Genomic DNA, 72,089 nt, shown 5'->3' with positions numbered 1-72,089 from the left:
TATAAAAAATGTACACATATACATACATATAAAAATATATACATATGATTACATATATATATATACATATATATACATATACATATGCATACATATAAACATATAGACATATGCATACATATAAAAATATATACATATGCATACATATAAACATATATACATATGCATACATATATAAAAATATATACATATGCAACCATATAAAAATATATACATATGAATCCATAACAAACAATATATACATATGCATGCATATAAAAGTATATGCATATGCATACATATAAAAAATATATATGTATGCATACATATAAAAATATATATGTATGCATACATAAAAAAAGTATATACGTATGCTTGCATATAAAAAATATATATATGAATACATATAAAAATATATACATATGCATAAGTATAAAAAATATATACATATGCGTACGTATAAAAAATATATACATATGCATACGTATAAAAAATATATACATATGCATACATATAAAAATATATATACATATGCATACATATAAAAAATATATACAGATGCATACATATAAAAATATATATACATATGGATACATATAAAAAATATATACATATGCATGCATATAAAATTATATACAAATGCATACATACAAAAATATATACATATGCATACATATAAAAATATATACATATGCATACATATAAAAACATATACATATGAATACATAAAAAAAAGTATATACATATGCATACACAAAAACATATATACATATGCATACATATAAAAAATATATACATATGCATTCATATAGAAATATATACATTTGCATACATATAAAAATACTTAAATATGTATACATATAAAAAATATACACACATGAAAAATACACATATGCATACATACAAAAAATATACACATATGCATACATACAAAAATATATACAAAGGCATACCTATAAAAATATATACATATGCATGATATAAAAACATATAAAAATATATATATATGCATACATATAAAAAGATTTTCATATGAATTCATATGAAAATATATACAGATGCATACATATAAAAATACATACATATGAATACATATAAAAATACATACATATGCATACGTATAAAAATATATACATATGCATACATATAAAAATATATACATATGCATACATAAATAAATCTATACATATGAATACATATAAAAAATATATAAATAAAACAAACGAATAAATATATATATATGCACATATACATGAATACATATAAAAATATATACATATGAATACATATAAAAAATATATACATATGCATACATATAAAAATATATAAATATGCATAATATAAAAATATATACATATTCATACATATAAAAATATATACATATGCATACATATACAAATATTTCCATATTAATTCATGCTAAAATATATACAGATGCATAAATATAAAAACATATAAATATATGTATACATATAGAAATTATACACATATGCATACATATAACAAATATACACATATGCATACAAATAAAATATATATACATATGAATAGATATAAAAATATATGCATATGCATACATATAAAAATATATACATATAAACAATATATACACATGCGTACATACAAAAATATATAAATGCATACATATAACAAATATATACATATGATTACCTATAAAAATATATACATACGCATAAATTAAAAAATAATTACCTATGAATACATATACAAATATATACATATGAATACATATACAAATATATACATATGAATACATATAATAATATACATATAATAATATACATCTATACATATACAAATATATACATATGAATACATATACCAATATATACATATGTATACATATAAAAAATATATACATATGCATACATATATATAATATATACATATGCGTAAATATAAAATATATATACCTATGCATATATATAAATAAATTTCATATGCATACGTATAAAATATATATACATTTGACTACATAAAAAATATATACATATGCATATATATAAAAATATATACATATCCATACATATAAAAATATATACATATGAATACATATATATAAAAAATATATACATATGCATACATATAAAAAATATATACATATACATATATACAAAAGTATATACATAGGAATACATATATATAAAAAAAATATACATATGTATACATATAAATATATAATACATATGATACATATAAAATATATACATATTCATGCATATACAATGAATACATATAAAAATATATACATATGAATACAAAACAATATGCACATATGAATACATATAAAAATATATATATGCGTACATACAAACATATATACATATGAATACATAAAAAATATATACATATGCATGCATACAAAATTATTTACATATGCATACATATAAACATATATACATATGCATACATACAAAAAATATATACATATTCATACATATAAAAAATAAATACATATGAATACATATATATAAAGATATATATACATATGCATACATATCAAAATATATACATATGTATACATATCAAAATATATACATATGTATACATATAAAAATATATACATATGCATACATATAAAAATATATCCACATAAATATATATAAAAATATATCCGTATGCATCCATATAAAAATATAATCAGATGACTACATATAAAACAATATACATATGCATACATACAAAAAATATATACGTATGCATACATATAAGAACATACATATCATTACATATAAAAAATATATACATATGCATACATATAAAAATATATCCACATGAATACATAAAAAAATATATAAATATGCATACATATAAAACATATGTACATATGTATACATATAAAAATATATATACATATGCATACATACAAAAATATATATATGAAGACATATAAAAATATATACATATGCATACAAACAGCACATATATACATATGCATACATATAAAAATATATACATATGATTACATATATATAAAAAATATATACATATTAATACATATAAAAATATATACAAATGCATACATATAAAAATATATACATATGCATACATATAAAAATATATACATATGCATACATATAAAAATATATATACATATGCCTACATATAAAAATATATACATATGCATACATATAAAAATATATACATATGCATACATATAAATATATATATATATGATTGCAGATAAACATATATACATATGCATACATGTAAAAAATACACACATATATGCATACATATAAAATATATATATATCTGAATACATATATAAAATATATACATATGCATATATATATAAAAATATATACATATGCATACATATCAAAATATATACATATGAATACATATATAGAAAAAATATATACATATGCATACATATAAAAATATATACATATGAATACATATATATAAAAAATATATGCATATGCATACGTATAAAAAATATATACATATGCATACACATAAAAATATATACATATGCATCCATATAAAAATATATACATATGAATACATATAAAACATATATAAATATGCATGCATATATACATATATACATATGCATACATATAAAAATATATACGTATGCGAACATATAAAAAATATATACGTATGCTTACATATAAAAAATATATACATATGCATACGTATAAAAAATATATACATATGCATACGTATAAAAAATATATACATATGCATATATATAAATAATATATACATATGCATATCTATAAAAAATATATACATATGCATACATATAAAAATATATACATATGCATATATACAAAAATATATACATATGCATACATATAAAAATATATACATATGCATACATGTAAAAATATATACATATGCATACATATAAAAAATATATACATATGAATTCATATAGAAATATATACATATGCATAGATATTAAAAATATATACATAGGAATATATATATATAAAATATTTACATATGTATACATATAAAAAATATACACACATGCATACATATAAAAAATATACACACATGCATTCATATAAAAAATATACACATATAAATACATATAAAAAATATACACATATGCATACATATAAAAAATATATACATATGAATATATATATATATATAAAATATTTACATATATATACATAGAAACAATATACACACATGCATACATATAAAAAATATACACATATGCATACTTATAAAAAATATACACATATGCATATATATAAAAAATATACACAAATGCATACATACAAAAATATATACAAATGCATACATATAAAAATATATACATATGCATAATATAAAGATATATACATATCCATACATATAAAAATATATACACATGCATACATATAAAAATATTTTCATATAAATACATACAAAATGTATACAGATGCATACATATAAAAAATATATATAAATGTATACATATCAAAATATATACATATCCATACATATAAAAATATATATATGCATACATACAAAAATATATACACATCTATACATATAAAAATATATCCATATGCATACATATAAACATATATACATATGCATACATATATAAAAATATATACATATGCATCCATAAAAAATTATATACATAGGAATACATATAAAGAATATATACATATGCATGCATATAAAAATATATACATATGCATACATATAAAAATATATACATATGCATACATATAAAAAATATATGCGTATGCTTGCATATAAAAAATTTACATATAGATACATATAAAAATATATACACATGCATCAGTATAAAAATATATACATATGCATACGTATAAAAACTATATACATATGCATACATATAAAAATATATACATATGCATACATATAAAAAATATATACATATGCATCCATATAGAAAATATATACATATGGATACATATAAAAAATATATACATATGAATATATATATATAAAATATTTACATATGTATAAACATAAAAATATACACACATGCATACATATAAAAAATATACACACATGCATACATACAAAACATATACACATATGCATACATATAAAAAATATACACATATGTATACATACACAAATATATACAAAGGTATACATATAAAAATATATACATATGCATAATATAAAAACATATACATATTCATACATATAAAAATATATACATATGCATACATATAAAAATATTTTCATATGAATTCATATGAAAATATATACAGACGCATGCATACATATAAAAACATATATATAAATGTATACATATATAAATTATAAACATATGCATACATAAAAATATATATACATATGAATAGATATAAAAATATATACATATCCATACATATAAAAATATATATATATGCATACATATAAAAATATTTTCATATGAATTCATATGAAAATATATACAGATGCATACATATAAAAAATATATATAAATGTATACATATAGATATTATACACGTATGCATACATATAACAAATATACACATATGCATACATATAAAATATATATACATATGAATAGATATAAAAATATATACATATCCATACATATAAAAATATACATATATGCATACATATAATAATATTTTCATCTGAATTCATATGAAAATATATACAGATGCATACATATAAAAAAACCTACATATGTATACATATAAAAATACGTACATATGCATACATATAAAAATATATACATATGCATACATATGAAAATATATACATATGCATACATAAATAAATATACACATATGAATACATATAAAAAATATATACATAAAACAAACGAATATATATATATATGCACATATATATGTTTACATATAAAAATATATACATATGTATACATACAAAAAATATATACATATGCATACATATAAAAATAGATACATATGATTACATATATATATATATAAATACATATACACATGCATACATATAAGAAGATATACGTATGCATACATATCAAAATATATACATGTGCATACATATAGATATATATACATATGAATACATATAAAAAATATATACATATGCATGCATATAAATATATATACATATGCATACTTATAAAAAATATATAGGTATGCTTGCATATAAACAATATACATATGAATACATATAAAAAATATATACATATGCATAAATATAAAAAATATATACATATGCGTACGTATAAAAAATATATACATATGCATACATATAAAAATATATACATATGCATACATATAAAAAATATATACATATGCATACATATAAAAATATATATACATATGGATACATATTAAAATACATAGACATGCATGCATATAAAAAAATATATACAAATGCATACATACAAACATATATACATATGCATACATATAAAAATATATACATATGCATACATATAAAAATATATACATATGCATACATATAAAAATATATACATATAAAAATATATACATATGCATACATATAAAAAATATATACATATGCATACATATAAAAAATATATACATATGCATACATATAAAAAATATATACATATGAATTCATATAAAAATATATACATTTGCATACATATAAAAATATATACATATGCATACATATGAAAAATATATACATATGAATATATATATAAAATATTTACATATGTATACATATAAAAAATATACACACATGCATACATGTAACAAATATACACATATGCATACATACAAAACTATATACAAATGCATACATATAAAAATATATACATATGCATAATATAAAAACATATACATATTCATACATATAAAAATATATACATATGCATACATATACTAATATTTTCATATGAATTCATATGAAAATATATACAGATGCATACATATAAAAAATATATATAAATGTATACATATCGATATTATACACATATGCATACATATAAAAAATATACACATATGCATAGATATAAAATATATATACATATGAATAGATATAAAAATATATACATATCCATACATATAAAAATATATATATATGCATACATATAATCATATTTTCATCTGAATTCATATGAAAATATATACAGATGCATACATATAAACAAAAGTACATATGCATACATATAAAAATACGTACATATGCATACATATAAAAATATATACATATGCATACATATGAAAATATATACATATGCATACATAAATAAATATACACATATGAATACATATAACAATATATATACATATGCATATATATAAAAATATATACATATGATTACATTAATATATATATAAATATATATACACATGCATATATATAAAAATATATACATATGCATACATATAAAAATATATACATATGCGTACATATAAAAATATATACATATGCATACATATATTAAAATATATACATATGCGTCCATACAAAAAAATATACATGTGAATACATATAAATATATATACATATGCATGCATATAAAAATATATACATATGCATACATATAAAAATATATACGTATGCATACATATAAAAAATATATACGTATGCTTGCATACAAAAAATATACATATGAATACATATGAAAAATATATACATATGCATAAGTATAAAAAATATATACATATGCATACGTATAAAAAATATATACAGATGCATACATATAAAAATATATACATATGCATACGTATAAAAAATATATACATATGCATACATAAAAAAATATATATACATATGGATACATAGAAAAAATATATAGATATGCATGCATATAAAAAATATATACAAATGCATACATATAAAAATATATACATATGCATACATATAAATATATATATATATGCATACATATAAAAATATATACATATGCATACATATAAAAATAAATACCTATGCATACATAAAAAAAATATACATATGAATTCATGTAGAAATATATACATATGCATACATATAAAAAATATATACATATTAATGTATATATATAAAATATTTACATATATATACATATAAAAAATATACACACATGCATACATTTAAAAAATATACACATATGCATACATACAAAAATATATACAAATGCATACATATAAAAATATATACATATGCATAATAGAAAAACATATACATATTCATACATATAAAAATATATACCTATGCATACATATAAAAAAATATATATAAATGTATACATATAGAAATTATACACATATGCATACATATAACAAATATACATATATGCATACATATAAAATATATATAAATATGAATAGATATAAAAAATATATACATATGCATACATATTAAAATATATACATATAAACAATATATACATATGCGTACATATAAAAAATGTATCAATATGCATACATATAAAAACATTTATAAATGCATACATATAAAAATATGTACATATGCATATATACAAAAAATATATGAATGCATACATATAACAAATATATACATATGATTACCAAAACCCTATATACATACGCATATATATAAAAATATATACCTATGAATACATATACAAATATATACATATGTATACATACAAAAAATATATACATATGCATACATATATAAAATATATACATATGCGTACATATAAAAAATATATACATATTTATATACACATAAAAATTTTCATATGCATACATATAATATATATATACATTTGAATACATGTATAACATATATACATATGCATATATATAAAAATATATACATATGCATACATATAAAAATATATACATATGAATACATATATATAAAAAATATATACATATGATTACATATAGAAAATATATACATATACATATATACAAAAATATATTCATAGAAAAAAAATATATACATATGCATACATATAAAAATATATACATATGAATACATACATATAAAAAATATATGCATATACATACATATAAACAATATATACATATGCATACACATAGAAATATATACATATGAATACATATATATTTGAAATATATACATATGCATACATATAAAAATATATACATATGCATACATATACAAAATATATACATATGCATACATATACAAAATATATACATATGCATACATATAAAAATATATAAATATAAATACATATAAGAATATGTACACATGAATACATATAAAAAATATATACACATGCATACATATAAAAATATATACATATGATTACATATATATATATATATATATATAAATACGTATACATATGCATACATATCAAAATATATACATATGCATACATATAAAAATATATACATATGCATACATCTATAAAAAATATATACATATGCATACATATAAAAAATATATACATATACATATATACAAAAATATATACATAGGAATACATATATAAAAAAATATATACATATGCATACATATAAATATATAATACATATGATACATATATATAAAAAATATATACATATGCATACATATAAAAAATATATACATATGCATACATATAAAAATATATACATATGAGTACATATAAAAAATATATACATATGCATACATATAAAAATATGTACATATGCATACATATAAAAATATGTACACATGCATACATATAAAAATATGTACATATGGATATAAATAAAAAATATATACATATGCATGCATATATACTAAAACAGATGTAAATATGCATACATACAAAAATATATACATATGAATACATATAAAAAATATATACATATGAATACATATATAGAAAAAATATATACATATGCATACATATAAAAATATATACATATGAATAAATATATATAAAAAATATATGCATATGCATACATATAAAAAATATATACATATGAATACACATAAAAATATATACATATGAATACATATATATTTGAAATATATACATATGCATACATATAAAAATATATACATATGCATACATATACAAAATATATACATATGCATACATATACAAAATATATACATATTCAGTCATATAAAAATATATAAATACTAATACATATAAAAATATATACATATGAATACATATAAAAAATATATACATATGCATACATATAAAAATATATACATATGATTAGATATATATATATATAAATACATATACATATGCATACATATAAATATATGTACATAGGCATCCATATAAAAATATATACATATGAATACATATAAAAAATATATACATATGCATGCATATAAAAATATATACATATGCATACATATAAAAATATATACGTATGCATACATATAAAAAATATATACGTATGCTTACATATAAAAAATATACATACGAATACATATAAAAAATATATATATATGCATACGCATAAAACATATATACATATGCATACGTATAAAAAATATATACATATGCATACATATAAAAATATATACATATGCATACATATAAAAATATATACATATGCATACATATAAAAAATATATACATATGGATATATATAAAAAATATATACATATGCATGCATATATAAGATATATACAAATGCATACATATAAAAATATATACATATGCATACATATAAAAAATATATGCATTTGCATACATATATATAAAAATATATATACATATGAATACATATAAAAATATATAAATATGCATACATATAAAAAATATATATATATGAATACATATAAAAATATATACATATGCATACATATGAAAGTATATACATATGCATACATATAAAAAATATATACATATTAATACATATAAAAATATATAAATGTGTATACATATGAAAATATATACATATGCATATATATAAAAAATATATACATATGCATACATATAAAAATATATGTACATATTCATACATATAAAAATATATACATATGCATACATATAAAAATATATACATATGCATACATATAACAATATATACATATGCATACATATAAAAATGTATACATATGCATACATGTAAAAATATATACATATGCATACATATAAAAAATATATACATATGAATTCATATAGAAATATATACATTTGCATACATATAAAAATATATACATATGCATACATATGAAAAATATATACATATGAATATATATACATAAAATTTTTACATATGTGTACATATAAAAAATATACACACATGCATACATATAAAAAATATACACATATGCATACATATAAAAATATATACAAATGCATACATATAAAAAATATACACATATGCATACATATAAAAATATATACAAATGCATACATATAAAAATATATACATATCCATACATATAAAAATATATACATATGCATACATATAAAAATATATACAAATGCATAATATAAAAATATATACATATCCATACATATAAAAATATATACATATGCATAGATATAAACATATTTTCATATGAATACATATAAAAATATATACAGATGCATACATATTAAAAAATATATATAAATGTATACATATCAAAATATATACATATCTATACATATAAAAATATATATATGCATACATATAAAAATATATACACATCTATACATATAAAAATATATACATATGCATACATATAAAAATATATACAGATGCATACATATAAAAATATATACATATCCATACGTATAAAAATATATACATATGCATACATATAAAAATATATACATATGCATACATATAAAAATATATATATGCATACATATAAAAATATATACACATTTATACATATAAAAATATATACATATGCATACATATAAAAAGATATACATATCCATACGTATAAAAATATATACATATGCATACATATAAAAATATATACATATGCATACATATAAAAATATATACATATGCATACATATAAAAATATATACATATGCATACATATAAAAATATATACAGATATATACGTATCAAAATATATGCATATGAATACATATAAAAATATATACATATGCATACATATAAAAATATATACATATGCATACATATAAAAATATATACATATGCATACATATAAAAATATATACATATGCATACATATAAAAATATATACATATGCATACATATAAAAATATATACATATGCATACATATAAAAATATATACAGATATATACATATCAAAATATATGCATATGAATACATATATATAAAAAGTATATACATAGGCATACATATAAATATATATACATAAGCATACATATAAATATATATACATAAGCATACATATAAAAACATATGATATGCATACATATAAAAATATATGCATATGCATACATATAAAAAATATATATAAATGCATACACATAAAAATATATACATACGCATACATATAAAAATATATACATTTGCATACATATAAAAATATATACATATGCATATATATAAAACTATATACATATGCATACATATAAAAATATATACATACGCATACATATAAAAATATATACAGATCTATACATATAAATACATATATATATAAATATATATACATGTGCATACATATTAAAATATATACAAATGCATACATATAAAAATAAATACCTATGCATCCATATAAAAATATATACATATGCATACATATAAAAAATATATAAATGCATGTATATAAAATATATATGCATGTATATAAAATATATACATATGAATCCCTATAAAAATATATATGCGTATATATAAAAATATCTACATGTGTATACATAAAAAATACATAAACGTCATAGAATTTTATATAGAAATAAATATTTTACTTTATTCCTATTATTTTAATTTGTGAGAAAAAATACTTTTCAGCTTGACATCTTGAGTTTTAATTGAAAGCAATGCTGGGGATTTTTCAGAATCCATTGTGTTCCTTAGAAATTTTTAATTCTTTTCAAGGTTGAAAAGATTCTTTTTTCATATGAAATTTCAAGAAGATATTAATCAGTTTTGTAATTTCACTCAAGTAGACACGAGGGCGAAAAGAATGGACACATATCCAAATTAAGGGCAAAGACCTATCTTCAGTTTGCAATGGAATGAGACAGTAAATAACAAAAAAAAAAAACATACTACCTGAGTGTCTATCCTTCAAACTTTTCGGCCTAACATTCAAAGGCAATATGAATTGGAACAAATACACTGAGGACATTGCAAAGTCTGCTGCAGTATCGTGTTAGACAGGATCCCTTACCCCCAAGTAGCAATACGCCATGTTTGGTGTTAAACGCTGGAGCAAAGTCAAATGGTAATACACTGCTGATCAAAAATTTAAGGAAAAACTGTAAAATCTTTAAAAAAAACTTTTTTGATAATAGATTTTAAACTCTTCCGACTTAAGGTTACCAATACTACAATCTAAAAGGTTATGGAAACAAAAAGCTACATTCCAAAGATTTATTTTTAAAATTTACTTTTGTTTTTTGAATTAGGCTTTTTACACATGATCAAAATTATAAGACCAGAGACAAAAATTCTATTAAATTGTAAAAACGTGTACGAAAAGTGTACGAAAACATTAAACAATCAAACTTAATAATGAGTTCTACCTCCACTGCTTTTGATGACTTCTTTGGGGCATGCTAGAAATAAGGGTTTCAATTAAGGTGCCAGGGGGGGGGGAGTCTTGCTCCAGTTTCGTAAGATGACTTCACGAAGTTCATTTTTTGTTGAATATTGTTTGCCATTTCGATAAACCTCTCTTGTCGTCCATCCCTAAACATTTTCAATTAGGTTCAAGTCTGGTGAGGATGCAGGATGTCCCAAGAGATGGACTCCATTTTCTTGTAGAAAGCTCAAGGTCCGTCTTGCAGTGTGGATTGCAGCATTATCCTGTTGGAATAACCATCCATCCCCAGACAAACGATGGCCCTCCATCATCAAAGATGTTTTTTGTAACATGCTAACATAACCAGCTGCTGTCTGACCCTGCACTACTTGGAGCTCCATCGTCCCTCTTTAAGAAAATGCACCGAATACCATTACGGACCCTCCACCACTATGACGTGTGGAAAAAATTCAAGCGGCATGTTTTTGTGAGGCCAATATTGCTGGAAGCCATCAGGACAATCTAAATTGAATTTTTTTTTCTCATCAGAAAACAGGACTTTTCCTTCTCAACGTCCAAGGTTTGGTATTGACGACCAAATCTTACACGGTCCACTTTGTGACGTGAAAGCAATAAAGGAATTTGTTTGCGCTTTTTATTTACCATAACTTTTTGTTGTAAGTGTTGTCTGATGGTATGATGCCAATCAGCATCTGCAACCGCCTTAATTTTACTAGAAGAAAGTCCTCTGTCATTCATAAAACCCGTTTGATTCTCCTACTCAATGCAGGAGAAATTGGGGGTGGGGGTGGGAGGCTACCATAGGATTTTGCTTTTTCATGATTCTCAGTATTCTTTAGAAAGTTGCAAATTACAGTTTTACTGCAAATTACCTTAGCTGCTATCGCCCGCTGTTACAAACCTTGCTTATGGAATCCTAGAATTTGAGAACGCTCAACTTCAGTTAGTTTTCTTGCTTTAGGTAAGGTAAGGTAACACCTTTACACAGTGATTTCTAATCTCTAACTGAAAACATTAGAATTGCCATAAATCTAACAATTGGTTCTTATAATTGGTCTTATAATTTTGATCATGTGTAAAAAACCTAATTTAATAAAAATGCAAATTTTTAAATAACATTTTTGGAATTTTGTTTCCATAACCTTTTAGATTGTAGTATTAGTAACTTTAAGTTGCAAGAGTTTAAAATTAGAAAAGGTTTCTTTTTAAAGATTTGTAAGTGGTCTTAAATTTTTGATCAGCAGTGTATGTTCCAACGAAACCAAGTAGAAGATGATGTCAAGCTATTCATGAAGAAAATGATGGTCTTAATTGTCGGCACAGAACTTTTGCTAATATGTGCCGGTGTCTTAGTTAATAATATTTTTTTTAATTATTTGTCAGAAATGTCTACTGTCACAAACTCCATTTACTGACAAATCAAATAAATTTGTCCAATGTAAAGTTTTAAAGTTGATCACTGTAATTTATTTCAGTCTTTCCTTGGTTTACTTTCCTATTCTAAAAGAATATAAAAATAATTTGAGTGTAAGTTTTAAATATAATCAGTACTGCCTCAATAGGGTTCTTTCTAATTCTGTCAATCATTACATAAATATAATTTCGTTGATATCGAAACTTGTTCATTTTTTATGTTAAACACGCAAATGGCACAAACATTAACAATAATGGCCAATGTTAACAATATTGTCTGGTGTAATTGACCAATTTTCTACAGTATAAATCTAGGGTTTACCTTACCTCTAGAAATACCAACTGTATATTCATAGAGAAATCTTTATTCACAACTAAGGCTATCCATATCTTCCATTCCAAAATGAAACTCTAGAGGATTCCCAACAGTTGAAAAAGATATTTGAGGTAAATTATGGCAACCATTTTCACATTATTTACTCAGTGGACCATTGAATGTAGTAGGGCTTTTTGTGATACCATCTACCATTTAAACTGAATGTGGTATGACTTTTTTGTAGTGTCATCTAAATGTTTAAATAGAGTTTTGAATGGAAGTTCATTTTCATGTAAGGAGCAACCAATAGTGTGAAGATTTCTTTCTAATTTTTTTTCTAAAAGTTAAACAAGTCCACCTTCGTAGCAAGTATTTGCATTTCTATTGCCAACAAGGACAGCTTTAATAGTGCTCACACTTTTAAATTTGAGTAAAACATCAGTCACTCCACAGGAGCAGTACAATTTGCATCAATATCAGGAAGACCCCTATGTGTCAAATATTCACTCTCCATTGACGTCTCATTTGTGATTGTAAAGTTAAATTATACAAGGTGCTCTGATCCTTTAGTTTTTTTTTTTTTTCAGAATATTACTTCCATTTTTCTCCACATATCCTTTGTATTGTGTCTTTGTCCTTCCATCTATTCCAATACAAAGAAGATTCTCCACATTTTCATTTTGTTTTTTATAGAATTTCTTTTTATTTTAACTTTTGCTCTATCAATTTTGCATTTATCCATGTAGATATTTTTACATCTATATTAGGTATAAGAAGGCCAATAGCCATCAAATCCAAGATTAGATGATATACTACCCTGACTAATTCAAGAAGAATACATTGGAATTTTTGTTAAATTATAAGGTCATTTTTTAAGACTATTTGACTGTTTATAATCTTGTTCTTCATCAGTTGAAATAGAGGAGTAGGAATGGAAAGAAACATCATCCTGAACATATGATGTTGAAGTTATTGGTGATGATATCTTCATATTCTTTTGTTTGTTTAAACTCTCTCCTTTTTTTTTTTACATTTTTTATGGCAGTTCTATCTGTTGGTCCAAGCGGAAACGTACACTTGACTCCTATTTTACGTTTCTGATCGTTTAAATATTCACGGTCTTCCCAGGAACCTAAAATATCAGATTTTATTAATATTAAAAATACAGTTTTACAGTTTGTTAAGCCAAAATTATTTTACATGTCAAATAAAATGGAAAAATGGCTTAAACAACAAAAAATATCTCTTAATCCGATGATCCAGGATTATTTGTTAAGTTTGTTTGTATATTTTAAGAAAATTCAAAATAAAGTTGTAAATTCATAGAATTTTCACCTTGGTAAGAATACTAATTTCTTTTAACAAAGGCAAATGGGGATTGACAGCCTTCCAAATATGGCATCGTTTGCTATTGATTTTGAAATGTCAAAACAAGAAAGGTGGGAATAAGCGCAAATCAAAAATTAACTGTATTGGATTATTGCTACTCTTGCAGAATTTGATCCGGGTCCTTTATTTTGTTATTGCTACTCTTGCAGAATTTGATCCGGGTCCTTTATTTTGTTATTGCTACTCTTGCAGAATTTGATCCGGGTCCTTTATTTTGTTATTGCTACTCTTGCAGAATTTCATCCGGGTCCTTGGGATTTTCCGTCAATTATTGTTCGAGCTCAACCGGCAGTTACCGGATTAAGCCAACCAAAGTAACAGATGCAGACAAATTTAAATAAATAAATAAATAAATAAACAAACAAAAAAATAACAAAACCATATTGTAAATTTACTGAATATTTTTTTATTTTTCATTAAAAGTTGCAATTTGTATTATTTACTTTTATTATTTTTTTTTGCCATGTTTTTATCAACAAAAGTTGTTTTTGGTTTCAAGGAAAGGTGAAGATTTTTTTACCGTAAATTGTTAGATGAATGTAGAGTTTTTTTCAAGAAAACTTATATGTTTGTTATTTTTTTAAAGAAAATTGCCAGTAAACTTTTTATTTTTTTATTTTGTAAATAGAATTTGTGTTTTTTTTTTATTTAAGAAAAGATGAATGATTTTTATGAAAACCGTGAATTGTTAGGTGAAAGTACAGAAACACTTTTCAAGGAATTTACAAGTTATTTTTGTTAACAAATGTAAAAAATAAAAAAAAACAAAAAAAACAAAACAGGAAAAGTACCCCCTCCCAAATAATTGAAAACTTACATGTTTTCTACAAAAAAAAAAAAAAAAAAAAAAAAGTCTCTTAATCCGAGGATCCGGGATTATTTGTAAAGTTTGTGTGTATTTTTTAAGAAAATTCAAAATAAAGTTGTAAATTCATGAAATTAAATTTACTTAACACTAGGTACGGGCAAAATGAATGCCGATGCTCAAAATATATAAACATTTTGACCCCTCCCTTTACTTAAAAATTCACCAAAAATCAGGAAATTAACCAATTTTAATGAAATTTTCAATATTTATCAAATAATGATCGCGGAATATATTGAACTAATTATTTTTATTTAAATCTCAGTTAACATGTATTATTTTGTTTAAACAAAAAAAGACCTTTACTAAAGTTATGGTTTTCAGTAGCAAATAAAAAATGCAAGAAATTATTTTTGCTTTTTTGATATAAATAAAGCATCGTAATTTGTAACAATAAAATAAAAATAAAATAATTTTCACAGGAACATTACGAAAAAAGCCCCTGAAGTCCGTATTAATAAATGCGATATAACTCGAAGAAAAATTGATTTCTCGAACTACCAATATTATCATTGAATTCAGCATTTTTTATTTAATATTTTCACATAAAAAATTATAATTGCAAAAAATTATTTCTACTTTTTTTATGCTTACATTTTTAACGTAATCTGTACATGTAATATATATTATTATTGACATTGCACGCAAGAACATATAATTATCAACGTAATATATATCTTGGAAAATCAAGTAAAAACAAATTAAATTGAAAAACAAGAACATAGAAAAATAGTTTAATTAAAAAATGGCAAGAATTATACGAACTTTCCATGTCGGTAAGTACGGATGCGCAGAGTTGTAAAGAAAACTAGTCTATTTTGCCCACCCTCCTTCTCTTTTCAACTACCCGTCTGCTGTGTTTATCAACTTTAAATTTCATTATGATAAATATTTTCAATGATTATAAATTGTTTTCTTACCCAATTGTAAATCTGTATTAATATTAATAAATAATGGCGCTAATTTTTTTTTTTCACAGAATAAATTGTCAGTAGTATAATTAATTTATTTAATTAACTTTTATGCATTTTTAAATGAAGAAAGGAGAGTCTTCGACTCAAAAAATCAAAAGGGAAAAAAAGTCGCTCGTTATGCCGGAATAAAGACATACAATTTCCTTCCATACATATTTCAATTTTGCCGCGAGAGTTTATTTTGATGCGAATGGACGAGTCTCGTTGCTACCAGTGATGATACATTTTTGGATAATTATTACTTTTTTTTTTTTTGCAAAAGTTAAGTACATTTATTGCATTCATTCATTATCTTAAGATTTTAACTTAATACTTAACTTGGAAATAATTCCAGAAAATGTACATTTTTCTTGCCAGAAAAATGTAAACGCGATTTTTGTCATAATGAATTTTTACGTGAAATTTAGGGTTTTTCAGATTTGAGACAAAATTATTCCATGTATTTTTTTTTTTATTATTTCACACACATTTTTTCTCTGAGAAATTAAATTTAAACTATAATCTTTTAAATACAATAAAAAAAGTACTCGAAAATTAAAAAAAAATATTATGATTAACCGCCGTTAAAACCCATACCCCCTACCGAAGCAGCCATTAATTGAAAAATGTTATTTAAACCCTAATTTTTATAATTAAAGGGGGGGAAAAAACAAAACAAAAAAAACAGCATTTAAAAAAAATGACAGGTTTAATAGCAAATTATGCAATATTTGTTCTTTTTTTAATCGGTTTTCTTTAAAAAAGATTTAAAGAAAATCAACGAAATTTTACTTCGATTATAAAATATGTATAAATTCCAAAAATTTACTTTCCTATAAAAAATACTATTCAATGAGTAGTTCAATTGTTCATTGTAAAGAATTTATCCATATTTATACTTATATTCCATGTCCTTTTTAAATATAATACTTTTTTAAACAAGGATTAAAAATAAAAACGCGAACTCAGATTTTTTTCACTGTTCAAATAAGGGAGACAAATATCTGATTTTCTTCACGTTTATCTTCCGGTGACTTCTAAGGGACATAATTAATATCTCTTTTATTTGCGTGCTGTAAACCAACATTAATGTAGGTAAAAAAAAATGAACAAATTCATCTATAAGTTTTTGCCGTTAAACAAAAAAAACAGTCGACCGATTTTTTTTTTATTATTATTCTCTTAATGAAAAACATGAGTTTTTGATTGATATATTTTAATACTTCTTTATCGAGTGAATTCTTTTTAATATCTAAAAAAACAAAACATTGAATGAAATAGAAAAAATTGTCGTAAGCGTCCGATATTTACTTGGCATTCTAAGCATAACGTAAGCTTCCACTTAAAAAAAATCAACCTGTAAAAAAAAAAAAGGTTTTACACTTCGGACTTTACAGGTAAATTTCCAAAAAAAACTTTTTTTTTTGTTTTGTTTTAAATTTGAATATTTTATTTATTGATCTTTTATCTTCAATTTTATATATAAAACTTTGGTGCGTTAATTAATTATTACAATTTTAATAGACATTTCAAAATGGGGAGGGGGGATGAATTTAAAAAAAATGCTTGTCTAGAATATTATATTCGGTTTATTGGAAAGTGCATTAAATGCCACATTGACCCTGAAAATATCGTAAAAATTGAACCAATATAAAAAGTTTTCTTCAATTTTTAAACTTTAAAAATTGAAGAAAAATTAACCTGTAAAATTCAATTGATTTCATTACGTAAAAAAAATTTAAAAGAATGGCTGCATGAAGGCGCGTCGGCACTTTGTTTGTTTTTTTAAAATAAAACATAATATTTCTATTTTTTTTTTTTTTTAAACAACTTTATAATTTATTTTGGAAGTATATTCCATAAAGAAAAGAAAAACACTTTAAAAAGAGAAATTACGAGTTTATATATATATATATATATATATATATATATATTATTCGCAGTTTCGTGTTAGGGGTGTGAAAATTTCCCCCCAAATTCTGATCCGCCTACTCTAATACATTTTTAAAATTAGTTCTGACATCACAATTCTATAATATTTATATACGAAACCTGAACAAATTAAAATATTATATTTAAGCGTATTTTACGAATCGACAAAGCCTATCAAGCTCCCACCCCTTCTCCGCTAGTTATAAAATAGAATTAACTTTCTGTCATTTTGGGGCTTCTGTAGAATTTGTTTTTATCTGTTACTCTACTTTATTAATTATCTTTGGAATTTGAGTCCCAGAATTTATTTAACTTCTAAATTTAGTTGAATTTGTCAGTTTCTAACGGATCCGTAAAAACATTTTTCTTTATAACTTTTTTTTCACGTGTAATTTTAAAAATTTTATCTTTAAAACACGATGAAAAACAATAATCGGAAATCTATAAAAAATATGATAAGCCTGCTTTCAAAATTATGTTCACCTATCAGTTTCCGCCATTAAATTGCACGTGCAACGAATTAGAGAATTAATAAAGATGAAACTTGTAATCTGTTCTCTCTCATGTAAATATTAAAATGTTAAATAAAATAATATTAATTTTATCCGTGATATTCACCAAATAGATCGGCTCTATTTCGAAATGATTTCTTTTTTTATTTTTACTCTTCAATTTTGTTTTCTGCGAACTTGCTCTTCCGTTCGTCATCTTGAATGTTAAGTTGAGCTTGTAAAGTCAATCACATTTGAAAAATCGTTTCCTTTATAAAAGCAGATAAAGTTAATCGAAAGCAGATTATAAAACAAAAACGTAAGTATTACTACATGGCGCATTGGCGCACGTATGTGTATTTTTTATTTTCATTTTTTTTCATCGGATTATTATCGAATGGTCACTAATTTATCAGATTTTGTTTTCAATACTGACTTAAACATTAAAAAATGGTCAATACGTTATTCTTTATGTTATCAGTGGTGGCCAATTCACGCTTTTCACGTACAGAATTAATAACATTTTTCAGTAAAATTTTAGAAAAAGCATGAACTCTAACGTAGAAAACAAAAGAATCTGAAAACCGTATCCGTCGCAAATTAATAATTTTGGAAATATTAATATTTTTCCAATGGATTATTTTCTTTGTATAATTAGTTATAATGACGTAAGTCGCCTGATTACGCATGCCACAAGAGAACTCGCGTTTATTTTTAAAAAAGTTATTATTTTATTAGTTTCCGTAAGTAAAAATTAAATATCACAACTCATCATTGTATTTGTGTACGTAATTTCGGTTCTTGCGTTCGCATGAGGTGTGTCAGAAATTTCGTGAAAAATATCGAATAATTCCACCCCGTCTTCCAAGCTTATAACTCCTCGAAAAATGTAATTCAAGCCCTAATTTTTTTTTTTTTTTCAATTAAAGGAGCAAAGACCAAGATTTCATTAAAAAACAAAAAAACAAACAACATGTTTTTTTAAAGTTTTTAAACTTCGGACTTTATAGGCAAATTTCTAAAAAACACTACCTTTTTTGTTTTACATTTGAATATATTATTTATTGATCTTTTATCTTCAATTTGTGATATATAAAACTTTGGTGAGTAAATTATTTTTTTTTTTTTAATAGACACTTGAAAATGGGGGTGGCGTGGATTAAAAAAAAACGTTTGTCTAAAATATTATATTCAGTTTATTGGAAAGAGCATAAAATTTCACATTGACCCTGAAAATATCGTAAAAATTGAATCGATAGAAAAATTTTGATAGATTTTTAAAGTTTAAAAATTTAAAAATACTGAGCTCGTAAAATTTAATTAATTTCATTATTGTTTTTAAAAAAAAGAAAAAATATTTCTATTACTTTTAAAACAACTTTAATAGTTTATTTTGGAAGTATAATCCATAAAGAAAATAAACAACCCACTTTTAAAGGAGAAATTACGAGTTTTTTATATTTGTATATTTTATTCGCAGTTTCGTGTCAAAAATTACTACAAAAATTTCGTTTCGTGTCAAAAATTACTACAAAAATTTTGATACATCTACGCATGCGCACGAGCGTAAAGTGACTTGTCACATTGCGGAGGAATTTTTAGCAGGCTTTTTTAAATAAGAAAGTTTTTAAATGTGGTTCATTTTTTGTGTTACGTAGTTTTTAATGCTTTTTAATTGATAAAAAAAAAAACGTTTTCATGAGCGGTTTATAAAAACATAATAGTTGCTGCTTCATTATAACAATGGCAAATGCTACTGACGAAAGGACAATATGACTGAAAATCAATTTTTTGTAAGAAACAGGAAGATAGAAAAAATGCTAAGCTTAAAAAAATTTCGAGCATATATATCTGTTTTACTTTTTGTCTTATGTGCGTCACATATATATATATATATATATATATATATATATATATATAGACATATATAAGCACTTGTACCTCCTCGATGTGACTACCTCCAACACACCCGACAAGCAACTAAGTCCCACTCCTTTACAGTAGAGATCCCTCGGTGTAAGAAAGCCTTTTACTCCAGTAGTTTCTTCCCGAGAACTGTAAGTCTTTTGAACTCCCTTCTGGGTTCTGCTTTCCCAACTGTACTGATATGCAGAAGTTCAAGTATAATGTGAACAAACATCTTTCTACCCATCTCCCTTCATAATGCCTCAGCAACTTATGTCCTTAATAGTAGTCCCTACTTCAAAGTGACACTGTGCCTTGTTTGGGGCGAAAATTGAATTAAAAAAAAATATTTATATATATATATATTTTTTTTTTTATATGTATATATATATATATATATACATTTTGAGCAGAACACAAGGGTAAAAAAATCAATTGTTACCTATCTTATGTTTTTTTTTCGTTTTCCTAAACTTCACAGGATCCTTCTTTATCGTGTTTACACTTAGTCGAGGCTCCATTATTGTTTGTTAGAATAACTGGTCAAAAAACGGTACCAAACAAAACATATGTTCCGCAGTCAGTTTTTCGTTTCTTTAATGCATCATATTTGCGCACCCAGCTGGAGCTGAAGAGGGTTGTGCAGAAAGTGGGTAGATGGAGCCCTTGCAACGTTGATTGCCGACTGACTGTAGGCCTCTTTCATCTTTTGCCTTTTTTGCAGTTGCATTCACCTTTGACAGCTGCGTGTGTTAAATAGTTGGCCTTTCGTCTCTGATGATGCCAATTCTGACAAACTGACCCCATCATTTAGTGGGTTTGCTACCAGCTGCCATGTGTGAGTTTGCATATGTGCACCTTAAATATGCGACACACAGGAAATAAACTCTTGTCTCTTTTACTTTTCAAGGTACGTGGGGTTAATACCTCTAAAAACTCTCATAATACTACAATAATCATATATAATATCTTTTAATATGCAACCAGTAATCCTAAATATAAATTATACAATTAATCACCCCAATCTGCGATGCTAAGCATACGTAGGAAAGTATTTGTGTATATACATCCATATATACAGTGGCGCCAAAAAGAAAGTCCACACTCTGCATTTTTTCAAAAACTGCAAATTTAAGCTAAATTGAATGTAATAGTTTAAACAACCTTATACATCATTTGATTCGTCGTTTATTTCTCTATAATTTTACCTGTTTTTCATATTTGACTTTTAATGGAGGTGTTGTAGTGTTCACATCAATTTAAAAAATAACGTAAAATCAAGGAGGCAAAAACTCTGCCGCAAAAAATGAGCTTAAAATCACTTTAAAATATTTACAAAGCATCTCTAATTGTTATAAAACGTAACATTTACAACACATGCATCGACGTGTGATTAGAAAATGGTATGAGTGACTGTACAAAAGCACTAAAAAACTGGCGGTGTTCGTGATGCCACTGAATCTGGTTGTCCTAGAGTTACTTATAGGGAAAGCAATGCTATCAAGATTCACAGTTTCAGAAACAGATTTGAAACGGCTCCCCAAATCCACTAAGAGTGTAATCGTGTTAAAAAGTGTTCATTTTCTATAGTTAAGAACAGATTAAAGAAATTTTATTTGCGAGGCTGTTGCAAAACACAAGTCAATGATTTCTGAAAGAACAGAAAGCGCCCTCTCGACTTCATCAGATGCAATGAAGAATATGACTTCATATTAGTCGAAAGTGATTTTTAGTAATGAAAGCAAGTTCAATAGGCTAGACAGAGATGGCAAACTGTATGCCCATTAAAGAAAGGATGAGAAATTTAATCCTAGGTGCACAGTTTCAACACTACAAAGTGGTAGACATTCAGTTTTGTTGAGGGGCGTTAATCAATTTGCCTTAATTTGACTGAACATTTTCTAAAAATACTTTAATTTGATTAAGCATTTTCTAAAAATACTTTAATTAATTTGATTGAACATTTTCTAAAAATACTTTAATTTGATTGACCATTTTCTAAAAATACTTCCATTTAATTTAGTATTTTTGAAAAATACTTAAATTAATTTGATTGAATATTTTCTAAAAATACTTCAATTAATTTGATTGACCATTTTCTAAAAGGACTTTTATTAATTTGATTGAACATTTTCTAAAAATACTTTAATAAATTGGATTGAGATTTTCTAAAAATAATTTAATTCAGGTTACATTTTCTAAAAATACTTTAATTTGATTGATCATTTTCTAAACATACTTTCATTAATTTGATTGAACATTTTCTTAAATACTTAAATTAATTTGATTGATCATTTTCTAAAAGGACTTTTATTAATTTGATTGAACATTTTCTAAAAATACTTTAATAAATTGGATTGAGATTTTCTAAAAATAATTTAATTCAGGGAACATTTTCTAAAAATACTTTAATTTGATTGATTATTTTCTAAACATACTTCCATTAATTTGATTGAACATTTTCTTAAATACTTAAATTAATTTGATTGATCATTTTCTAAAACTACTGTGATTAATTTGATTGCGCATTTTCTAAAAACACTTAAATTTGATTGAGCATTTAATAAAACAACTAATTTTATTAAGCATTTTCTAAGAATACTTTATTTGATTGAACATTTTCTACAAATAATTTAATAAATTTGATTGAGCATTCACTAAAAATGCTTTAATTAATTTCATTGATTATTTTCTAAAAATACTTTAATTTGATTAAGCATTTTCTAAAAGTACTTCATTTGATTGAACATTTTTTAAAAATACTATAAGAAATTTGATTGAGAATTTTCTAAAAATACTTTAATTCGATTGAGCCTTTTCGAAAAATACTTGAATTAATTTTATCGAACATTTTCTAAAAACACTTTAATTAATTTGATTGAACATTTTCTAAAAATACTTTAATTTATTTGATTTAACATTTTCTAAAAATACTTTAATTAATTTGATTGAGCATTTTATAAAAATACTTTAATTTATTTGATTTAACATTTTCTAAAAATACTTTAATTTATTTGATTGAACATTTTATAAAAATACTTTAATTTATTTGATTTAACATTTTCTAAAAATACTTTAATTAATTTGATTGAACATTTTATAAAAATACTTTATTTGATTGAACATTTTATAAAAATACTATAATAATTTTGATTGAGAATTTTCTAAAAATACTTTAATTCGATTGAGCCTTTTCGAAAAATACTTGAATTAATTTTATCGAACATTTTCTAAAAACACTTTAATTAATTTGATTGAACATTTTCTAAAAATACTTTAATTAATTTGATTGAACATTTTCTAAAAATACTTTAATTTATTTGATTTAACATTTTCTAAAAATACTTTAATTAATTTGATTGAACATTTTCTAAAAATACTTTATTTGATTGAACATTTTATAAAAATACTTTATTTGATTGAACATTTTATAAAAATACTTTAATTAATTTGATTGAGCATTTTATAAAAATACTTTAATTAATTTGATTGAACATTTTCTAAAAATACTTTAATTTATTTGATTTAACATTTTCTAAAAATACTTTAATTAATTTGATTGAGCATTTTATAAAAATACTTTAATTTATTTGATTTAACATTTTCTAAAAATACTTTAATTAATTTGATTTAACATTTTCTAAAAATACTTTAATTTATTTGATTGAACATTTTATAAAAATACTTTAATTAATTTGATTGAGCATTTTCTAAAAATACTTTAATTAATTTGATTTAACATTTTATAAAAATACTTTAATTAATTTGATTGAACATTTTATAAAAATACTTTATTTGATTGAACATTTTATAAAAATACTATAATAATTTTGATTGACTATTTTCTAAAAATACTTTAATTTAATTTAGCCTTTTTGAAAAATACTTTAATTAATTTGATTGAACATTTTCAAAAAATACTTTAATTTATTTTATTGAGCATTTTCTAAAAATACTTTAATCAATTTGATTGACCATTTTCTAAAAGGACTTTTATAAATTTCATTAAACATTTTCTAAAAATACTTTAATTAATTTGATTGAGCCTTGTCTGTTTCCAAGGTCGCTGGAAAAATGGTTGGATACTTCTACCGCTTCAGAAGATATCTCACTACAGATACAATTCTCTGTCTGTATAAAAGACAAGTACGTCCTAGGATTGAGTACTGCTGCCACATCTGGGCAGGAGCTGCTTAAAACAGCCTATCCTGCCTTGATAGACTTCGTGGCTTAGTGGGGGATGCTTCTTTATCTTCACTGCAACCTCTCCCGCAGAAGAGACGTTGCGAGCCTGTCATTGTTTTATCGTTATTTCCATGGACAGTGCTTCTCTGAGCTCCAATCTCTGCCCCCACGCTAGTCTTTTACGGTAAACACCAATCTAGCTAAAACCACTCTCATTAATTTTCCCAACACTATTTGTGCCTAAATCAAAATGTCGATTCCATGAACAAAGCTTCTTTCTTAGGAGTGCACACCTGTGGAACTCTCTTCCATTTGCCTGTTTACCACCTGCCTACAACTTTGATTTCATCAAGTCCAACATAAATAGATTCCTGATAACCCGCTCTCTTAAGAAAGACACTTTATCAAATCTCCAATACGAACGATTACTAGGATACTATCTCATTGATTACTGTACAAGCAATAACCATTACTCCAAGTGGCTTCCGGGCCTTGATACAGAGGGGATCTCCATGTAAAAAACATATGAATACATATAAAAAATATATACATATGCACACATATAGAAATAAATGCATAAATATCCAAAATATATACATATACATAAATATCCAAAATATATACATATGCATAAATATCCAAAATATATACATATGCATCAATATAAAAATATATACATATGCATACATATATAAATATATACAAATGAATACAGAACAAATATATACATATACATACATATAAAAATATATACATATGCATACATATAAAAATATATATATATATACATACATATACAAATATATACATATACATACATATACAAATATATACATATACATACATATAAAAATATATACATATACATACATATAAAAATATATACATATACATACATATAAAACATATACATATACATACATATAAAAATATATGCATATGCATACCTATAAAAGTATATACATATTTATACATATAAAAATATATACATATGAATACATATAAAATATACATATGCATACATATAAAAATATATGCATACATATTAAAATATATATGCATACATACAAAAGTATGTACATATGCATACATATAAAAACATATACATATGAATACATAAAAAAATATATACATATGAATACATAAAAAAATATATACATATGAATACATAAAAAAATATATACATATGCATACATATAAACAATATATACATATGCATACATATAAACAATATATACATATGCATACATATAAACAATATATACAGATGCATACATATAAACAATATATACAGATGCATACATATAAAAATATATACATATGCATACATATAAAAAATATATATGTATGCATACATATAAAAAATATATACGTATGCATACATATAAAAAATATATACGTATGCATACATATAAAAAAGTATATACGTATGCATACATATACAAACATATACATATGAATACATAAAAAAATATATACATATGAATACATTAAAAAATATATACATATGCATACATATAAACAATATATACATATGCATACATATAAACAATATATACATATGCATACATATAAACAATATATACAGATGCATACATATAAAAATATATACATATGCATACATATTAAAATATATACATATGCATACATATAAAAATATATACATATGCATACATATAAAAATATATACATATGCATACATATAAAAAATATATATGTATGCATACATATAAAAAATATATACGTATGCATACATATAAAAAATATATACATATGCATACATATAAAAAAGTATATACGTATGCATACATATACAAAATATATACATATGCATACATATAAAGAAAATATACATATGAATACATATAAAAAATATATACATATGCATACATATAAACAATATATACATATGCATACATATAAAAATATATACATATGCATACATATCAAAATATATACATATGAATAAATATAAAAATATATGCATACATATAAAAATATATACATATGAATACATATAAAAATGTCCATATGCATACATATAAAAATATATACAGATGCATACATATATAAAATACGTACATATGCATACATACAAAAATATATGCATACATATACAAATATATACATAGGAATACATATTAAAAGATATACATATGCATACATATTAGAATATATACATATGCATACATATAAAAATAAATACATACGCATACATATATAAAATATATACATATGAATACATATAAAAATATATACATATGCATACATATAAAAAATATATACATATGCATACATATAAAAATATATACATATGAATACATATAAAAATAAATACATACGCATACATATATAAAATATATACATATGAATACATATAAAAATATATACATATGCATACATATAAAAATATATACATATGCATACATATAAAAATATATACATATGAATACATATAAAAATAAATACATACGCATACATATATAAAATATATACATATGCATACATAAAAAATATATACATATGCATACACATAAAAATATATACATATGAATACATATAAAAATATATACACATGCTTACATATAAAAATATATACACATGCTGACATATAAAAATATATACATACGCATATATGTAAAAATATATACATATGAATACATATAAAAACAATGTATACATATACATATATATAAAAAAAATACATAAACTTCATAGAATCTTATATAGAACTAAATATTTTGTTTTACTTACGCCATTGGTTTTATTTACGAGAAAAAATTCGTAATTTTCTGATTGCCCCCTGACGAATTCTCTCGAGAATGAAACGAAGAACATTCTGTGTAGCTTAAATTGGCATATCTATTTTATATAACATAGAGAGAGAGGAGAGGAAATTTGAAAATTTTGAAACTTTAGGTGTCAGGAAAATGATAAACTTATTTTTATGTCCTTTTGTTGGTGTTGTAAGTCCAATATTTCGCTAAAAGTAGCTTCGTCGGGGTAGTTAGTCAGTTCGTAGTTTTTTTCTTCATTTTGTTGTTATAGAGGAAGAAAGTCCTGGAGAAGAAACTTAAAATTACGAGCTGTACATTTTTGATGTGTGTGTTCGCTCAAGTTTCTAGCAGGAATATTAAATAAGAAAATAGTTGCACACTATTTGAAGACACTTGTTTTGAATAGAAATTTGAATATTTTGAAAACTTTAGGTGTCAGGAAAATGATAAACTCATTTTTATGTCTTTTTGTTGGTGTTGTAAGTCCAATATTTCGCTAAAAGTAGCTTCATCAGGGTAGTTAGTCAGTTTCTTCTGCAGGACTTTCTTCCTTTATAAAGAAAACAACACTACAGATTTAGTTTAAAACTTTTATCTAAAAAAAAATCAATTCAGGTAACTTAATTATGTAATAGAGCTGAAATATGTGCAATGTAGCAGCCTTCAGCCTCAATCATCACTTCAACACGGGTTAGGAACTAGAAGCATGCTGTTCCAAAAGCGCCGGCAGGAGCTCAGCAAATACTCAGTGGATGGCAGCGATTAGGTTGGCCTTGGTGTTGTGGGATGTCATGTTGGTGATGTTCTTGACATATGACCAAATAAGTAGCCTAGCACATTTCGATCAAGGTGGGAGGGAGTAGTGAGAGAGGGGTGCAAAGTCATAGCACTCCTTCCAAAACCAAGACGATTGGGTCTCTTTGGACTTGGATTATTATTAGATTATTGGTTGATAAGTTGGGGATCAGTTTATTCAACGGTGATGGCAAACCTGCAAATTTAGTTGCACCTTTACAATAATTATAAAAGTTTTTTTAATAGATGTCTATTTTGATGAATATCTATCTTTATACAGACACTCTTGCAGTTTAGCGAAACAAAAATATGAAGAAGGAAATAGGACATAAGTCGTGTTACACCGGTAGTGAAATTGACGTCATTTTATAAATAAAATGAAATATTGAAATTGACAATATTAGAAAACAGAATATTTTTTTATTAAATAATGTTTTTATTGAGTACAGCAATTCAAAATGGTGTTAGAAGTAAGCGTTTCGTCAGAGGAGAGTCATGTAGTTACCGTTGCATTCGGCCGGAAAAAATCTTCAACAGCAACATTTTCAGACCAATCACTGTTTTACTGGCCATGTGTATCAGAATGCATAATCACACAACATTGTGATTTGACGACCCGCATACATGGACCAAAGTAACTATATTACGTCTCTGCGTGTATTGATATAGAAAACAGGCTGGAAAGTTTGAGAACATCGTTATGTAAGGATTTGCAGCAAAGATCAAATCAGTTTCTATTGCAATTTCTTTCTTGTCTTCCCCAAGACTGGACTTCAATGAAACTTCACCATTGTTAGACGTTAAAATTGAATTTGTACGCCATGCATATGTACCTTAATTCTCATCATGGAAAATTACCACATTGAACGAGAATTAATTCTTCTTTTAATAATGTTCTCTTCTGTGATGAACACACATGCATTTCGCTTACATGGTTTCATGACTGTTTCTGTCTCAGAAAATATTCACATTCATTTAAAAAAATTAATGAGGTAATAATTCTAAAAAAAAAATGTCACTTACATGTTTTGAGAAAATATTCACATTCATTTCAAACCATGTGTGACACTCTGTTCATAAAAATCAGTAATCTTAAACTTCATGTTATTCTCACGAGATCCTAATTTAGCTAAGTCTGCATAATGAACACTCATTACAAGAAAATATTTACGTTGGAACCATTTTAATTAATATTCCTAACACGTAAATAAATGTTATTTCATCATAATACAGAGTTCTTTGTCAAGTGTCGTTATTTTCCGGAGTTATTTCTATATGTCTATTTTATGTATGTGAGGATGTGCCTTGGTGGAAACCTATTAATTGCTGATCTTGTTAAATTTACTTTTAACGGTCCTGCAGATACTCTACTACTTTTGACTTTAAGAGATTCCTGCACCTGCAATCTCGCTCCTGAAAATTGATAGATCCTGATTATGAATGGGTGAACAACCCTGGAGTCACACTCTCAGTCAGTTTCTACGTTTTGTACGTTCACCTTAGTTTATTTTTAATCAGTTCATATGCATTTCACGTTGTAACGTCACCAGTTTTGATTCTAGCTGATGACACCTAAATACTTTTTTTTTCTTTTAACATCACGACCGTATAATGATATATACGAAATCTTGACAAATTAAAATATCATATTAAAGCGTATTTAACGACTGGATTGTTCTTATCGTCACCATTGTTGTTGCCGTCGCAGCTGTTGCTGCTTTTCTGGTTTATTCATGTGAATATTGAGGGATATGCAAATATAACAATTATAAAACAAAAACGTAAGTATTACTACATGAGTTTATTATCGATTTTTGCGCATTTGCAGAATATATTAAAAATGTAAGGGAGATAACTATATTTACTAAGCAAATAATCTTAATGAAAATGTTGATTTATTCTTGCAAATTTTTTTATGTCGATTGTTTTTGTTTTCAATACTGACTTAAACATTAAAATCACAAATCAACTCCTTTACTGTTCATCAAAGAAAAAAATAATAATTTTATAAATTTTGAATGTTTTTTACTGTTTCACAAGTTTTAAGTAAAAAAACAAATGCTCGGGTACCACCGAGCCCCCTGTGTTTTTTTAGAAAAAGTTTAACATTTTTTTTTCATCGAATTATTATTTAATGGTCACTAAATGATCAGACTTTGTTTTCAATACGGACTTAAACATTGGGAAAAAAATGCTCGGCTCACATATGGAAGCAGTACACTCCCTCTATTTTATTTTTTTAATTTCAACTTTTTTCAACATTTGGATTATTATCGACTGATCATTAATCTATTAGATTTTGTTTTCAAGGTACTTGTGCACCTTTTTCCACCGTGCTGAAATAATAACGTTATTGTTGCAGGAGCTAAGGTTCAGACATAACTACCTACCAGCATAAATAAACACTAACTATGACACAAGTACAATAGAACAAATATTTATTGACAAACATGAAAACAGGGCAATATCAAACAACACAATAAAAACATTACTCACTTCAATAGTGGGTTTACCAGCTGAGTGGCGGGGGGGGGTCTAGAGTACTACTCTGTTTTGTCCGACATAGTTTCACCCGGGGAGAATTTTCGTGCCACCTCTACACATGTCCAAACTCTGTCTTCTCAAGGGACAAAATTCCTTACCCCGCACCGTAACCCGGTGTTGTTCCTTTTATTCCCCTACCGTACTGACCCCCCCCCAAAAAAAATACAGAGTACCTGAAAAATGAAGCTTACATAAACACAAATTTTTTAAAATGTGCCGGCCATCTGACCTGTCTACCTGACTGTTTTTTTTGTTTTTTTTTTTTCCCGGCACCTTCTGAAGTGTCATATCTGCCGGCATGGCATTTTTGGGTGATATTTCCAGATATGTCTCTTCCAGCACTGAAATGTCTACTGAAATGTTCTGCTCCTCATTCTTGATAAGAACCTTGAAAAACTTATTTCGTTTCTCCACAACCTTAAAGGGACCCCAATAAGGTGGTTGCAGCAAATGCGTCCTTGCTGTATCATGAATAAAGATGTGCGTGCAAGTCTATAAATCCTTAGGTACATATGAGACCATATTCTTATTCAAGCCTGAGGGAGAATATGCTATCTTGGCCATTTTCGTTGTTAGTTGGTCGACAAATGCTGTCATGACCAAACGTTTTTCGGTGCTTTGAAAAAATATTGTGCTGGCAACAGCAATGTGGTCCCATATAGAGCCTCCACTGCTTAGTACGCATATCTCTTTTCACTGTGGTGCACAGCCCCAACAATATTAGTGGAAGGTGTTCTAACCACCTTGCATTGTTCATAAGTTGGGCCCATAAGGAAGCTTTCAAACTGTGATGTAGTCGCTCGACCATGCCGTTTGCTTGGGGGTGATAAGCCATAGTGTGTATATTCTTGGTGCCCAAAAGTTTTGCTAGTTTATTAAAGAAGTCTGACTCAAACTGTCGACCTCTGTCCGATGTAACATTTTGTGGTACACCTAGCCACCCAACCAGCAAGGAATGTCCTGGCTGTTGTGTATGCAGTCATGTCTGGCATAGGTAGAGCTTCAAACCATCACGAGAATCTGTCAATATATGTCAGCAGATAGCACTGACCTTTACATGTTGGAAATGGTCCGGTGATATCGATATGAATGTGCTGGAATCTCTCATCTGGAACTGGGAATGTGCCTAGAGGAGCCCGAGTGTGATGACCGACCTTGGCTTTTTGACACTTCACACAGGTTTTTTCCCACGCTCTATCAATTGCCATTTCCAACAGGAAGGAATTAATTCCCGTGATAAAGTGTCTGCTGAGATGTTGTCTGCTCCCTTGACGTGTCGTATATCTGATGCAAATTGGAGGATATAATCCATCTGGCGAATCTCTCTGAGAGAATATTTGTCTGACAAAGACTGCAAAGCGCCTAACAGAGGTTTGTGGTCCGTGAGGATATGGAACTGCTGATATCTGATGTAAATCTGGCGAATCTCTCTGGGAGAATATTTGTCTGAGGAAGATTTGTGGTCTGTAAGGATATGGAACTGCTGACCTTCCAAATTGTTATGTTCCCAAGACTTTTGAAACACCCTGTATTTTGAGAAAAAGGAAATGGGTTTCCAGTCTGCATCACACTTTTGTTGTAAGACCGCTCCAATACCAATTGTAGTTGGTTGGGTTTGATGTGAGACAATTTTACAGTCTCCTTCAACATAGCCTTAACCTTGCTGAATGCTTCTACCGCATGCTCTGAAAGTGCAATGTCACAGTTCCTTACATTTGTCAACAAACTTGTCAATGGTAAAAATACAGTGAGGTAAGAATCTACGATAAAAATTTATTAATACTAAGAATTGACGCAGCTGCCTCATGGTAGCAGGGATAGGAAAATCCTGAATGGACTTGACCGTCTCTGGTGATGGTGATATTCCCTCCTCTGAGATATGGTGTCCTAAAAATGTGACTTCCGATTGACTAAAAACACATTTTAATGGGTTTAGGACTATCCCATATTGCTTCAGGCGTTCAAAGACTTGTCGCACATGATCGATGTGTTCCTGCCTACTTTGACTAGCAATAAGTACATCATCAATATATGCACAGATGAATGGCAGATCTGACAACACCTGGTCTATGAACTGTTGGAATGTTTGTGCTGCATTCCACAGCCCAAAAGGAACTCGCACAAACTCAAACATCCCAAATGGGGTGATGATAGCCGTTTTAGGAATGTGTTCAGGCTCCACCTGTATTTGGTGATATACTCGAATTAAATCTAATTTTGAAAAAAAAAAAAAACGGTTATTTTGAGCCACTGCTGTGACGTCCTGGATATGTGGTACTGGGTACCTCTCCGATTTAGTGACTGCATTCAGTGCTCTGTAGTCCCCACATGCACGTCATGTGTTAGAGTCTTTGTTTACAAGATGAAGAGGTGAAGCCTAATCGCTCTTTGAAGGGCAAACTACGCCTAACTTCGTCATTTGCTGAAATTCAGCCTTGGCAGCTGTTACCTTTTCTGGTGCTAAGTGCCTGGCTTTGCTATGAATCGGCAGACCATTTGTTTCAATGTAGTGTGTAGTGGAGTGTGGCAAAACGTCTCTATGGAAAAGGGGCACAGAAATTGAAGTGTATTCCTTCAAGAGACTCAGAAAATCATTGTCCTGGTTTGCATGTGCCACTGCCGGACACACTGGAGTACCAGCCCTAACTACCCCACCCACTGTGAGATGCGTTTCTGGGTGTTTCAAACACTGGCCTGTAATATCCACGACCAAATGTCTGCAAAAACATCGGTACCTAAAATAGCATTGTCTACATCCGCCACTATAAAGATGTAGGTAAATGCTCTGTGCAGGCCTAAATTAAGGTCCATACACCTCTGCCCATATGTGCGTATTAACGAGCCATTTACAGCTTGTAGTGTGAATTTACAGGGAGGAGATTTCTTGTCTGCTGCAGTCACAGGAATGGGAGACACCTGTGCCCTGCTGTCCACGAAAAAGGACATTCCCAATAGACGGCCAGAGCACAGTCTTTTGTCAGTTTAGGCTTTTCCCGGACTCTTATAGCTACAGGGTGGGATACAGGAATTTTCCTTCTCCAGAAACCTCTTCTGCTTCCAGCAAATAATCCTATGTTGCCCCTGTTCTCTAGAGTGGCTGCAGGCACCCCCATGTATTTGCTTATGCTCTAGGGTAAGTCTCGTGATGTCCTCCACCATTTTGTTCATGCGATCTACCAATCTGGTCTACCCCTCCATTAGTTTGGACAATAGCTCGTCTTTCTCAGATGCCTGAATGCCAGCCACCATTGACGATCATGTCAGCTATATGGTCGGCTATCGCAACCAACCGTTCAACTGGCGTAGACTCATCTTGTGCAGCTATGACCACCTTATATTCGGTTGGTATGCACTGCAGGAAGATGTGTTCGACAATGTTTTTGTCCATCGCCCCTTCAGCCAGTTTCTGCAGGCGTTTTAGAAACTGTGACAGCGGGCTATTCCCCAGAGTTTTCTGTTCTAATAATTGTGAGAAACTGACACAGCCTTTGTCAGTTTTTCATGTCATATGGTTTCTCCGTGGGGGGGAGATATAATTAGCTCTCTCACCTCGGTGATAACATCCTGAGGTAAAATAGTCACCACATGGCAAAACTTATCAGTCTGCCTGGATATCGCCCTCTGCCTAAAATATAAATCCAGCTGTGCAAAAAACAAAGCTGGGTCGTTCCGTAGATCCATTGGGTTTAAACTGAATGTTGGCGACGCCATTTCCAATCAGCTTATGATTATTCTTATACGTGTTATTTTTTTGTTTTTTTGTTTGATTTTTTTACAGCGACTATTAACTGGGCGACACCGTACACTATATATTAGTAATAGTAATAGCAAAAAAAGAGGAAGGCAGAGTGTGACCTTGTGTATACATCAGCCTCCAAGTGCGAGTTGATGAAGAAATCGGTGTGTCATATTTATATGTATTAACAAAGAAAATGTATAAAATAAATGTCGGCACAAAACGCAACAAGTCTTCATTTTTCTAATTAACTTAAATGATTTTTTGTTGTTGTTTTTTTAAACTACTTTGACGCCGGGATTCATGTAGGGATTATTCATTTATTTATTATTATTTAAAAAAAAAAGAAATAAACTTTAGATTTACGCGTTTTCCCTTCTTATTAAAATAATAAAAAAGAGGGAGAATTTTTGTGTTCGTTCTACACGTGTCCAAACTCTGCCTACCCTTAACAAGGGACATCACTCCCTACCTTACAACCTTATAACCCGGCGTTGTTCCTTTTATTCCCCTGCATTATTATTTTGAAAGCTTTTCTTAACATGAGTAGAAGAGAGTGTTTTGTATTCTAAAAAAAGAATTTCTATTGGTTCAATTTTTACGATATTTTCAGGGTCAATGTGAAATTTTATGCTCTTTCCAATAAACCAAATATAATATTTTGGACAAACGTTCTTTTTTAAATTTACCCCCCCTTTTTGAAATGTCTATTAAAATTTTAATAATTTATGTATCAAAGTTTTATATATCACAAATTGAAGATAAAAGATCAATAAATAATGTATTGTAATTTAAAACAAAAAAAAGAATAGTTTTTGGAAATTTACCCGTAATGCCCAAAGTGTAAAACCATTTAAAAAAAAAAACACGTTAATTTTTTTTTAAGTGGAAGCTTATGTTATGTTTAGAATGTCAAGTAAATATGGGATGCTTACAACAATTTTTTCTATTTCATAAAATGTTTTCTTTTTTAGATATAAGAAAAACAACAAATTCAGTCGATAAAGAAGTATAAAAATATATCAATCAAAAACTCATGTATTTCATTAAGAGAATAAAAAAATTTAAAATATCGGTCAACTGTTTTTTTGTTTAACAATAAAAACTTATAAGTGAATAATTTCCGTTTTTTTAAGTACGGAGGACCGAAATACTAAATTTGGTTTACAGCACGCATTAAAAAGACATATAATTTATGTCCTTTCTATGCACTGCATTTATAAAGGCGAATAAAATCGGACTTATCTCCATTTATTTGAGCAGTTTTGAAAAAATGAGTTCGCACTTAATCCTTGTTTGAAAATATATTTAAAAACGGCATGGAATATAAATATGGATAAATTCTTAACAATGCACGATTGAACTCCTCATCGAACACTAGTTTTTATAGGTAAGTATTTTTTGGAACGTTTTTATAATTGAAGGAAGTAAAATTTCGTTGTTTTTAAGGAAAACCGATTAAAAAAAACATATTGCATAATCTGCTATTAAACCTGTTATTTTTTTTAAATTTTGGTGTTTGCTCTTATAATTAAAAAAAATTAGGGTTTGAATTAAATTTTTCAAGAATTTATAAGACAATTAGACTTACTGTCTGTAAGTCTAAATATCCCATCGTTTATTGACGATTTCTGACACTGCTAGCGGTACACACCCACCCCTGTGTATTATTTTATTTTAAAAAACTTTTTTATTATCGAATGGTCACTAATTTACCAGATTATCAAAATAAAATCTTTGCACTATGCAAATAGTGATTCAACTTATTAAGGGTGTGTTGTGTATTGTGTGTATGCTTCTTTTTCTATTGTTGACTATCTTGGCTCTGTATCACTAAGTTTATGGGAGAAGAAATGAATTGTTTTTTCAATACCTTTATCCTCCTTTGGATTATGAACCATTTATGACAGAATTGCATGATTGGAGACATCCGTGTACAGGTGGTAGCCTTTCTCAGGATCTGAATAAGTCAGTATAATCATATCTGCAAACTTTGACAGAATGGCATGTCTAGTCGCATTGAAACCTCACATATTTCCTCGCCAGGAGTGATCTTGGAATTTTTTTTATAAATCGATGATAATATAATATATTAATTAAAGCTCTGACTTGTCTCATAGTAGTTGGAGTGGAAATCTATTTTATTGATTTGACTTTGACCAGGTCTGACTTATTTGAACCCCAGATACTGTACTTCTCTCCTAAAAAAACTCACACTTCATAACGTGCAACATGAGATTGAGCTTACGTACCCTACCTATGTGGTCTAAATGATTTCTGAGAATATCAAAATACCATCTAAATAATAATAATTCCTGAACAATCCTGGGGGCATTTGTTAGCCCGAAAGCGATGACTGGTAAATCTCAGGCACACTTCTTCATCTTTACATCTTTACTTCTTCATCTTTACATCTTTACAATCTTAAAAATCTACACATAATCTTTTATTACTACTGCCCTTCTTTTCCACTAACAAAATATCAAAAACTCTCAATTACACCTGACCAGATTATTTCCTCTATTGCTGAGTCTAGCAATTCTTTTGCTTTAAGGCGTTTGATACAGGCATCTTTGTATGGGCTCATGTGTTCCAGTATCGGTACACATCTCCACCATATTGGTTCTGCCCAAGTTCTTATCCTCCATAACAAACAAATTTTTATTCTGCTTCAGCAACATATGAACTTCCAATGTGAATTCTTCAGGTACTTTTATTCCTTTCAAATTATTTCTGGATCTCATTCTTTTGTTCATCGGGTATGGTAATCTCGGTAATGTTACAAGTCACATTACACTTGGTTAGTTGGCAGGCCCTTTTCAAGGTGACCATTTGGTTGGTGTCGTTCATTGTAAGCAAAGGAAACTTATGAGAAGCTTCACCCTTTAACACTGCATTAGGTAACGATACTCTGCTAAGAATTTACTACTTTTTGCTTTATTTCATACTCTAATCTTTGACCAGTTAAAAACCCACACAAGCCCTGCAGATGCTAGTGTTTTAACATGATTTTTGTGCTAACCGAACTATTGACAACATATGGGCATCATCTTCCAGAGCTATATACTCATCAAATATTCTTATCACTCCTAAATTGAAGTACATTCTAACCCCTTTTTCTTAAGCTAGTCACGGGTTAGTGTCACACTTGTGTTGAGATTCTCTGCAACAATGAAGTCATGGTTAGTAGACTGACTTCATATCTCTACCCTTAATAGAGAAAATCTTTCTACAATAAATATGGGACCCGTTAGCTGTTCTTATACAAATTTTTTTATCACAGATTTCAGGTCTAAGTGCATTAAAACAATATTTATTAGTAACAGCTCTGCTCTCATATCAACCAGAGTTTTTCTCTAATCGAATAGGAATTTCATGTTGCTGACTATGTACATCAGTTTACCCTTGTTTCATTCGTCAGGGATTGCACAAATAAAGTGCCCCTGTTTCGCTGGATACGCTTCGTGCAGAATCTCTTTGGCCGATCATGCCAAAACAGTTACACCTAATTATCTTTTTCCTTCTCTCTAGCTTTAAATACCTGCTCTCTACTTTGTTTCCTCATTCACGTCTATTTCCATATTTTTGAGGACTGGCTGAACCCATAGCCTCAACCAGAATTTACCGTCTCATGTAACAAACCTCCATGAACTCATCTTGATTCTCCTGGCTTGCGTCAAGCCAGATCTTCCATTTAATTTCTGCTAAGGCTTTCTGATAATCCGCTTGAAGATCCTGTGACTTGTGTTTCATCACAACCATCTTCACCTCCCTATCCCCTAGACACTCTATACAGAATCCCAGTTCCTGTTTTCTGACCATTCTCCTTCTCTGCTCTATCCTACTATAATCGCCTTATTCTAATCGTATGCATATATTTTAACCTACTTGTTCTCACGTTTGCTAATTCGACTGTTTGTTAGGGTTTGCAACAATTCCATAATAGTTTTCTAGAGACCTGTTGAGTTCTACTCATGTTAAACTTTCATTGTTTAATATGAGTTTGTTCATGAATTGTCTGACGGATCCCAGATAGAGAGCTATCAGACATTTTTCCTCATCTTCTGCTTTGGTCACCCTTAAATACTGGTTTATGTCATCCACCCACTTCCTGTAACCACCGTCTTTTCCATTTTCCCACAGCATTTTTTGCTTAGAAGAGATTCCCCTTTTATCAATCTTGTTACTGACTGCACTACCTGTGCAAAATCAATATCTGCTCATAATAGTACATGTAAAAATGATGTCGAAAGTTTAAGAGAAACTGCCACCAAAGAGATAGACACAGGATAGTATTCAAGAGTGATTCATTGTTTAACATTCATTGTTTAACAGGAGTCTGTTTGTGAATTCTCTGACCAGAAGAGATATCTGACATTTTCTTTCATCCACTGTTCAGGTCACCCTGAAATACCACTTTACATTATCCTCTCACCTCCGGTAGCTACATCCCTTCTATTCCCCAACGCCACTATTGACATTAGAAGACATCCCCCTCTTATCGGTCTTGTTACTGAGCAAACTGTCTTTTTCAATTCTGAAGTGAATTCTGCACAACATTTGAAAAATTTGATGTTCCATTATAACAATAGCATGAAATACTAATGAAAGAACAAGATAATGATATGATTCAAAATCAATTTTTTTACATGTTTTTTTATTCACTTATGCACTATATCAGTGTCAAGTGAATGTATGTATGACTGGAAAGAAATGCTGAGATAAGCATACATATATATATATAAACATCTGTATATGTACATACATACATATATATGCATATATATAAATATCTGTATATGTACATATATATATATATATACATATATATAGAAACATCTGTACACATACATGCATACATATATATATATATATATATATATATATATATATACTAGCAAAAGTGCCCGTCATTGACTGGGTTCAAAAACAGCCTACAGAAAATGGACTCTGATTTATGAAAGTATGATAGGTTATGAAAAGGAAGGGTTGTAAAGAGATAGCTTCGAATTTGGGGGTATCAAAACCAAAGCAAAATATGATGAAAGTAAAAATAAAATAGATAAACCCCATAATTTATGATACCATACCTGTTCACACTGAAACACTTATAACAATCTTATGCGGATCTATATTAAAAAACCTTGTTAAACTTTGTGACATATTTCCATTCTATGGAGGTCAGGCGCAAACGAACACTCCATAATTTTATTATACCATATTTCTTCAAACTGAAACATAATTACCAAAGTATACCTATGCAGATAGATATGAAAAGTATTTATTAAAGTTCGTTGCTATTTCCATTCTATGGAGGCCATGCGCGAACGCAGATCTCACAATTTTATTATACCATCCCTTTTTAAGTTAACACATACTTATAGATGTACATAATAATACTTTGATATCAAAAACACTTGTAAACGTTTTTTTATTTTTAAATTTTTTATTTCCATACTTTGTGGACCAGGCGCATATGCAGACCCCACAATTTTAATGAACCATCATTGTGCCTGATCAAAAAATACCCATTCCTGTGTCTCGATACATCTATCATTATATGTGATCAGTTTTGTATAATAGTCAACCTTATAGGAGCCTATTCGTGACCAGACACGCACACAGACGTTCAGCTTTATATTATATATATATATATATATATATATATATATATATATATATATATTGTGTTGACACAGGTTATATATGTACATATATACATGTATGTATGTATATATATATATGTGTCAGGTCATGTCATATGCTACTGGTACCATGTAACCCAGTACTATCTGCTTCATGGTCCCTGAAGAATTAAAAACAAGACCTTCCTAAGGGCGAACGAACCCTTTTTCAGGGTCAATGACCAGCTAGCACCATGTGTGTTTGTGTGTATGTATGTGTGTGTTGGGTGGAGAGGGCTCCCATAAGCCGTGGTGAAGGCAACCTTTCTAGGAGAAGCAAATCTGTGATTTAAAAAACCATAAAGCGGGAGACCAGTACCTGCATTAAACTGGTCTGCAGTTTACCTTGTTGCTGGCTATCTTGCTCTTGCTTGTTGCTGGATCTCAACTTTTTGAACCAATAGAGAGACTTAGCTGTCGTACAAAGCTAAGACTCTGTAACATCATCTGTGTATAGATACTCCCTCAGGCATTTTTCTATAAAAATGGTCCTGTGGCAATGAAAAAGTTGTGACATGTGGAGGCTTGAAATGCTGGAAGCATGTAATAATTGATTTCAATGACCGTCTTCAGTGTCATGCCCGCTTGATTGTGTGAATTCACCGGTAGCAGTAAAAAAAGTCATTTTTTGACTCATGGACTTTAAGCATCTGAGGGAGTGGCACTCGTCCGACAAGACGTTGCAATCATCATATATAGAGATGCTTCTGTGTGTGTATATATATATATAATTTTTCGATCAGAAATACTCGAGTAAAAAATCAAATGAATGTTTAGTTTTTTCCTAAACTTCACAGAATCCTTATCATTATCTTTATCATTTCATCCCTTAATTCTTTGTTTGATTAATTGGTCAAAAACGGCAAGTGAAATGTATGTTGCGCTTTTATTTTATATAAAAATATAAAAACTTTGATTTTCTGTTTCTTTACTGTCTCATATGTGTGCGCCCAACTAGAGATGGAGAGTTTTGACCTGTAGGTGGGTATAAGAAGCCTCGCTTGTTGATGTTGATTAGTGGCTGTATCTGAACTTCAATTCTCAAAATTTATATAATTTTAACAAAGTAACAGTCTGTTTCCTGCAACACTATGTAATAATAAGAATACTTGTCAAAATGAGATGGAAAATGTATTTTCGAATTACTCCTGAATACTGCCGTTGTGTGGATAACATTTTGTATAGCATAGATGAATACTTGCAATAAAAAAAATTAGAAGAATCTACAGTCTATGTAACGTTAGGATAGTATTCAAGTGTGATTCGATTCTTCAGCATCATGTGCATGTCAAACCCCTTGTGAAAAAATCATGACTAAGAGATTTTATGTAGAAAATTATACAAATGTGAGCCATATCATTTATTTTCGAACATTGAAAAGCTGTAATATGTGGAATGATTAAACAAATCAGTTATGGTCGATTATATATGGATGGAACACAGAAACACACTACCCTTATGGGATGAAATAAAAATTATAGAAGAGGAACTGAAAAGTAAACTGGCTTAAGGAAACAGCACATATTCTTGGTGATGATCAACCACTAAGCATACCTAGTCTATTATTTTACACGATATCGGAACCATTAATTTTAAATAATAATATATGAAGATATAAGTAGTAAAAAGTGTCTATACATCTATCTCATATCTCATATCTCTCTCTCTCTATATATATATATATATATATATACATATATATATATATATATATATATGTTATCATAAATAGTGATAATGCTACACTCATGTAATAAATAAAAGGTTCCATTCAGAATTCTGTAGAGTTCAAGAGAAAGGTTTATGTTTGACAAAATACACTTGAATCGGAGATAACATAGAAAGGTGAGAAGAATCGAAATAATATGATCGATTCTAATCTCTAACATGAAGAAATGTAAAGATTTTTAGTTGAATTTTTTAAATTAGACACAGATTAATTTCGTGCATGAAACCATACTCATTTTATTTTGAATTCCATTAATAATAAAGGTGTTGGACATATTTAATAAAAATCAACATATTAAATCCAATTTTACGACATGAATTTAATGTTTTCAAATTTATTTTATATTTCCAGAATTGCAACAATGAAAAGAAATTAATGTATAAAAAGGCCATTTCTTCATTGGTAAAAAAATATGTAAAAAGGTTTAGAACTATTAAGAATTTCTTCATTTTGGAATTTTCTACGATTTAAATTTGTAAACGTGCCTATCATCGTACTCTCCATTGCATATAATTTTGTGGAATCAGATGCAAGCAAACATGGCAGGCAAACCACATTCTTGTGAAGTATGTGGTTTTTCTTTTGCATGGAAGTCACATTTGTTGAGTCATATGAAAACACATACAGGGGAGAAGCCACATTCTTGTGAAGTATGTGGTTCTTCTTTTGCATGGAAGTCAAAATTGTTGCGTCATATAAAAACACATACAGGAGAGAAACCATATTCATGTGAAGTATGTGGTTCTTCTTTTTCACAGAAATCAACTTTGTTGCGCCATGTGAGAATACATACTGGAGAGAAACCACATTGTTGTGAAGTATGTGGTTCTGCTTTTGCACAGACGTCCACTTTGTTGAGTCATATAAAAACCCATACAGGAGAGAAACCACATTCTTGTGAAGTATGTGGTTCTTCATTTGCACAGAAGTCAACATTGTTGAGTCATATGAAAACACATATGGGAGACAATCCATATATCAAACTGGTGTACCATCACCATGAAACACGAGCCAGGATAACAACCTCTAACACGAAACCGACCAACCATTTTGCACAAGACTGTCTTGCAAATATGACTGAATCCATAAACAAGTCTACTACGGAAATCACCCAAAAGATGTGCTAAAAATAATCCAGAACTTCCATTATAGAAAATTGGAAAAAAATAAGGACAAACAGAATTCGAGTGAACCATTTGACACTGGTTCTGCTAGAGGATTTTTATATCAGGCTGTCAGAGGATGGCTACTATACAACGAAATGTGTAAATATATCCACATGATGATCTGTAAAATGTTGAATATTGAGGTCCATGGAATAACAGTTATACATGTCATACACCATCCACAATGACTCTACAAGCCTAGAAAATGGAGCTATTTAACCTGATAATGATATAGGACAAGAAGCAGAAGGAAACAGCCTTAAAAGGTAATGTCTTCAATAATAATACTTAGGTGTTATAATAATAACGTTAATAATACTGGGTTAAACAGAGTGAGAGAAAATAATAACGAAATAGCAATGTCCTATGTTCGACATAGAAACTGGAATTCCAGTAATAGAGATGGTTCGAATCTTAAAATGATTGCTCGGTTGAAATGCATCTGATATAGCCTGAATACCTGGCATTTAGTAGGATGCGCCATCATCAGCTTAAACAAAATAGATTAAAAAGGAGACAGATTCATGTGAACATCCCCACTTCCAAACTCTGAACGAGCTAAGCCTTTTCAAATCGATCCTATTATCGTCTTTGACATCCAAGTGATGAAAATAAAGGATAAGTCGATGTCATGCTATGTGTTCGTATTCTCATTTACATCAATAGTATGTCAGACGCTTCATTCAGCTTTTCCTATTGATGTTGACTCCTTCGTATTGTAATATCAGTTTGCTCCATGGCTGAATTGCTATCAAACTGTTCCATTCCTTGATCGGCATTATCAGCAGATGTTTTGCATCTGGTCTTTTATCCTATATGAGACGGGGACTGTTTTATAATAATATGGTTTCCAACATACATCTAGCTTTTCCCGCCTCTTGTGGTTCTCATAATAAACCAGATCTCCAATCTTAAAATCTATGGATTTTGTTTTCTTATTCGAACTCTGTATCAGTTTTTTCCCTTGCTTTTCGAATGTTATCAATGTAAAAGATCGATGCATCACTGACATTTTTTATTCTTCCACTTGTATTATCACCCTAACCCATACTGCTCTACATTATCCACCCACCTCCTGTAGCTACCATCCCTTCCACATTCCAACAACACTATTTTCTTTAGAAGAAATTCCCAAGTTATTGATCTTATTACTGATCCCACTGCCTTTTCAATACTGAAGTCACTTTCTGCACAAAATGTGAAAATAGCTGCTCCATTATATGAATAGCTACTGATAAAAGAACATGATAAAATATAACTCAACATCAATATTTGTTAAGAAACACGAAAGAGAGAAAAATAATAAGCTTAAAAAAGTTTTAGTGTATATATCTTTTTTTATATTTTATGCACGTCACACACACACACATATATATATATATAGTGAATAAATGACAAGTCTATATTCCAAAATTCATGATGTTGACCATCTTGTAACTTATTCCTTTAATTCAGTTGATATTTACAATTCTTGACAATATCTGTTTCGCAACGCAAAATCAATCACTTAATTATATTAACCAGTGAATATATTTTGCCCTAAACCCATCAGAAGAAATAGTACCAATCAACCTGTCAAAAGGAAATAAAGTGCTTTTTGACATGATTAAAATCTGGAAATTGGAAGATATATATCAGGTAAAGAAAGAAAGGGGAACAGAAACAGGATGATGGGAAAAGGAGATAGAGAAGAAGGAAAGAAGAAAAAGGAAGAAGAGGAGGATAAAAAAAAAGAGAGAAGGGGGAGAGGGGGCCCATAATTTAATATTGGTAGTTCGTTTTTTCTTGCTTTACCAAAACCTGTTATTTGAGCCCTTTAATATTGTTCACCATTACATTTGTTAGTTTCATGTTTATTAGCATATTTGTAAGTTTGCTATATATGGTTTTAAAACGTTTTATGTTTATTAGCATATTTGTAAGTTTGCCATATATGGTCTTAAAACGTTTTATGTTTATTAGCATATTTGTAAGTTTGCTATATATGGTCTTAAAACGTTTTATGTTTATTAGCATATTTGTAAGTTTGCTATATATGGTCTTAAAACGTTTCATGTTTATTAGCATATTTGTAAGTTTGCCATATATGGTCTTAAAACGTTTCATGTTTATTAGCATATTTGTAAGTTTGCTATATATGGTCTTAAAACGTTTTATGTTTATTAGCATATTTGTAAGTTTGCTATATATGGTCTTAAAACGTTTCATGTTTATTAGCATATTTGTAAGTTTGCCATATATGGTCTTAAAACGTTTCATGTTTATTAGCATATTTGTAAGTTTGCTATACATGATCTTAAAACGTTTTATGTTTATTAGCATATTTGTAATTTTGTTATATATGGTCTTAAAACGTTTTATGTTTATTAGCATATTTGTAAGTTTGCCATATATGGTCTTAAAACGTTTCATGTTTATTAGCATATTTGTAAGTTTGCTATACATGATCTTAAAACGTTTTATGTTTATTAGCATATTTGTAAGTTTGCTATAGATGATCTTAAAATGTTTCATGTTTATTAGCATATTTGTAAGTTTGCTATACATGATCTTAAAATGTTTCATATTTATTAGCATATTTGTAAGTTTGCTATACATGATCTTAAAACGTTTTATGTTTATTAGCATATTTGTAAGTTTGCTATACATGATCTTAAAACGTTTTATGTTTATTAGCATATTTGTAAGTTTGCTATATATGGTCTTAAAACGTTTCATGTTTATTAGCATATTTGTAAGTTTGCCATATATGGTCTTAAAACGTTTTATGTTTATTAGCATATTTGTAAGTTTGTTATATATGGTCTTAAAACGTTTTATGTTTATTAGCATATTTGTAAGTTTGCCATATATGGTCTTAAAACGTTTTATGTTTATTAGCATATTTGTAAGTTTGTTATATATGGTCTTAAAACGTTTCATGTTTATTAGCATATTTGTAAGTTTGCCATATATGGTCTTAAAACGTTTTATGTTTATTAGCATATTTGTAAGTTTGCCATATATGGTCTTAAAACGTTTCATGTTTATTAGCATATTTGTAAGTTTGCTATATATGGTCTTAAAACGTTTTATGTTTATTAGCATATTTGTAAGTTTGCCATATATGGTCTTAAAACGTTTCATGTTTATTAGCATATTTGTAAGTTTGCAATATATGGTCTTAAAACGTTTTATGTTTATTAGCATATTTGTAAGTTTGCCATATATGGTCTTAAAACGTTTCATGTTTATTAGCATATTTGTAAGTTTGCCATATAGGGTCTTAAAACGTTTTATGTTTATTAGCATATTTGTAAGTTTGCCATATAGGGTCTTAAAACGTTTCTTTCTTACATCTCCTATTTACCTTTCCTTTCTCTCTCTCTTAACTGATCCTTAAGAGTTCACGAAATGGTCAATAGATTCGGGTGAATCTTAATCTTTTCGCAAAAGACATCATAATACTAAACAAAAAAAAATAATAATAAAAGAATTAACATATTCTAGCTCATAGGCAGTGGGCAAAGCAAACATTTATATCTGCTTTGGCCCAAAACTTAACTTCTAAACCCCCAACCCTACCTACTGCATTCCCTAACCCCAACATAAAATAAATAAATGAATCAACACCTAATCCCTTTATGACCCTTTTTTTACTAAAAACCTTATTTAGCTGGAAGTTGATTTTCGTTTTTCATTAAGAATTCCGCTTTTTTTTAAATATAAGCGGTGTTGTCTGAAGAGATCTCTAGTTACTAAATACTAGAAGACCAAAACGTGCTCATGACTGTGTAGCAACACATTACTGCTTATGTAAAGAAATGGAAAGTATATATATATATATATATATATATATATATATATATATATATATATATATACTTTCCATTTCCCCATACAGTATTGTGCTCAATCTAAGACAGGGAGCATTATAGTCATCCAGATACAGTACTGTTTCGCTGCTTCTCAGCTCATCAGTGCGGCCAAACAAGATACTACCCCAAGCCAAGATCAAAACCCGACTGCCCAATCGAAAGTTGGAGCTTCTAACCATTGCACTATATGGCTGCTGTAGTGAATTAACAATGGTTTGACATTGTCTAAAGTACCTAAGCTTAACTTGTTTACACAAAGAGCATCACTTCATGCGCTAATGATAATTTGTATATCACTTCCCAAATGCTCAACCTAACATAGGGATGATCATAGTTACCCCGCCCATACATACACACACACACGTGTGTGTGTGTGTGTGTGTGTGTGTGTGTGTGTGTGTGTGTGTGTGTGTGTGTGTGAAGTATATATTTTGCCTCATGAATAGACATTATCACAGATATTGTCTACTTATTTCGGATCACAAATTGTATATTATTTCTTGAATTAAGTATAGCAAGGGTGCTTAGAAGGCTTTGATTAATTTGACATTTTGAGAGCTTAATTCTGAATATGAATTGACCTTGTGTCTTACTTATTCCGTAAAAAGCATATAAAAAAATCAGACTTTTGTGGTAGTATTTCAGCGTAGTGTGTGTTCTGTCCTAGAATCATCTGCTCGCAGACTTTCTGCCGTTAGAAGGCGAATGTGTTTCTTTTATATTACAGCATTTGTTTCATTTTTCAAAACGAGATTCCGATTATAAAATGAATTTGCCACTCTGTGAGGCATATGAACAAATGCAGATTTTGAAATGAAATTCAATTGTTTTATGTTGTTGTGCAGAAGTTTTGAACAATATATTAACTACATACGATGAATTGTAATGTTATAGAAGACGTTCTCATTTCGTTCTTCCTCTCGTCTGTCGACCCCATCGAAGTGCAAAACAAATAAAATAGATAATTTAAACTTTTTTTGACATTTTTTTTCCTGTGTTTTCCATTATACATGACACATATTGACAGAACTGTCACCGGCTAGCGGGAATTCATTGTCGTCTGCTCTCTTTCTCCTGCTGTTCATGCTGTCATGTCTCACCCACTCCACTCTCCGTCTTACTGCCCCTGCTTCTATCCTTGTGTAACATCACTAGTTCTGCTACCTGCTACTGCTCCTTTCTATTTCACGGCAGCAACTGCTGTCTACGCTACATTGCAGCATACTATAGTAGAGAATCACATTCCATCACTAAATTAGGATTTTCTTAAAGTAATTAAATTTCATTTTGTGTGTCTGGATGGATATTTGAGTATTGCAGAATAAACAACTTAGCATAGTACCTACGTATATTTTGTAGTGGTGATTAATTCTTAGAGTCATTTCCAAAAGCAAGTTAGTTCTCACAAGAACGTGGTAACTCAAAATATTCCTAACCTTCAACAATTGTTATAAACTGGGAAATAAACATATATATTGCGACTGTATGACTGTAACAATTTTGTTAATTTGTATAAATTTTAATGAGGGTTAGAATCATACATCTCAGTATAACCTGTTAGCAAATGGGAATACGCTATGCAGCAGGTGGCATAATTGAAAGTTTTGTTCTCTACAGAAACGCATAAGAAATGCAAGTGTCACATAATATGACAAAAAGTCTCTCACGTGTTTGAGGATAAAAGAGGGTTTCCATAAAGTCTGAATCAAGAAGGGAGACAGATAAGATGTCTGGCCGGTTGTGTCTCTCAATTCCTATCCTTAAGACTATCTACGAAAATCTATTAATTAGTAAATTTGATACTGGTCTTTACTCCCATGAACAATTTCTCTTTAAATAAAACTTTTGAAAACCAGCAAATTTTCATTGTGTTTCACTGTGCAATTTTTGTTTGTTTAGTTTAGTTAACGTGAGGGTCAGGGGTCAACAACCACAAGGATATCACGGAAAGGCAGGAACAATAATTAAATCGACTATAAAACAAAGAAATTGATTGCTTTAAGGCGAAAACGAAAGTGAGAAAGAACTATGCATTTATGAAAATTACTTACATATGCATATTCACAACTTTTAATAAACAACCCTTACTGATTGAAAATAACTATTTGATATAAACATGTTTTGTTATGAAATTTCGTTTTCTTCAATTCTTCATCATAAAAATTTTGTTTGTTTTTAATAAGCACTTACAAATTGGTGACCGTAATATGTATTAATGTTTAATTTATTGCCTTTATTATAAATATGCACGTCACAATGTATTCTTCTCCAACTAATCTAGCAATGGTTATTGTAAGAATATTCATTGGAAAAAAGAAACAATTTTTTAAACCTAAATTATGTATGTACGTGATAAAAATAAACAATGATAAAAGTATTTCATCCAAAACGAAATTAATAAAAATATCTATTCTAACATTTTGTTAACTTTATTTCAAGTTTTCGCTCCTCGAACAAAAGAAAAATTATAATTATAATTGTTGAATAGCTAGGTGTGTCAGAAATTTTGTGAAAAATATTGAATAATTCCACCTCTCTGTCTTTCCAAGCTTATAACTACTCGAAAAATGTAATTTAAACCCTAACTTTTTTTCAATTAAAGGAGCAAGGACCAAAGTTTCATAAAAAAAATAACAAAAAACAACGTGGTTTAAAAAAAAAAAGGTTTAAACTTCGGACTTTACAGGTAAATTTCTAAAAAACACTACCTTTTTTTGTTTTAAATTTGAATATATTATTTATTGATCTTTTATCTCACATTTGTGATATATAACACTTTGTTGAGTAAATTAATTATTTACTTTTTAATAGACACTTGAAAATGGGGGGCGTGAATTAAAAAAAACGTTTGTCTAAAATGTTATATTCAGTTCATTGGAAAGAGCATAAAATTTCACATTGACCCTGAAAATATCGTAAAAATAGAATCAATAGAAAAATGTTGATAGATTTTTAAAGTTTAAAAATTGCAAAATACTGAGCTCGTTAAATTCAATTAATTTCATTACTGTTTTTAAAAAAATAATATTTCTATTAAACAACCCACTTTTAAAAGAGAAATTACGAGTTTTTTAATATTTTATTCGCAGTTTCTGTGTTAGGGGTGTCAAAAATTCTGTCGCTTTTTGTGGAATTGTTTGAATCTTTCTTTCACTTGGTTCATCACGTATATTTGCGAGGTAGTTTTTGTCTAATTTCAGTTGCTCCTATAATTACTGGAATAAAGATTTTTCAAAGATTACAGTTTCTTTTCTATGTTGAACATAAGATTTTGGTATTTCATTATTTTTTCCTATTGCTTTGTTTAACACAGTATTATTGGGTGAATTCGTTTCGCAACTATGGCAGTCGATTAACACACACGTCAAACTTCTAAAGCTTGAATTCGTTTCACAACTACGGCAGTTGATTAACACACACATTGAACTTCTAATCACACTGATGCAGTTGATACACACTGTCCTCGATCTTCTGAACATACTCCTTTTATTGTCCAAGCGTTCGTCATCAGGCAATCGGCGGCCAGAAAAACAGTCACGTGAGGGGTGACGTCATCGCTCAATAATCTTACAAAAACCACAGCCGCCATTTTTAATTTCTGCCCTCCCTGTGATCCTCCCAGCAGGTAAGACAACACGTGCAGACACGTGGTGGCTTTCTTCCTTCATTCTGTTCGACTTTACATTGGCTAAATAAACTTTTAAGTTTGCTTCTTTCTCTTTTCGCTTATCATTATGTCAAGTTTAATAGCTCTGTTTATTAGACACGTAGCTGTATGAATTGTAGAATCATAGTCAGTGGTGCACATGTCTAACTGCTGTTCAAAGGATTTGCTATAGCATTCAATATCTAACATTTTATAGTATTATTGAAGACATTAACTTCTAAGGTTACTTCTTTCTACTTATTGTCTCATATAATTACGTCAGGTTTAACAGCTCTGTATGGCAGAACCTGCATTTATTGTCATTACTGATCCCTCCTGATGTCTCTCTTTGTTTTATTTTACTTCAGTCGAAGTTCTCAGAAATCAAGGGGCCCCACAACCAGGGGCTAACACTTGAACTCTATATGAGATACATAGATATTCGAATGTTCCATTAAAGTTCTTTATCTCTCAAGCACTGAGTTAGTAAAGAATTGAGAACATAATTTTCCTCTCCCCAATTAACCATTTTTATACGTTGTAGTATATCTTTCATGTTGGTCTCTTGGTCTTACTGGATTCCAGGACAAGAATTTATCTAGTCTGGTGGAGTATCCAGCTTTGTGCTATTACTTGAGGTAATATCACTTGGAGAAGGTGCACCATTCCTCAGAAAAGCTGTTGGGTAGCCGTAGTGAGGAGATCTTATTTGGGCTGTAAATAATATGTGATTTTGAATATTTGGTCAGGGTTTACTTCTATGGAAAAAGTATCCTCATGCCAGATTGTTCTGACAAACCCCTGTACAGAGAGACCTTAGACACTCGAGGACAGTGTCTAGTAGGCATTCAAGTTCTCCCCAGTAGGCATTATGTCTCCTGTATGGGTTTTCATATGACGCAACAAATCAACCACTGATAATGTCAAGGTCGAAGAACCGGTGTCACTTGAAATGTTCGATAATCTTTATCTTCTTCTACAGAGTATCTAATCTTTACTTGGTCCATATTATCTAATGGCAGAATCACTGACATTTTTCTTCCTCGACTGGTATGATCACCCTACAGTACTGCTCTACATCATCCACCCACCTCCTATAACCACCTTTCCTTCTACTTTGCAACGACACTATTTTCCTTTTATCTATCTTATTACTGACCCAATTCTGATTTCAGTCCCTGCACAAAATGTGAAAATAGCTGCTCCATTATAACAATACCATGCTACTGACGAAAGAACAAGATAACAATTCAACTGTTTATAAACAGGAAAGAGAAAGAAAAATAATAAGCTTAAAAATGTTTTTTTATCTTATGCACGTAACATATGTATTTGACAAAACTAATTCTGACAACCTGACCCCATCGTTCAGTGCATTTGCTTTAAATATGTAACCAGTATCAAAACTTCAATTCTCACAATGTATATTATGCAAAGAAAGTAACCATCTGTTTCCTACAACACTGAACAAAAGCAATATGTACTAATAACAATACATATCAAAAATCGCTGCTGAATGTTGTTGTCATGTTATGTGGATAACAGTTTTTACACCATACATGAACAAAAATTGAAAGTATCTGTAATCTATAAAACGTCAGGATAGTAATCAAGAGTGGTTCAGCTCTCCAGAACATGTTGTGCATGTAAAGCTGCTTATGGGAAAAATAAAAAAATCATGACTAAGAGATTCCATGTAAATGTGGAAAATTATACAAATGTGAGCCATGTCATTCACTAACAGTAAAATTAGAAAAAACATTGAACAGCTGTAATATGTTGAAAGATTTAAATATCAGTTATGGTGGAATATATATGGATGGATAAGGGAAAACATCTCCCCTTTTATAGGGCAAAGTAAAAATTATAGATGGAGAAGAACAGTGAAGACCAAGCTGGCTTTCGAAAAACAGGACATGCATATGATATGGAATAATAAATAGTGATAAATAGTAAAATTCAGTTGTAAGTTATTCCTGAACGTTGAAGTTTCAATCCTCAGTGATATTGAAAATATAGTTTCAAATTATGTACAACTTTTAATCAGTCATTGCTAACAACACACAGCATGATACTCTCATATACTAAATAAATTCAATTGTAAGTTACATACTCCTGAACGTTAAAGTTTCAATCCTCAGTAATATTAGAAATATAATTTCAAATTATGTACAACTTTTAATCAGTCATTGCTAACAACACACAGCATGATACTCTCATATACTAAATAAATTCAATTGTAAGTTACATACTCCTGAACGTTGAAGTTTCAATCCTCAGTAATATTGGAAATAGAATTTCAAATTATGTACAACTTTTAATCAGTCATCGCTAACAACACACAGCATGATACTCTCATGTACTAAATAAATTCAACTGTAAGTTACATACTCCTGAACGTTGAAGTTTCATTCCTCAGTAATATTGGAAATAGAATTTCAAATTATGTACAACTTTTAATCAGTCATCGCTAACAACACACAGCATGATACTCTCATGTACTAAATAAATTCAATTGTAAGTTACGCCTGAATGCTAAAGTTTCAATCCTCTGTGAGATTGAAAATAGAATTTCAAATTATGTAGGATTTTGAATGGTACCTTTGTTTAGTACATGATCGTATCATGCTCAGGTGTTTTACGCGATGACTGGAACAATTGCCAAAACTCTTCCAAATTATACTTAAAAAACTACTAAATCCCAGAAAATCATGCTCAGTATACCATGCCACAAACCTTATACAGTGAAACACCTTTGACTGCTATAATCTAAGATAAATCTATCAACACTGCTACAAGGCCACAAACTTATGAGAACTATTTGAAAAAGAAAACCCTGAAACTATTCTAAATTTCGTAAAAATAGCAAAGCTTTCCCATAAAATATAAAAGCCATCAAATAAACTATTCCAAAACATTACCCGAATATATCCAGGGAAAATCGACTCAGAAAGTATAAAAAAAATTAAACCTTATAAATAGCATTAAATGCCTCAAAGAAGGTCCATATGTTGGTTAAATAAACATCAGAATTTTATATAGATTTCTGCGTTTAAGAGAAAGATGCCCAAGTTCGAAAAATACACCTCCATACGATTGGAGGTAACATAGGAACGTTGTGAAAATAACACCGAAGATGAGAACAGTATTTTGAAGAATCCAAATAATATAAATAATCAATCCTCATCAATGAATGAATGTAAAAGTTTTTAGTTAAATATTTGAAAATAGAAACAAATTAATTTAAAATATGAAAAAAAATAATTTTGTAAACAAACCAGTATTGATAAAACAATATACTAATTTATTATGAATTTAATAATAAATTTATATTTATAAAAATAAACATAATAAATTCAATTTAACTAAACGCTATTTCTTCCAAATTTATTATTTATTTTCAGAATTTGCAACACTGAAAAGAAATATATTAATGAAAATGAAGGATCTTACATCATTGGTGACGTAAATAAGTTTATAATAATATAATTTATTCATATAAATTTTCTAAAGTCGAAATTTATTAGCATATCTTATCATACGTTCCATTGCATATAATTTTTCTGGAATTTGGTTCGAGCAAACATGGGAGACAAACCTCATTCTTGTGAAAGATGTGATTATTCATTTGCCCGTAAGTCACATTTGTTGAGTCATATGAAAATACATACGGGAGAAAAACCACATTCTTGTGAAGTATGTGGTTCTTCTTTAAATTCCGCATATGAAAAACCATACAGGCCTGGAAGACCAAGCTGTAATGAAATACAAATAGCAGTCATAAAGGGAACAGTATCTATTCTTAAAAGAGCCCTCGGATATAAATTTAAATCATAACGGAATCAAGTGTTAGCTCCAGGAAGGAGCTCCTGGATCTCTTAAAACTTACTGAAGTAAAATACAAAAAAAAAAGAGAGAGAAACCTCATTCTTGTGAAGTATGTGGTTCTTTTGATTGGAAGTCAACTTTATTGCGTCATATGAAAACACATACAGAATCAACTTTGATGAGTCATGTAAAACAACATACGGGGGAGAAACCACATTTTTGTGACGTATGTCGTTCTTCTTTTGCAGAGAAGTCAAATTTATCGACTCATATGAGAACACATACGGGAGACAAACCACATTCTTGTGAAATATGTAGCTCCTCTTTTGCACGGAAGTCAAATTTATCAACTCATATGAGAAAACATGCAGGAGAGAAACCATATTTTTGTGAAGTATGTGGCTCCTCTTTTGCACATAACTCTACTTTGTTACGTCATATGACAACACATACGAGAGAGAAACCACATTTTTGTGAAGTATGTTGTTCTTTTGCACATAAGTCAAGTTTGTTACGTCGGGTTAGGTTACGAAAACACATATGGAAGACTGACATAGTGATATGGGACAAGAGAGAGAAAGTTGGAACCCTAATGCAAGTAAGCGTCCCTAATTATGCTGGCCTTAACTGAGCATACAGGGAAAAATAACAAAATACCAAGGACTTATGTACGACATGAAAAGAAACTGGAATCTTATGTACGACATGAAAAGAAACTGGAATCTTCATACCAGTCATCACAGAAGCAACCAGGTTAATGAAAAAGCATTTCAAAAACTATCTGGCGAATATACCCGGTGAACCCAGTGCAAAAGAAATACAAATAATAGCATTAAAGGGGCGGGTAAAATCTTAAAACGATCTCTCGGTATTAAACTAATAGGAGAATGTTTGGCATCCCAAAGAATGCTCCATCCCCAGGAAAAACAAAGTGATAAGAAAATCAAAACAAAAGAGACAAACCACATTCTTGTGAAGTACGTGGTTCCTTTGGACAGAATTCAGATTTATTGCATCATATGCTAACACATTATGGAAACAATATGTCATGATCTTCCTAAATCCATACCTCAAAATTGTATACCAGCATCACGAAGCAAGAGTCAGTAGGACAACCTCTATCACATAGTCAGCTAATTATTTTGTACAAGACTGTCTTACAAATATGACAGAATCAGAAAATAATTCTGCTACGGAAATCAGCAAAACGAGTCCTTAAAAATACTCCAGAAGTTTCATTACAGAAAATTGAACAAATGAGCCAAACAATAGCATGACAAATATTTTCTGGACTTATTCACCAAGGACTTTATAAATAAGGAAGGCTTTATAGACTGGCTTAAAAAGAGGATGGTGCCATTATTATCAAGAAAGAATTATAATGACTGCTCACAATCAAAGTTTTATGCCCAATGCTTCTAATAAGATGAAGGATCTCAGCATGACAAGTGTAGTTTGTGCAACAGAGAAGTTAGTTTGAGCCATTTGACATTTGCTAAAGGATGGCTACAATACAATGAAATACAATGGATTGTGTAAATATATCCACATCATCTGTAAAATGTTGAATATTGAATGCTGTAGCAAGTACTGGGAACAACAGTTGGACATATCGCACACCATCGACTATGACTCTACGATTCCTACAGCTACATGTGCAGAAAAACGGACTATTAAAGGTGACAGAATAAAACTAGACAAGAAGGAGGAAGAAACTGTAATGTTAAGAAAATCTGTATTCTCGTAATTATAGGAGGAACTTAAATTAGACAAAAGAACTTAAAAACCTACCTGGAAAATATACCTTTTGAACCAAGTGCAAGAGAGATTCAAACAATTCCAGAAAAAGAGACAGAAATTTTAAATTATTGTTTGGTTAAAATGTATGAGATGAAGCATGAATACATGAGATCCGGTAGGATGCGCCATCACTCTTTAAAAAATAATTGAATAAAAGAGTAAACCTCATTCCTGTGAATGTGATTCTTTGCATAGAAGGAACTTTTGTTGTGTCATATGCACTCTGTTGCCAAACTGACAAATCCAAAACTTTACATTCTGTTTTCAAAATGTCCAAATCCCAAACATGACACCCTGTTGTCAAAACTTCTAACTCTAAAACTTAACTTGAGCAACTTAAATCAGACAAAAGAATTTTTATAAAAATACTTGGCAAATATACCTGGTGACCCAAGTGCAAGAGAGATTTGTATAAAAGGAACATTTGTTGTGTCATATGCAAAAATATACTGAATACAAAAGAACTTAAATAGAAAATACAAATATCTATGCATCTCTTATAGAGTTCAATTATGAGCCCCAAGTAAGCAGCCCTTTGATTTCTGAGTACTTCGAGTTATCAGGTTAATTCGACACTCCGTTTTTAAAAACAAAACATTCTGTTATCAAAACTTGCAACTCCAAAAGTTTATGCTTTGTTTTCAAAACGTCCAAATCCACAAGACACCCTGTTCTCAAACCTATTACCTTTACAATTCGACATTCTGTTGTCAAAACTATTAACTCCCAAACTTTACATTCTGTGTTGAAATTTTTAATAGAGAAATAATTTTTATTTGTTTTTTCATTTATACCCATTCAAAATCTCCGCATTTGGGTCAAGGAACACATTCCTTGATCGGTAGGTCACTTCTATTATCATCATCAGCAGCATAGGTATAGTCCACTTTCTAGCAGTCGGCTCCACTCCTACCCTCTGGAGGGAGGAGGAGGAGGAGGAGGAGGAGGACGATGAGCGCTTTGCCGTTTTCGTCAGTTTGAATCTAGCCGGCCAAGAAGAAGGATGCTATTCGGCTCCGCCAAAAAGGATTCTTGACGTTAAATTCTACTTTTTTTTTTCTTTCCTCCTTTGGAGAAAGACGTTTGTTTAGAACTTCATTGGTTGGTACTAAACTATTAACGTTATTTTATTCTCAGTCATTATAAGACAACAAGGTCTTACGACGGGAAGATTAATACCAGTTATTAAAAGACAAACGAGTCTTACAACTGGTAAATTATTATTCTCAAAGGATTAACGAAGGAAACTACCGTGTGTTGAGGAGTTCTTTTCTAAGAAGAACAAAATTTAATTTCGCCGACGAGACGAGCAGAATATCGCCCCTAGAAAGGAAATCCCCTCTTTGAAAGATTTTTCAACCGAAGTTTCCTTCAGAAAGGAAATCTTCCATAATTCAAGAATTTACCCCGTATTTGTACACATAAAGCCTACCAAAGCGGCTTTATGGTCTTCTCTCTCCTTTGAATTAAAAGGCACATGGGCCTTCACAAAGGAAATTAGTTCTTTCTCCCATTTTAGGTCAAAGAAACTTTTTGTTTGTCTTTTCGGAAAAGAAAAAAAAGAACATTTTGTCAAAGAAAGACTGAACATTTTGTTAAAAAGACTGAATTCTAAACAAGGACTGTTTTCCGTTTTTTATATGTTCTTTCTTTCAGCCTTTCTTGCAAGTAAGAATTGACGTCTTTTTTTGTATTTTTTTATATGTATTTTTAAATGTTTCCTTAAGGGTTTTTTTAACCCCAGCCTTGGGAAATAAAGGCAATCGATAACTTTTTGTTTTAATAAACTTGGATCATTTTAGACTTATTCGGGTCTGTATTTTTTTTTTTTTTGCTCATTTCAACCGAGAAATTTGCCATAAATGCTTTTTTTCCCTTTTTTCTTTCCTTTTTGTTACCATAAAAAAACGGATTTTGATGACGAACCCAAAATTCCGTTATCTATTAAATCCACATCTCGACATTCTATTGTCAAAACGTCCAACTCCAAAATTCCAGTTTACTTACACATGCCTACATACGTAGCACATTTTCTTTTAATTCGTCCTCTATTCTGTACACGTCTTTTTTTTTAATTCACCTTTCTTTTACATAGAAATGGCGACATTCTACATCGCTGTCATGATCGTTACCCTTAAAACCAATTGAATGTAACCATTTAAGGCTTTCTTTCTATTTTTTATTACACAACCGACCATTTGAAGCACATATGCTAGCTGAGTAAGTTTCGATTTTCCCTACAAAGTAAAATAAGAAAAACTAAAAAGCCACATTTTTGTAATGTTTGTGGCTGTTCTCTGACAAAAGAAAATAATATGATCCTTTGATTTAGTTAATAATTTTCTTTAAATAAACAAATGTTTTTCTCATGTAAATCTTTAAAATAAAAGAACATACAACATTTACGCTGAGATCACATCAGTTTTTATGAAATCAGCTGTAGATAAACATGTGAACAACCATTTTAGTCCTTCTTTCTATTTTTTGTTACACAACTGACCCTTTGAAGCACGCACACATGCTAGCCAAGTAAGTTTTGATTTTCCCTACAAAGTAAAATAAGAAAAACTGAAAATATTTTTTGTAATTTAGCTCTTCTGTTTATATGAAATCAGCTTTAGACAAACATGCGAACACGCAATTGTACTGCTTTGAGATTTTGTAAATGTCTGGCATCTGGTAACATGTTCCATTCAATAATGATAAAATTTTGAAAAAGTTAAAAACAATAGTTTGGTATTCTTGTCATATGTGTTGGTATTGTTATATATGTGTGTTTGTGTTGGTATTCTTGTTATATGTGTGTGTTGGTATTCTTGTTATATGTGTGTGTTTTGGTATTCTTGTTATATGTGTGTGTGTTGGTATTCTTGTTATTTGTATGTGATGGTATTCTTGTTATATGTGTGTGTTTGTATTCTTGTTATATGCTTGTGTTGGTATTATTGTTTTAAAAATTTGTGTTACTATCTCACGCAAAAACGATAGAAGAGAATGTGATACTTTGATTATCATAATAATTTACTTTTAAAAACAAAGTTTTACCCAAAGGAACATACATGCCAGGTTCACATTTTAATCTCCACTGATCACCAAAATCAGAAATGACAACCATGATCAGGATCAGATATACAGCGCATTCCAACAACGCCATCAGAACCAAAAGAGGTATTTTGCACTTAAGGAAGATCTACCACTCCTATATCGTGGTCAACGGGTAAGGATACAGAATCCTGTGTCTGGAAGCTGGGACCCAGCGACTGTAGTATCCCAGGTAGATGGTCACCGCTCCTATCTCCTGAAGAATGTCAATGGGCATGTGCTGCGAAGAAACCGACAACACATAAGAAGTATTCCAGAGACGCCTACCCCACAAATGTCGCAAGACCTCCCTAACACAGCTCCACAAATATGTGCGACGTCTGTGGATCCACTTGTGTGTGCATCCCCAAACATACCAAATGACACTCAAAAACGTACCCTTAGTGGTAGGGTGGTACGACCACCATCAAAAATGAGCTTATGGTGAGCAAACACTCATAACCTCCCAGCAAACATCTCATGGGGCAGAATAATCCCCTGCTTTGCTGTAGCTGTTCAAAACAACTCTACAATGAGTCTTTGGAACAAATGGTCGAGGTGAATTCATTGAGGTGTCACAGATGATCTGCGTGTCCACGGTAGGTACGGACAAGTATGCGAATTGGTCTAAGGCCATCTGCTGTAAATCGATATCCGATGGTGAGGAGAGAGAATTAATGGGAAGACGAGACAAGGTGTTTGCCGCTGCGTTCTGCTCACCCAAGATATGTCGGATATCGCTGGTAAATTGCAAAACAAAATCCAAGTGGCATGTTTCGTAGGGAGAATATTTGTCCGGCTTAGAACGAAGTGCGTATGTAAGTGGACGGTGATCAATGTAGATCACAAATTGACGGCCCTCAAGTGAATGTTGGAAGTGTTTCACTCTGAGGTACATTGCTAGCAGTTCACGGCCAAACGTGCTGTAATGCTGTTCTGTCGGTTTCAGCTGTCTCGAAAAGTATGCGAGAGGTTGTAACTGTTGTTGGTGCTGCTGTTGCAACACTGCACCTACAGCTGTGCCTGATGCGTCAACGACCAGTGAAAACTGGGCATCGGGTACAGGATGTGCAAGTAGAGATTTTGTCGCCAGTTTTGTTTTCACTTTATTGAAAGCTTTGAGCTGGACCTCATTAAGTGAAATTTGCTCATTTTTCTTCTTCCTGTTATGTAACAGGTTGGAAAGAGGGGCTAGAAGATCTGCACAGTGTGGGAGAAAGCATCTGTAGTAGTTCAACAGACCGAGGAAGTGCCTTAGTTGGCGAAGTGAAGTAGGTGATTGAAGGTCTTGCAGAGCCTTCACCTTTTCCGGTAACGGAGATATACCATCTGGGCTGATAATGTGGCCCAGGAAAACTAGTGACGAAGCACCAAAAGCGCATTTACCAGGGTATTGCTGAAACCGTTCGAACAGTAGGCAGAGGTGAGTGACATGTTCCTCAGGTGAGGCACTTGCCACAAGAATGTCATCTATATAGTTATAGATAAAGTCCAAATAACGCAACTACTTTGTCCATGAAGCGCTGAAAATTACTAGTGGCATTACGTAAACCAAAAGGCAGTTAAAAATTCAAATGCTCCGAATGGAGTTGTTACTGCCGTCTTTGTTATGTCGGCCGGATTTACTGGGATTTGATGGTAAGCTTTGACCAAATCTTGTTTGGAAAAGGTCTTAAAACCATGCAACGAGGAAGCAAAATCCTGTATATGTGGGATTGGGTAACGATCAGGTAGCGTCATGGCATTGAGTACTCGGTAGTCCCCAGTCGGATGCCAATCTTCGTCACGTTTTGGGACCATATGCAAAGGGGAAGCCCATGGACTAGACGAGGGGCATATTTATTCCCAACTGTAGCATATGATTGAATTCAGCCTTCGCTGCTTTAAGTTTATCAGCAGGGAGGCGACGATAGCGGGAGAGCACAGGAGCACCTGTGGTCTCGATGTGGTGTTTTATGGTGTTTGTGAGTTTGCTCACCACAAAATTTAAGTTTGTTAATTCCGGGTAGGATTGTAGCAACTCGTGCTAAGGATCATTTGAAGCGGCAATGAAAAATACCGGGCTGATAGATGGGACATTTCGCATTATGCCAGGGATGGAAAGTTCCGTACTAGCGTCTATCAGCCGGCGTGTGCGCATGTCTACCATTAAATTAAAATGATGCAGGAAGTGCGCGCCTAGGATGGGGTAAGGTAAATCCGCTACGGTAAAAACCCATGTAAAGTCTCTCCGTAATTCCAAGTTCAGAGAACGTGAAATTTGACCATATGTGGGGACGGGGGAGTGATTTACCGCCTGCAGTGTGAAGGACGACACTGGAGGCTTCTCTGTGAAAAGTTTCAGTGGCTAAATTCTGCAGGCTGCTTCAGTATCAACCAAGCAACGTGCTTGGGATAGGGCGTCTGTGATAAAATAAGCACGGTTGTTGAAAATATCCCATGGAGAGCCTAATGTGTTCAGCTCCCCAGACCTTAGTTTCCCTGGTTCATGTATGAACAGGGGTTTTTGCATTTCCGCGCCGCCATACATAAACGACTGTGGTAAAAGCACAGTTTCGGCTTGTTTGAGTGGCGGCAGTGCCGATGGTAGTCGCATCTATGTAAGGAGTTAGTCTGGAGTTGGTGCATGACTGCGGCTCCAGCTTGCCAAGTTTTTTTACCTCGTGAGTGAGTCTCTCAATGGCTTTTAAAATAGTCATATCCATGATGTCGTTAGGTTGTGACATCATTGCGAAGGCTCACGGCAACTATTTTATATATATAAAGAAAGCAACAACAGACCAAAAACAAATTTTAACTATCCAAAATATAGATAAGACATTGTCGAAGGACCATATGAGGAAAAAAAGGGGAAGTATTTAACACTAAACAAAAAATACGAGAGAAAATACTTAAGACGAAAAAAAGATTCCACGAAAAAAATAAAATAGAAAAATATACTCTTGAAAGTAAAAGGCAGTGGTAAAAGAGTTAATATATGTGTGTGTGTGTTTTCTTTCTTTTTGTGTGTGTGCCTGTGTGTGTAGCCCATAACCTGGAGGTAAATGAATTCTTTAAACGGGTACTTACGTTTTGGCCGATACGTGAAAGCAAGTTCTTCTTGTTTGTTTTTTTCGTAAAAGTTTTCTCTTTTGTTTCACGGAATTAACTGTCCCTTGAATTACTTGTCTTCTGTTCGCATGTGTGTGCGTTCTGGCATCGTTTTCCCCAAGAAGAGAGGAAAAAAAACTTGAAGTCACTTTTTTTTTTTTTTTTTGGTTTTCAAGTCATTTATGAGGAACTGTTATCCATGTCTCTCGCGTTCTTTTTCCTAGGATATCCACCATGCGGGTCAAAAGAGTCTGGTGCAGGAAATAATGTTTTCTTTTTTCGTTTTTTTTTCTATTTTATACGGTGATGAAAAAAAATGTTTCCGTGACGATTTTTTTTTTATATATATATCCTTCTCAGAGTTTGTCGGTATAATATTACTTTTCTTAAGAAAGGTATTTCACAGGAATTTCTGTTCGCCACCTTTTCCTTGCTTAAACGGGGAAGAATTCAGGCTCACCATTCAGTAAACTTGTGTACACGTCATGTCACCATTTTAGGGAGTTGAGTTAGTGCTTTTCAGGCACTTCCTAATAAAATAAATAATTCAACACAAGCTACTGAATAAACGAACAAAACAACTTCATAAAACTTAACAAGGAAAAGGTTTATTGAAGTGAGTCAGGGTAAGATGCCAAAAGATATAAAAAGATATAAAACTTGTCTGCTTTTGCCCGGTAGTTATTCCCAAGTGGGAATCGTCGATACCAGTGTAGGAAGAGAGGGAGAGTGAGGAAACAGGTCCGTTCTCTTTGGCATCTGGTTGGAAAAGGAAGGAGTTGTTCTCATCCGGAACGGAAGCAGTTAGAGTTCCTTAGGGGATAAGTAAGGTCCCTGCTCTATGCCTCAGATTGGTCAGTATGTGCAACATTGCACAGTCAGGGGAGGCACTGACGCACAAGAAAAAGAGTTCTATTTGTTTCTGCTACAGAAGATACAGAAGAAAATAATTAAAACTAATTATTGCAGTCATTAATTTAACTTCTTTATTTTAATGAAAAAGAAGAAAAAAAAAAACGAAGTTTCGTTTCGTTTCCGTAGGATTTCATGTTTTCGTTGTTGCATCAAGTTCCGCTTCTTGATACAACTTTAGGACGAACTATTTTTCGTTGCGGAAGCCGGTAAGAAACCTATCAATGTTAACCATTATTTTACTAATTATCTTTGAAATGGTCCCAGAAAATTAGTTTTTATTTTTCAAGGGATTTTTGGGTTTGCAAGGAATTTATTTAACTTTTAAATTTAGATGCAAACATTTTTCATTTAAAATTTTTCTTCGCGTGTAATTTGTTGTCCGTATAGAGATTAACTTTGGGTTTTAATCTTTCAAACACAAAGAAACAAAAATAAAAAAAAACAAATACAATAAGGCGGCTTTCAAAATTATGTTCACTGGGTACCTCCACGGCGATGTGTAAAGCGTCAGCATTTTACACAATAATAGTGACGTCATCATTTCGTGTGTTCCTGTCAATTTTTATGGATGTGCATACGCGTTAAATGGAAAAACACTTTTTTTTGTATGAATAACCTATCAATATTATTTCGTCATTAAATTATACATACTCCGCAACGAATTATAGAATTAATAAAAATGAAACTTGTAATCTGTTCTCTCTCATGTAAATGTTAAATAAAATAATATTAATTTTATCCGTGATATTCACCAAATAGATCGGCTCTATTTCGAAATGATTTATTTTTTTTTTTTTCTCTTCAATTTTGATTTCCTGCGAACTTGCTCTTCCGTTCGTCATCTTGAATGTTAAGTTGAACTTGTAAAGTCAATTACATTTGAAAAATCGTTTCCTTTATAAAAGCAGATAAACTTAATCGAAAGCAGATTATAAAACAAAAACGTAAGTATTACTACATGAAATTAGTATCGATTTTTGCGCATTTGCAGAATACGTTAAAAATGTAAGGGAGATAACTACATTTACTAAACGAATAATCCTAATGAAAATGTTGATTTATCGTTGAAATATTTTTCGCTGTCGATTGTTTTTTGTTTTCAATATTGACTTAGATGTAAAAAAAACGGTAAATGTTTCGTTTAGGTCCACCTCCACAATTTTCTTAAAAATGACGACATTTAATGGTTTTCGACTATGCTGAATACGAAAATCGCATTGAAATGTTGCAGAGATAAGTAGTTATCAAGATAGAAAAAAATGCATTATGCACGGTAATTTTGGCGGCCATTTTTTTACGCGCATGCGCGCGCGCCCTAAGCAATCAGAATTTTACACGAAGGAAAAAAACCAAGATGGCCGCCAAAATTACCGTGCATAATGCATTTTTATCTATCTTGATAACTACTTATCTCTGCAATATTTCAATGCGATTTTCGTATTCAGCATAGTCGAAAACCTCTAAATGTCGTCATTTTAAAGAAAATTGTGGAGGTGGACCTAAACGAAACATTTACCAAAAAAACTTCTTTATCGTTTACAAAAAAATAGTAATTTTATTAATTTTAAATATTTTTAACTAATGTTGTTTTTTGTTTACTAAAGAAAAAAACTATAAATCTTAAATGTTTTTCATTGTTTAATGGTTTTTGTTTTCATCTTTTTTTCAATTTTCTCAGTGGATTATCTATATATCAATATGCTTGTCCGTACGATGTCACGTCATCATCATCGCAAACATTAATTAATGAAACGCGTCATCATCATCGCAAACATTGATTAATGTGAATTATCTCCCTTTATTGTTCAATCTTTATTAATTAAAAATCATTAAACACTTTTACTTCCTAAAACTTCCCGAACAAATATATATATATATATATATATATATATATATATATATATATATATATATATATATATATATATATATATATATATATATATATAACTGTCTATTTATGGTTCTGGATTATTTTAAAGACAATTATGCATAGAAGGTATCGTTCCACAGTTTGAATAGTATAGTATTTTACTTACATTTTTAACGATGTCTTCTGTAGTACGGAACGCTTATTCTACTTTATTCAGTAATAAATATATTTTTTTACATTTAACGTTACGAGTTCGTTTTTTTGTTTATTTTTATTTTTGTTTTTTTTTTACTGTGCCACTTTATCTTTTTTTTATTTACTTTTGAGTGAGCCTTACATAACAAAAAATATGTTTAGAAATAAATGTTACAAAAGTCAAGAATGACTTTATTAAATAAATCACCAAAGTCACCATTCGTAAATACACTGAGTAACACAAAGTCAACACATATTTTACGTCTTGTTCTGTTTTGTTTTGCTTTTGTTTTACGGCATATCAATCCTTTTTCGTGTTATTTAATGCCGAATCGAGTAATTCTGTAACATTTATACAACTTCACGTTGTTTACATATGGTTTGTTCGTTTTATTTTGCTTCTTTTACAAGCAGTCATCATCTTCTAATGCCCACCGACATAATACTATAAAAAATGGACAACAATTTTTTTTTAATATGAAATAAAACACTTTGTTTCATTACTTACGATTTAATTTATTTAAAGAAATATTTATTTCCTATTTAAAGATTTTCAGTATATTTTATTTAACTAAAGAATTTTTCCATTATTTTTATTATATTGTTAGGTGAAGTTTCAGAATAGTCAACCTCCCCATATTAAGAATGGCTTTCAGCATGATTCTTACAATAGCGGTATCAAAGATTTTTTTTCCTTATTTTAAAACAAATTATTAAAAAAAAGATACAAGACCATTAAATTTTTTTTCATTAAATCGCTATTTAGGTGAAGGTTCAAAATAGTTAACCCTTCTCTCCATAACCGTTTTTTTATGCAGTAAAATACTTTGTTTCTATAATTATGGTTTAAATAAATATTTATTCCTTATTAAAAGATTTACAGTATATTTTATTTAACTGAAGAAATATTTATTGTTCATACATATATTTTCCCTTATTTTTTTACATTGTTAAGTGTAGTTTCAGAATAGTTAACCCCTCCCCATATTAAGAATGGCTTTCAGCATGATTCTTACAATAGTCCTATCAAAGTTTATTGATTTTTCTTATTTAACAAAAATTATAAAACAGATACAAGAACATTTTAAACATTTTTTTCATTAAATCGTTATTTAGGTCAAGGTTCAAAATAGTTAACCCTTCTCCCCATAACCGTTTTTTTTATGCAGTAAAATACTTTGTTTCTATAATTATGGTTTAAATAAATATTTATTCCTTATGAAAAGATTTACAGTATATTTTATTTAATTGAAATCTATATCAATAATTCGACTTAAAAAATATTTGTGAATTTCCAAATCTTCATTGAATAAAATTCAAAATAAATAGAAAAGTCTATTGCATATGTAAAAGTTGACGGTTGCTTATTTAACTTCATTAAAAGTCAACCAAAAACTGCTCAATATTCTGGCTTAATGGATCATTTAGCAAGGAATGAAGATGGTTATTCTGGTGTACCAGTTATTCTACCATCTACATTTACAGGAAGTCCTAGGAATCTACAACAACTTTATCAAGATGCGATGGCAGTTTTCTGTGACCTATTCATTACTTACACGTGTAATCCAATATGTCCTGAAATATTAAACAACTTGGGGTCATCAGAACTTTCACAAAATCAATGTCACACAGTGTTTTTTAAATTCACAGTTTGACTCCCAAGAACCTGCTGACTGACCACTATTCTCACTCCAAGCAGCTGAAACTAAACTAGCAGTTTAAACTAAAGTTCTTTGTTTGTTCTACTTGCTTCCATACATTCATTTTTGTAATATAACAATAAGGAATTTCTTACTGATGTGTTTTAAAAGATTTTAACTACCGTGGAATTTCCACGGGTCCTGCTAGTTATCATTAATCTATTATTTTATTTTCAATACTTAAACATAAAAAAACCAACGATCAATGTCTAGAATCTGACGTAAAGTAAAAAAAAAAATCTTTACAATAAAACCTTTTTATAGTTTTTTTCGGGTGTGCTGGAAACGAATATATACTTTAACAGTAGCGCAGAGAATTAGATTTCATGATATGAAAAAATTACTTTTTCAAAAAGTGGGAATCAGTTTTTTATATAAATTTAATGTAAAATGAGAGGTACTAGTGCACTTATTGATCCATGCTGAAATAATAATGTTATTTTTAGAAAGCCATTCTTAACATGTGGACAGGAGGGTGTTTTGTACCTATTCTGTACTTTAACCTTACAATTTAATAAAACAAGATATAATAAAACTTTAATTAAACTTGAAAATACTATTTAAAATAGCGCATATCAATAAGTGTACCAGCACCAAATGAGCACCTATTTTCAGGCCACACGGTGATAATTGGGGGGGGGGGGCTGCCTGAAAGCCGTTTTGGTTAATTGTTACTTACTTTTGACCTTAACAATCATCTTTAACATTACGATTTCTATAGGTTTTTTGTATGCTGAAAACGAATATCCCATTAAACTTTGTCACAAACAAGTCGTTTTCCGAATATTACACAATGTAAACAATTGGCCACCACTGATAACATAAGGAATTATACTGCTTAATAATTAAAAACTACTTTGTGGCAAAAATATGCATACATTTACACATACAGAAATGGTCACGACTGATAACATAAGGAATGACACATATCTGTATACAGATTTTTCTCTTTTTTTCTGTTCTTTAATGTCCTCGGGCTTTATTGAAAGATGAAATTAGAAAAAGAAATTTTATCTCCACTCACTAGGTTGCCATAAAGTGGGTGCTCATTTTACTTTAAATTTATAATGAAAGTAATACCCCACTTTTTAAAAAAGTACACTTTTCAGATCATGAAACTATTTCTTTGCGTCACTGTTAAAGCATATATTCGTTTTTAGAACCCCAGAAAACTTATAAAAGTGGTAATCATAAACGTTTTATTGGGGGGAGGAGGGGGTTGAAAGATTCCCGACATTCTTTATAGTTTACAATGAAAAAAAATTATTAATTTTAAATAATTTTCACTGGTCTAAAGTAAAAAAACAAAATGCTCGACGCATGCACGGAAGTTGTATGCTCCTGTGCACTTGTCACTAATCTACCAGATTTTCCAAAAAAAATTTCAATATTTACAATTTTTAAGTTGTGTTCTGTTTCTAATACAAAGTTCTAATAAATTGATCCTCCATTTTGGAAACATCGACTTTTTCAGCCAATTTTGCGAATTTAGCCTTTTTTTTAGCCGTTTTGATATTTAGTCGTTTTCTCCTTTCTTTAATTAAATGTTTGTATTCTCGTCTAGTGGTTTCAATCTGAGGGATCGATGTATTAGTAACTGTTCACACACGTAAGTATACCAAAGAGTTTTCCTGTTAATTTATTTGGAAATGCAGTTATTAAATTTTCTGTTCGTTTGTTTAAAGAATGCTGATAATTAAAGAAACTTATTATGTTGTATTTTTAACTTTTCTAAAAAATATATTCAACAAACCTTACAAATAACTTTGACTAAATAAAAAATTGACCAAAGCAACAAACCTTACAAATAGTTATCACTAAATAAAAAATATAACCATAATTCTTATACCAATTACAATATTACGGTTCTGTTTTTTTAGATGAGGAATGATTCTTTATATTATTTAGATTATTAAGACTATTGTTCTCATCTTGAGTGTTATTTATTGTGCAGACATTGTAAAAAACACTTAAGATGAGAACAATAGTCCAAATAATCCAAATAATATGCATCACAATATGTTTGTGTATTTTAATTGGATTTCATTGAGATGAGCATTATTTATTAATTTTATTTATTAATTATATTTATTAATTTTATTTATTAATTATATTTATTAATTTTATTTATTAATTATATTTATTAATTATATTTATTAATTATATTTATTAATTATATTTATTAATTATATTTATTAATTATATTTATTAATTATATTTATTAATTTTATTTATTAATTTTATTTATTAATTTTATTTATTAATTTTATTTATTAATTATATTTATTAATTTTATTTATTAATTATATTTATTAATTATATTTATTAATTATATTTATTAATTATATTAATTTTATTTATTAATTATATTTATTAATTTTATTTATTAATTTTATTTATTAATTATATTTATTAATTATATTTATTAATTATATTTATTAATTATATTTATTAATTATATTTATTAATTTTATTTATTAATTATATTTATTAATTATATTTATTAATTATATTTATTAATTATATTTATTAATTATATTTATTAATTTTATTTATTAATTTTATTTATTAATTATATTTATTAATTTTATTTATTAATTATATTTATTAATTATATTTATTAATTTTATTTATTAATTATATTTATTAATTATATTTATTAATTTTATTTATTAATTATATTTATTAATTATATTTATTAATTATATTTATTAATTTTATTTATTAATCATATTTATTAATTATAT

The 72,089-nt window shown here is 28.7% G+C and overlaps 1 long non-coding RNA gene across 1 annotated transcript; it reads left to right on the top strand.

Moving 5' to 3' along the window:
• The first annotated feature begins 20,974 nt into the window (after positions 1–20,974).
• On the top strand, positions 20,975–45,474 carry LOC145270971 (uncharacterized). The gene is made up of 2 exons (XR_013865637.1): positions 20,975–21,155; positions 44,543–45,474. It is a non-coding gene; the product is annotated as an uncharacterized LOC145270971 (long non-coding RNA).
• The last annotated feature ends 26,615 nt before the right edge of the window (positions 45,475–72,089 follow it).

Source organism: Euprymna scolopes, chromosome 46, assembly GCF_053919585.1.
Source record: "Euprymna scolopes isolate OS-2025 chromosome 46, ASM5391958v1, whole genome shotgun sequence".
Taxonomy (NCBI): Eukaryota; Metazoa; Mollusca; class Cephalopoda; order Sepiida; family Sepiolidae; genus Euprymna; species Euprymna scolopes.
This window is presented reverse-complemented; position numbering and strand designations above follow the sequence as displayed.